At 38.8% G+C, this 63,339-nt stretch overlaps 1 protein-coding gene across 4 annotated transcripts; it reads right to left on the bottom strand.

Moving 5' to 3' along the window:
• Positions 1 to 13,852: 13,852 nt before the first annotated feature.
• On the bottom strand, positions 13,853 to 50,455 carry MAP3K7 (mitogen-activated protein kinase kinase kinase 7). 4 transcript variants are annotated; one of them, XM_009878806.1, is made up of 17 exons: positions 50,343 to 50,449; positions 48,707 to 48,772; positions 47,754 to 47,799; positions 46,970 to 47,108; positions 46,083 to 46,207; positions 42,438 to 42,566; positions 40,426 to 40,556; positions 39,960 to 40,041; positions 38,733 to 38,884; positions 37,938 to 38,097; positions 35,338 to 35,418; positions 29,035 to 29,102; positions 23,740 to 23,848; positions 21,819 to 21,905; positions 20,939 to 21,000; positions 20,275 to 20,390; positions 13,853 to 14,683 (listed from the first exon to the last, which is right to left on the bottom strand). In XM_009878806.1, exons 3-17 carry the CDS (start codon positions 47,785 to 47,787, stop codon positions 14,503 to 14,505), a joined length of 1,656 nt encoding a protein of 551 aa, XP_009877108.1. In that variant the 5' UTR covers positions 47,788 to 47,799; positions 48,707 to 48,772; positions 50,343 to 50,449; the 3' UTR covers positions 13,853 to 14,502. The 4 variants fall into 4 exon arrangements, with proteins under 4 accessions (XP_009877108.1, XP_009877109.1, XP_009877111.1 ...); XM_009878807.1 differs by lacking the exon at positions 21,819 to 21,905 and having other exon boundaries at positions 50,343 to 50,455; XM_009878809.1 differs by lacking the exons at positions 21,819 to 21,905; positions 37,938 to 38,097; positions 38,733 to 38,884; ... (6 more) ...; positions 48,707 to 48,772; positions 50,343 to 50,449 and having other exon boundaries at positions 29,035 to 29,099; positions 35,338 to 35,451.
• Positions 50,456 to 63,339: the final 12,884 nt, after the last annotated feature.

Here is a 63,339-nt window from a genome sequence, read left to right as displayed (position 1 = left end):
GGTGGCTGAGTCACCGTCCCTGGAGGCGTTTAAGAGACGGGTGGATGTTGTGTTCATGGGAATCGCTTAGTGGGTTGATCGGGCTGGGACAAAGGCTGGACTCGATGGTCTTCTAAGTCTCCCAGCTGATACGATTCTATGATTCTATGATTCCAAGGGCTTCCACTTCAGGGGTGCCACTGACTACAAAAGGAATAAAAATAAGGTGGCTGTGGCCTTGGCCTTGTTGGTGCATGGCAAAAGAGCTGTTTTGGGTTTTTTTTTAAAGGACTGTGATGCCAGATAAAAAATGGTTTGGCCAACTAGCGCTCATCTTCAAAAGGAACTCAATCTTTCAGGAAATTAAGTCCTGCTGACTTCAGTGGAAACCCAGGTTTCAAGGTGCCAAACACCCTTCTGAGCATGCAACTCAGATACCTAAGTCACCTGGCTCTTCTGAGCAAGTGTTATCTTACTCAAAATAATCTCATTTGCAAGAAAAGTTGATTTTTTTCCGAAAAGGAGCATTGACCTCAGGAGTGTATTCTGTGTTGTAGTCTGACAGTGCCCAAATTTGGTTTTAATACAAAGTTTTACATCATAATGACAGTGTTCGAGAGAGTACAGCAGTGTTTGTATTTATTTTTCAGTGTAAACCTGCTGCAACTTTTTTTTTTTAAATTCAAGATCATGTAATGTGAGCTGTGCAAAATAAAGAGGAAAACCACAGTTTCATCAGTTTGTACAGACACAGGAACAGGTGACTCTCTTGTGTAGCAAAAAGGTCAAAACGCATGGCTTTCACAAGCAGATGTATCTATTATAGATGATAACCTTTAGCTAAGTTGTAAACCATGCTTATTAAATAATTGATAGTATATCAGAGCTTCAGGAAAGCAGTGTTTAACATGCTGAGTTTAAATGAAATGGCCTGTGATAATGATTTTTTGTAAAACATAATATAAAGCACAAATATTTACACAGAGAGCAGCAGGAGGAAACATTTCCATTGTATTAAACAGATTATTACACCTAAAATAGTGTTGAACCTCACTAAAACCTCTGGAAGAGGAAAATTAACGATGTTTTCACCATGAAATATCACTTCAAAATTGTATTTGCAACAGAAAGCTTGCTGAGGGTTTCTTCTCTTTAAAAATGCAGCTTAAATGCTCTGTAGAGTGCTCATAACCACAGAATGATATAAGAAGCTGTAAAGGAAATGATGAGCTGATTCTTAACTGATGTAAACCATCAGAGCTCTGCTAGAGTAAGTGGAAATCTACTCAATGGACAATTTTAATTTTAAATAAGATACAGACTGCAGCTCCACCAAAACAGTTTCCGTGTACTTTCTTTAAATTGCAACGAGAAGAGGAAAATTCACTTTTCCACCCCTCCGGTTTCCATGACTGTGTGACTACGTGCTCATTTGGCAGAAGGAAATGCAAAAAACGCACGTCGTTTTCCTTTGTCATGCTCAGGTAAATCACTGGTAAGGTTAGAAAGGCTGCGCTGCTGCCAGAAATGAGCCAGAGGGAGCATGCAGTTGAACACAGAGATGCCTCATCTCCAGTTGGTTTGTCTACACGTGCCAGGCAGGAGGATGGGAATGGTGCAAATGCCACATTTTGGCCTTTGAAAGAGCCCTGCTTGCTGTTGATACGGGCGTTGGACTCCAGCAAGCACTTTCTGAATCTTTTCAGGGTTAAAGATAAGAAGCCTCTAGGGATACGAGGCTTACATCAGGGGTTACTCATGACAGACCACCCAGAGCAGGAGAACCCCGTTTCAAAGGCTACTCTAGTAATTAATCTGGGTGACTTAGATACTGGGTTTTTTTTGGGAGGGTGTTTTGTTGTGGTGTGGTTTTTTTTGCTTTGTTTTGTTTAATGTGGGAAATCCTCAAGCAAAAGTAACATCCAAGGTATTTACTAAAAATAAATAAAAGCTAATTTTAGGTACTTCTGAGATTACTTCTTAACTGCTACAATCCAAATTCTTTTTTGTGTCCAGCTGCCAGCAAGGGTTTTAAGTAGCCTCTTTGTAGTAGCTGCAAACCCAGGCCTCTACCCAAGCATGCATCTTCTTCGCTCTTGAATTATTAACAATGTCTAATTTCAGACACAAAACCATTTTGTGCCCATTAGAGAGGCTTTGTGCATTGAACAGGCTCCACGTGACGTTCCTTCCCAACAATTCGGGACCATAAGGAGGAAACCACTACAGTTCCCACTTCCAAGCTGTAAAGCAGCTTTCAGCACCACCAGCTGACTACTTGGTGCATTTTGATCAGTTCAGGAACATTCCCAGGCCTCTGCGTTGAAGTGAAACATGCGCACGGCTGAAGATTTGCTCATTGGCAATCAAATTGTGAAGCTACCCAGCCTGCTGAGTTCTCTCTGCAGACTAAAGCCACTTCTTCAAAAGCAATGATATTCCTCCAGAGACATGGAGAAACAAGGGGAAAAAAAAAAGTGCCATATTTTTGCATAATCACAGCTTTCAGTACTACAAAATTCACCGCTCTGTGGGAAATTGCAAAACAAAAAGTCTTAGTAAGTATGAAGACCTCAGTGCTCTGATGACACGTTAATGCAAGGGAAAAATTGCCTTGCACAAAAGAGATTATGAGGGCTATCTGGCAGCATTTTTCTGCTCCCAGGCCTTTCTTCAAGGTCTCATTGCAGTTACAGAGCAGAGTGTCACGATTTGAAACACTCTGTGAGCAGTATAGCTAAAAAAAAAATGCTCTCTCCTGATGCTCAGTCCTTCTTCGGCAGAAGTTTCTCTCACCTCCAGAAAATCTAGGTTATGGGATGATGTAATTTACCCCTGTTGGCTGTCTCAGTACTGTTTAATTAATTTTTTTCAAATTTATGGTAGCTTCTTGCAGATCCAGTGTAAATGCTGTGTCTTGGCTACCGCAAAGCTGACACTGAGAAATTCTGCAGAAAAGTGACATGTATTTATTACCACTTATGCAGTGCAAATATATTTCTTTTATCTATTGGCATGCACAACAAAAGGAGGAATAACATATTCTTATTTTTCACTTTGAATTTAGAAGCTAATTTGTGTCTATCATGCATTTATATATTTTTATTTGTATATGCTTTTATTTCTATGTATTGACAAATAAGGGCAATAATTGGGCAGCTTAAAACCCATCTGTGCACGTGTCCAGACTCACACCACACATTACAAGTGGAGGATGACTGCGTAAGACTCTTGTACTGGCTTAAACTTCCGCAGTGAAGAACACGGGAAAAAGAAACCTGAGCTGGTCTCCAAGAAGCCATTGATCCAAAAATTGACTGATCATTTCAAGCAAAATTCAGGGTATTGGCGGCACAGATCTGGGGCACACTCCACCGGACAGGCATTAGCCTTGGCTAGGCTCCCTGGCCAGGGATGAGCAAGAATCCCCAGGGGGGAAACAGCTAAACATGGATAGAAAACTAAAACTAAACATGTATAGCAATTTCTGTGACGCTCAAGAAGGCGATTGTCCCAGCAAGAGATGACAAACCAGATCTTCACTAACGCAGCAACGGTACACCCAGAGCAAACGCAGAACACAGTGCCAGGCTGTAGTGTGCTGGGCTTCGGCTGTACCCTCCTGAATGCAGCTGTAGTTTCTGGATCACTGCAATAAAATCTGGCATTAATTTTTTATTTTTTATTTAAAGTAAAGAGGGTTTGACCTGGTTTCTGAAGCCAAGTAGGCCACAGCTCTCTCAAAACAACGGGCCACAAGGGAGCCAAGAGTAATTGAGCTAAATCAAGAGACCAGCAAAATTTATTATTTTGTAGAGCCTTAAAGATTTTCTCCAGGTATAAGTGAAACACACATTTATTTAACTACTGTTTGCTCTCTCTCACTGGTGTCACAAGAAAGTAATGAACTTATGGCTTTGCAGTCACTGCTGGATTTGGAAGATGATCTTGCATTTCCTGTGTTCTGAGTAGTAGAAAAGAAAGAATTTTAGCTTGGTGAGAAATTGTGTCATCTTATGAGCACTGCATGTGGAGATACAGCTTCAGGGACATTCTTTCCTAACTGCAGAGCATTTTAATGTAATTAAGCCCAGTCCCTTACATGGAAGTGTGCAGCATAAATAGATTTCTGTTCACATCTTAGTTCAACAAAAAATGACAGTATAATTTTAAATGCTTTTACAGAATTTGTAACAAGTAACAATGTGCTTGGTTTAACATATTTTATTCTCACCCTGATTTATAAAATTCTTTAGAGCTCTACCAAAAAGCTGTCTCTTTGATTGTTTTACTTCATTAATAGTTATGACTCTGAGCAACATTAAGCAGAATCAGCTAGTTTGTAGCAAGTCCAAATCCTGTGGTCTTTTATGAAAGCCTTTAACATGTAGGAGACACGTTATCTCCCACTAAGATGTAATTTCATCACCCTCCTATGCGTATCCAAAAGATGTACCCATTCATTCGTTGCTATCCCATTTTCAAAACAACAGATCACCTGGTTTGTAATTGGCTTACTTCCATGTGTATCAGTCCAATCAACTTATCTGCAAACAGTAATTAAAAAAAAAAAAAAAGCTACCCAATCCTTGCTAACTGAGAGGATGTGCTCTCTAGCCAAGCTAGATCCAGAAAATCCCCCCTAAATTGTGCTGCTTACCTGATATTTAAACAGGGACAAAATCACTGGAGTCCACTACATAAATTACTGGGTGGGCAGGCAGTAAGCTTGAATCTTATTCGCGAATGAGGTACGGACCTTCGGGAAGGTCAGCTATGCTTCCTTGAGCCTCTGTTCTCCTGTAATTGTGCTTTTTGGAAAGTGTCTTGAAGCCTTCAGGTGAGAAATACTCTGCAAGTGTTATATAGCATTAATAAAAGTAGGCCTAATGACCACATCTTTTTCCCTTAAAGGCTTTTCATGGGGCCAGCATCAGCCATGCAGACTGTTCTGCAGCAATGTGCTGCTGTTTTTACCCAATGAATTGTTGCAAGTTGGCTCCAGTTACTGCTTTATCACTATAAGCCGGTAATGAGAACTGTGCATCCAAATGCTGGTGAAAATCCAATCACTGCTGTAAATTTTCTTATCACCTATGCTCTGTACGTTGCCAAATAAGCTTCTGCCTCATGGTCACCGCAATGACATATTTTACAAGATGCTGCTGCCTGTGAGACCAGATGACAGTGCTAATGATCCATGTCCTTGTTCTCTGCTTCCCTTGCTTACGCCTCTTGTTTCTCCACATTCAATTAAGGAAAGGAATTGAGGTTAATATTCCTGTCCTTGAAATTAAATCTATCCTTGCCCCACAGTGCAATTAATGAAAACAATTCGGATACAGAGCCTTTCATCTCTAGGTCACCGGTTTATTTATTAGAAGTTGACAACGACTCATGTCATTAATTTGTCTGCTGGGTGGCAAACGCAGAGCGAATCTGCAACGTTAGCCTAGATTATAGGCATTCACCTTGCAAAACCACTGCCACAACTTAACACCTCCACTGCTCTCTGAGGTCAAGAGTTGTGATGGCTGTGAGACTTCTCCTTGTATCACAGGTCCTTATATCCAGCCCGTCAGCAAACACACCAAGGGTGCACGTAGGCTGTGCTGCTCTTGATACTACTAATTCTAGGGATAATTAAGATACATCTGGGTGCTATAATTCAAACATTAGCCTTAGTCCAAATAACAGAGCAAGTTATGCTTTGCACTCTTACTGTGAAAACTGAGAATTAATTATTCTTTTGCCTGTTGAACGATTTTAAGGTCCAGAACATGTTCAGCAGCACAAACACAACAGGTGGGTTGGAATGGGTGTAGGTATTATCTCTGCTTTTCCTCACTGGCAGATACTAACAAGAGGAGTTCTTGGGGTATTTATAAGTTCTACAGGCATCTGAGAGTAATCTCTCCCAGATCCACCTGTGTAGCTTAAGAGGAGGCTGACTTGCAAGGCAGAGAGATGTATATTCTGCATCATCCACTTCAGGAGCCTAAAATAGGCTCGTAGCTTGAATTTCTGTGGAGGAACGTCTCCTTTGCCTGCAGAGCAAGTGGGAGAAAGTGCCTTTGTGAACAATTCTACCACCCTTCCAGTTACCTGCTCTGAGGCTGAGTGCTGAGAAAATGGTCAGGAGGAGGAGAATAGTCACAGACTGTGTAGAGACAGCATCATCCCCCTACAACCATGATCCTCCCATTACAGAGAAGGCTATGTATCTCCGAGCTCACAGCAGCAGGAACTTCTTCCAGTCGTTGCTGCCCTGATACACTGGGGTAGGCTTTCCAACCCTGACAAGCACACTCAGTTCTGGAAAATAAAGGGAAATCTGTAGTTTTCTATCCCACGTCTCTTCAGAGGAAACCAAAAAAGATCCCCAGGAGTCATGACTTGCTTACAATCACATTGAAAATTTCTGAACTCTGCTGTGCCTGAAAGAAAGGGGAGCTGCCATTAGTACATTATCATCAGTCACAGAAATACAACTAGGTCTGAGCAGATACCACAGGGAACATTAGTCCAAGTAAATACTGGATCCAGCCATTGGATCATAAAGTTTCAGGAGAGCTCAAAGTGCTTAGTGCTCATCATCTTAAGGGCTTTGTACTTATGCCAAGTTAGTAAGCGAACAGCATAGCCTGCGATTCATTGCAATCCTGTACAGCAATCCCTTCGTGCAACTCACTGCACTAACACTGATGTTGCATTCAATCGCTGACTGCCTTGCAGAGGTGGCCGCTTTCCCTCTCTTGACAGGCTCAGGCTGGACCGCAGTGCAGATGATGGAGTTGATAGCACTGAGATTTGAGAAATCTGTTGTGATGATCTTGCAAAAGTCTTTGCAACATAGAGTGCCGCTGTGCTGGCTTGAATACAGATAAATAAATGCTTCACCTGAATGCTTCTCTATTTAAGGCATATTTTAGAACTACCACACACTTGCCTGTTACACAGCAGGAACGACACTGGACCAAAATATAATCAGTCAGCACTTCTAAACTTTTTTTGAACACTTTTAAAAATATTCATCTCATTCATGCTGCAAACAAAAAGGGCTCTTGTGATCTGGGAGCACTGTCTGACAGAGGGCTACTACAGGGAATTTTATATTACGCTGTCAGTACAGACAGCGCTTTTGTTTTCATAAGTGATCTACACCTCATATTTCTTAGGTATTAATTTATAGATTGCCTTTTAATTGATTCTAAAATGTTTTCTTTGTGTGTGGGAATAAGTAATTATCAGAAATGCTGTCTTTCAGTGCAAGAAGCCAATTCAAATGAAGAAACATTAAGCAGCAAGTTACTTATTGCTGTAAACCATTCATAAAAAACGTGGTCATTGTGTCCTGCTGTGGTCCACCCAGTTTTAGACATCTGGGTTAACACACTAAATTGACTGCAAATTCATTTGTCTCACTGGCATTGTCCTTGATTTTTCTTGCAAATGTTTGAGATTTCAGCATTTAGTTTGATTTCAGCAAGGGACTCTACAACTTTACTTTCTGTGAACCCAAAGCTCTGCACCTTCAATACCCAGACTAGAAATAACCACTCAAGCAAACGAAGACCGAGTGCTGCTTAAAAACTTGTAATACCAACACCTGCCCCTTAGACTGATGTCCTCCCTACTAAAGATATTCTGAAAATGACTCACTTGACCCCTACAAAATCTGCTCCCAAAAAAATCAAGTAAAGGCTAAACTTATCTAGAGCCATCTTCATTTTATTACTTTATTTAGCAATTGTCTAATTTCTGTACATGAGCCTTATTGGCAGAGACTATAAACTTGTGGGAACTAAATAGAATACAGAAATGTGTGCAATTAGTTATATTGGCTAGCTTTTCTACTAGTTCTGACACTAGGCACCAGGGGAGGAATAAAATCCTCCAAATCTAAGCTCTCAGAGAGTTAAAACCAAGTTTTTAATATTCATCCCTTTTTGCACCTTTCATGATTTATCATATTAGCAGTGTATTAAGAAATCAAGTTCTTAGCCTGAGGTCCTGCTCCAGTAGTAGTTAGATAAAAAGTTATGCTTTATAGACCAGCAAATTGATCTGCCCCTCCATGTTGCTCAAGTCATTGACTTGGAGAAAAGAAGTTGCTGCTGCTGGTAGCTCTCCCATGAGTCCAGTGGCTCCTTCCACTTTTGGAAAGGAATATCCCCTTCAACTGTACCTGCTCAAAGCCAGTGAAGGCTGAGGTTTGCCCAGGAGGTGCAGGTTAGATGCTCCTAAGCCCCTAAAACTAAAGCAGCTGAGCTTGAAAACTCAGTTTGGTCCATAGCACTTTCTTTTTTTTGGGGGGGAAGGAATTCCATAATATGCAAAATAAACAATAAGCCAGCCACACCCAGGTCCTCAGTGATGTTGGTTAGGCTTCTTCCTCTTTCTCCTTTCAGGCTGGAGAAGCCAGAGCACTCAGGAAAGCAACCACAGAATGGTCTGGGTTGGAAAGGACCATAAAGGTCATCTAGTTCCAACCCCCCTGTCACAGGCAGTGACACCTCCCACCAGACCAGGTTGCTCAAAGCCCCATCCAGCCTGGCCTTGGACACTTCCAGGGAGGGGCCTTCCACAGCTACATTGGGCAATGCGTTCCAGTGCCTCACCACCCTCACAGTAAAGAATTTCTTCCTAATACCTAATCTAAATCAACTCTCTCAGTGTAAAGCCAGTACCCCTTATCTTATCACTACACTCCCTGACGAAGAGTCCCTCCCCGTCTTTCCTGGAAGGTCACTCTAAGGTCTCCCCAGGGTCTTCTCTTCACGCTGAACAGCCCCAATCCCAAGGATGAAAGCCTTCACTACACCACTCGTTTCACAACACAGTTCCTTTGGCAGAGTAGAGCTTGTGCCCAAGGCTATGGGCGTGTTCCCCTGACCCAGAAATGTGGGATACAGTGCACTCATCCACCCTCGCCCTCACTCCAAATCAAATTAAACAATTTCCTCCTCAGCTATCTCTTAGTACCTAGTGTTTTCGATGAGCATAAAAAAAAATAAAAGTCACTCTTAGCCTCATGCTTTGCCACAGCTTTGGTGTCTGCCAGCACTCAAGGACACCTGGAACACTGCTCCTGTTAACATTCAGTCACGGCACTGTGCTCTGATGTAAAGCACAGCTGCGCCGACCAACATGGCTCCTCGAGCCGCCTCTGCCTCTTAGGCCCTGTCCGAGCACTTCACTGACAGAAGCAGTTTGTGCCTGGCAGCCCCACGGACCCCAGGCAGCCCTCAGAGGATGAGCTAAATTAGCTTCACCTCCTACCTCACAAACAATTCCCAGCTATGCTCTAGCCACATTGCTAATGATGATGTAGTAATCTTTAATAAGAGGCTGATTCGCACGTACCAGGTTTAACTTTTTGGAGACAGCTGCTGGAGGAGTTCTCTGGTGATGGGCACAGGCAGGCTCTGCTGGGGCCTTGGAGAACAAAGACGTTCACAGGAGCACTTGTGCGGCAGCAGCTTGGCAAACAGGAACATCAGATGAAAGGATGTTTTGTTCCCTCTCTTACCCTAATCTTTGTAACTTTGCCTGTTTGTGGAAGGGATTCTGAGTAACCTTAAACATGTATTGTACGGACACCAGCCACACTGCATAAAGGACTCCTTTTCATAAGCAGCTTTCTGGCCACCCTTCTTTTCAGACCACGTGAGCTACCAGGACAGTCACAGTGGCTTTGCATGATGCTCAAAGACAGCCCAACAGGTGAGGTCCACCTTGCTGCTCCTCATGAAGAAGTAGAGAAACAAACCCAGTGAGAGCTCTTAGGCATACCCTCCTCATCATATGATCTTCAAGTGTCCTATAACTAAGGATTGTTTCTTTGTAATTTTCTGCTACAAGCTAGAATCGTGTCCCATGCCACATGCTGAGCCTGTAGGTTACAGGAATGCAAGCCACTTCTTGGTCCCCTGCCTGAATACCACAGAGGAGCAGCCTACGCGCAGCTGCCCCACAGCCTCTCCAGTTCGACACCAGTGGGAAGGAAGAGTGTGGTCAGGAAAAGACCACTGCATTTCCATCAGTCTGCACGTCAGCATGAGCAGATTCTTATTCATGCAGGGATCACGCACTGCTTAAGGGCAGGAAGAGGTCCAGGGGAAGCCAAAACTCACAGTGGCAGTCTGCTAGGGTGCCACAGCCGGGTGCTCCACGCCACCCCCCCCCATCTCCCCCAGTACTGGTGAAGAGCTGTGATCTCACACCAAAGGGGAGGGGACTCTGCTCCACCTGCTGTCAGGTCTGCCCCTCCCAGTGTCTTTTGCTGCACAAGGCTGGATACACTTTTAACTTCTTAAAACTGCTCCTCTCTTTCCATCCATAAAAGGCAACAGTTGCCACGTGTAAGAGTAGCTGGGCTGCCTTCAGCTGAGTTAGCAGGGGTATTGACAAAGCACATGTAGTTAGGCGAGCACAAGCCTATTTTATCCTTTGGAGTACCTCAAATGTCTAGCTACTTAGTGTAAAGCACATAGCTATGAATAAAAATCTTTTTTTCATTAATGCTTGTTCAGGCTAAAGCCCTAGTGTTCTAAGTATTTTATGACAACATTTTATTAATAATTAAAAATTTAAAGTGTTTGGTTTAAATTGAGTTTTGGTCTTTCATTAAGTACCCCTCCATGACCCGAGTCAGGATGTAGGTTCAAAGTCAAAACATTTGTAGCACATCTGTCCACATGTGGTGGGAGATCTGAATTGTTCCTGCAAGAAGTAGAAAAGGGTTACACATGGGCACAGAAAACAACGGATGCACTCGTACTCACATGCACACACACATGCTTGTATTTATCTGTCTCTGTAGAACTTGATCCTCACACTACTCATCTAGTGATATTATTAAAGCAAATAAAAGCTAACTACGGAAAGCTCAGATTTTGGAAATAAAAGAAAACATCAATTCTGATTTGATATATGCAGCTCTCTACACCTACATATTTAACAGTGTTTATACACATACACAGGCTGACTTTGATAAGAGCCTCCTCTTCAACTATATAACCACAGAGAAATCTGTATTTTGAGGGCTTGAGTGTGTTGCTGCATCCCCTTATCCTTTCAAACTTTCCTGCAGGTTTCAGCAAGGCACCTGAAACGGCCGAGCTGTTCTAAGCAGCTCAGAGGAGATCTGAAGCACGATTTATGTGTTCTTCACAGGCAAACTGATAGTTGAGGGGTCGTCTCTCTGTCTGCAGTACAGCAACCGACACTCTTCAGCAGTAAAATCCATTATGAACAAAATGGGTAAGTTACAGGGAATGGCATGTGTCCAAACTGAACAGCGAAAGATGAGCACTTATCTTTTTGCAGAGTATCTGTGTGAGAGACGTGGCATTCTTAAAATATCTTCAAACTCAGTTATGAGTAGGACTATTCACCCTACACCCTACTTCTGCACACAGGAAGGGAAGAGCGAATAGCAGAAGAATTTTCTTTCGGTGGCGGGAACAACTGCATGATCATTATCCCCCACCCCGTGTGGGATTCCATCGGAGATCAAGGATGCCCTGGCAAGCGCTGGGGCATTACTACATGTTTGTGGAAGTCTCTCAGTTTTTATTAATTAGAGTCCTGACAATGCAATAAAACCCTGCAGCAGAAAGCCACACTGCTCATTCCTGAATCATATGAAATCATTCACCACTTTATGTACAAGTTTTGAATTACAATCTTCAACTTCTCATCAGAAAAAAAACAACACAAACAAACACAAAATCCAACCAAAAAAGCCTGAAAAAAAGCATTTTTGGCAGAACTGCACAGTGTACAGAAGCATACTTTTCAATTACACAACATCTTACAGAACACATACTGTAACACAAAGCAGAGCCTGTTACCTTTTACGAGAAGGCAGTGCCCAGGCAAAACTAGATGTTTCACCTCCATTACCAGAGGAACAGCTTTAACTGGACAAAAGAGTACATGGAAAAAACTCCTGAACACTCCAGACAGTTCAGCAGAAAAGTAAAAGTACATCTGTAAACAACTTTAAACCAAGAGCCTTATGAAAATAAGAAAGGTCACTGAAAGTTAAACTGTTAAACTCTTCTTAGCCCAAACCACTATATTCTACCCTTAGAGCTGGTAACTTTTTTTTTTTTAATGAAACACAGGTTTTGCCACACAGAACACTTCACTGAGAAATCTGGGCAAAATTTTTTTCAGTTTTTGGTGGAATTAAGAAAGGGACGATTTGAAGGCAAAAGGCTAAACTCCAAGTTCCCTTTGAAAATTACAAGAGCAGTATAACCAAACTACTGAACGGAGCAGAGCTCAACAGCGAGTGGTAGCATATTACTTATTTCACAATCTGAGACCCTTTTTAATGTAAACCCTTAAAAGTCATAAGCAACTGTTAGAACAGCCTTTTTTATCATGTACCATTATGTTAGCACTGCACTCACTCTCATTATTCAAACTTTGCCATAAAGTGATTTTTTTTGTACATGGTACTGATTTACCTGAAACGCATCTGTTTTATGATGAGGCAAATCGCAAAAACTGTCCTGGGAAATGATTTTGTGTGTGTAATTATCAACCATGCACCTGAAGTTCAGCATTTAGGATTTATGCTGCTCTACTTCATGCTTCAGCATATGTCAAGTGAGCTGCCGATCACCGAGTGTGTCCATTTCGGTAGACGGACAGATGTATGTGAAGAGCAATGCTTTGGATAACTTGTGCTATTCCTAATACTAGTTATTTTCTCTGCCAATTACATTTTGCTATAAATATGCGTGCCCTCAAGTTGATCCCAATATCAGTTTCAGCTAACTAATCAAATTATCTGCTAAGGTTTTGGGAATGATAACCCTTCCTTTATTTAAATAAAACAAGGGAAGAGTTTCTAACTCCCAAATAATAGATTTACTTTCAAGACAGGATGACACTGCTCAGTAAACTGCTCGTCATCACTATTCACAGATGAGCGCAAGAGTATTAATGTTTTTTATCAGGTAGGCAGGACAGGCAAAGGAAATACTGTGAGATTTTTGTTCTGAATGTTTTTCCAAGTTCTGCTCACCAGCTCTTATGAATAAGCCTAAGTCAAATTTCAGACTACTCATTTTTTGAGCGCGGAGCATCTGAACTTCAGTTTTCTGTTTTCCTTTTGCAAAAGTGTGATATTAAAATCCTGTCCACAACCGAGTACACCAAGAGCTTATATAAGGAATAATTTCTCTATACGTGTCTCATTTTTGTACCAGTTAAAAGTTAACTCATAATCCAAGTAATGAATCTGCAATGTAAACAAGTAGTTATTTTCTCCCCTGTAATAATGGTAAATAATGACACTGATCATTACATATTCTGCTTGAGTTCATTAAATGCAATTCTTCAGTCACAACGGCAGCAGGCATTGTGATGGACTTCCTCTGAACTATGTTCAGATGAGTGGAATAATCGAGATTCCTGATGGAGATCTAAGCCATTTCCCTCATTTTCTTAATAGCTTCCGTCACTTGCATACTCAACTCTGTTTCATAATTTGCTATTTAAAATAAATTCATTTCCCCAAATCCTTCTCTCCCTATCTAACCCAAATCTATTTACATTTATGATAAATGCTTTTCAGCAAGTAAGTTGGAAGAAAAAAAAATAATCCAAGAAGTGGCAAAAAGGGAACGAGTATTGAAAGTTCTGTATTAATTTGCTTTCTGAATTTCTTTCCAAAGATGCTACAGGGACAAAAGCTTTAAAGGTTTAAAACACACTTTCATGTATTTTTTGATTATTTCTCTCTTGTATACAAGGGATCAACCTTGCCCAGGGAATCACCTTCATAACTTTTGCCCAGTAACTAAATGAAACTGCGTATTACTCCCCCCAAGAAAGTAAAGAAAATACAGCCTTTTACTTCAAATACTTTATGAATGCGAGATTACAAGAAATATATTAGTCAAAATGCAGGGCTATCAAGCACTGAACAAAGGATGCTGGCATCAGTTTGCCTACCATTTTGCACGTGGAAAAAATTACACTATGTCTACAGGTAAAATGCATCACTAATGCATCATGAATTACTCTGGTCAGCCAACATCACCTCTGCAGCTTGGTTTAAGTCCCCAAAATAATCACCGTATTAATAGGCTGAGATGAGACACTGGAAACAAAACCATTCTTAGAAAGGAAAGTTCTTGTTTTTGCTCTTATCGAGGTAACACCAAAAACTAAACCCAAGATCTTACAACTTAGCAGCCACTGTAACGCTTGTTAGGCTAGCCTTCACACAAGGAGCATGCACACAGCCCCTCTTCCTGCTTTAAATCGAGGGCTGTTGGTTAATTCAAGTCACTGTTTTCTCACCTTATTTGATTAACCTGTTGAACTGGATGTCCACCATAGGAAAAAGAAAATTAAATGATGTTAAGTGTAGCAGACAAATACAGATCACACCAAGAAGCTAACACTCATGACTTGTCATAGTAAGGAATAATAATAAAAATTAAAAAAATAGCAGTCTTTTCTGTGCATATTTTTCATCTGAAAGGTCCCAGGAAATCATGATGTGCCCGGCCGTTTCTGTTGCTGATTTCTGATGACCTCTAATTGTTTTTTGCATTGCTGATAGTAAGTTGAGAGACTTTTGTTTTCATCTAACAGCTTTTTATGTTCTTGTACCAGCCGGGATGTGTTTTGCTGGTCTTTCTCATCCTGGTCCAGTTCTGCTATTAGTTCTTGTCTAAAATAAAATAAAATAAAAAAAAAGTAATTGTCATTTATAATCTACTTCTATTTGTGTGTAGATGACTTCATATGTTTCAAATCATTATTAGATTATCAGTTTGAGCTCAGGCTAATATTTTGTGCCAAAATAAAGTTAACAAAAAAAAAAAATCTTCCTCTTTACTGTGGTCTGGGGGAAAAACTCTGTTCCAAAACAAATCCACATTTTAATTTTAAAATAGCTGCAAGCCATAGTCTCAATCTCTAAAACTGTCCTTTATATAATGTCTTTCAGACATAGTTCTACTGTAGAACATCTAAGGCTTCACAAAGAATTCCATAAATATATTCAAGACTAATTCTACTTATTAAGGGAGATTTTAGGGCCTTAGGGTAGCTGCTTACGGGATCAGGAGCACAAGTTTTGTTCTCCTCTATCCTTCCAGTGGCAGTTGTGAATGAGGGAATTAACAGAAAGAGCCATTAGATCAATCCACGGCTCAGGGACTGGTGATATCGACAGGGCCTTGGGTTTTTTGATCACGGGCTGCTATACAAGACACCTGGCCTGATAGCAACAAATGAGCTACACCTGTCGCAGAGGGGGAATAAGATCTCGGGGCAGGAGTTAGCAGGGCTCATTGATAGAGCTTTAAACTAGATATGAAGGGGAAAGGAGATTTAACTGGGCCCACTAGGAATAAGCCCAAGGAAAGCATGTCCCGGCTTGTAGGATGGTGTTCTAACAAGGACTCTTGCTCTGCCATCTCAGTGGAGACAAGAGATAGATGTATAATGGCAAATTAGGAGGCAACAGTGGTTGTTGATGGTTTAGAAACCATGGAAACACCTGAAAAGGGTCTGGTAGAAAATGGGGCCACACTCACAAAAAGGTGCTGGGATCAGCAGCTCATCTGAAGTGCATCTATACCAACGGACGCAATATGAGCAACAAACGGGGAGCTTGAAGCCATGATGGAACAAGAGAACTATGACATAGTGGCTATCACAGAAACGTGGTGGGATATGTCACAGGAGTAGAGTGCCACAATCGATGGTTACAAGCTCTTCAGGAGGGACAGATGCGGAAGGAGAGGTGATGGGGTGGCCCTGTACGTTAGGAACTGTTATGAATGCTCAGAACTTCAGAATAGTGACAATGGGGTCGAGAGTGTCTGAGTTAGGTTTAAGGGGCAAGGCCAATCAAGCTGACATTGCTCTGAGAGTCTGCTACAGACCTCCCAACCAGAGCACTGAGGTGAATGAAGCATTCTATAAGCACCGGGTAGAAATCTCGTGGTCACTTGCTGCTGTTCTCGCGGGGGACTTCAACTTCCCAAGTATCTGCTGGAAATACCAACACAGCAGAGAGGGAACAATCCAGGAGGTTCCTGGAATGTGTGGAGGATACCTTCCTCACACAGCTGGTAAGTGAACCAACCAGAGAAGGCACCCTGCTGGACCTCCTGTTTGGGAATAGAGAAGATTTTGTGGAGGATGCGGCACTTGGGGCTCCCTAGGGAACAGTGACCATGAAACGATTAAGTTCTCTATTCTTAGAGATATTAGGAGGGGGACAGCAAAACTGCCACTTTGGACTTCTGAAGGGTGGACTTTGACTAGTTGAGGAGGTTACTTGATAGAATTCCTTGGGTGTCAGTCTTGAAGGGTAAAGGACTCCAGGAAGGCTGGACGCTTTTTAAGAAGGAAGTCTTAAAGGCACAGGAGCAGGCCATACCCATTTGCCATAAGTTGAGCTGGTGGCAAAGATGACCAGCCTGGCTGAATAGGCAGATTTGGCCAAAAATCAGGGAAAAAAGGAGAGTTTATGGCCTCTGGAAGACGAGGCCAGTCACTCATAATGAGTACAAGAATACTGTTAGGTTATGCAGGGAGATGATTAGAAGGTCCAAAGCCCAGCTAGAAATTAATTTGGCTTCAGAGGTAAAGGACAGCAAGAAAAGTTTCTATAAATACATTAACAACAAGAGAAAGACCAGGGAGAGCCTCCACCCCTACCAGACCCACGAAGAAATATGGTAACCAAGACAAGGATAAAGCTGAGGTGTTTAATGCCATCTTTGCCTCAGTCTTCAGTAATAGAAACACTTTTACCGAGGAAAGCCAGCCCTCCAGGCCAAGAGACAGGGGTCAGGAGCAAAATATCCCCCCACAATCCAGGAGGAGATGGTCAGTGACCTGCTGCTCCACGCTGATGTGCGCAGATCGATGAGGCCAGATGGGGTATATCCTAGAGTGCCGAGAGAACTGGTAGGGGGGCTCACCAAACCACTGTCCCTCATTTATCAGCAGTCCTGGCTGACTGGGGAGGTCTCAGCTGACTGGAAGTCAGCCAGTAACACCCATCTATAAGAAGGGATGGAAGGACGATCTGGGAAATTACAGACTTGTCAGTTTGAGATCAGTTCCAGTGAATTTGATGGAGCAGATCATCCTGAGTTCCATGATGCAGCACATGCAGGACAACCAGGTGATCAGACCCAGTCAGTGTGGGTTTGTGAAGGGCAGGTCCTGTTTAACAAACCTGATCTCCTCCTATGAGAGGGTGACCTGCTTGTTGAATGAAGGAAAGGCTGTGGATGTTGTCTAACTTGACTATAGTAAGGCATTTGACATTTGTCCACAGCATTCTCCTAAATAAGTTGGCTATATCCATTGGCTTGGATGGGCATACACTTTGCTGGGTAACAAAATGGTTAGATGGCCAAATCCCAAGAGTCATGGTCAATGAAGTTAAATTCAGTTGGCGGCAAGTCATGAGTGGTGTCCCCGAACATACAGTACTAGGCTGTTCTGTTTAACACTTTCATCGATGATTTGGACGAGGGGGATGGAGTGTACCCTTAGTAAGTTTGCAGATGACACCAAGCTGCGTAAAATGTCAATCTACTTGAGGGTAGGAAGGCTCTACAGAGGGATCTAGAAAGGCTGGATCATGGGCCAAGGCCAATTACACAAATTTCAATAGGGGCAAATGCCGGGTCCTGCACTTTGGCCACAACAATCCCCAGCAGTGCTACAGGCTTGGGGAGGTGTGGCTGGATACAACCGGCTCAACGTGAACCAGCAGTGTGCCCAGGTGGCCAAGAAGGCCAAAGGCATCCTGGCTTGTATCAGGAATGGTGTTGTCAGCACCAGTAGGGAGGTGATCATTCCACTGTACTTGGCTTTGGTGAGGCCGTGCCTTGAGTACTGTGTACAGTTTTGGGCAGTTCTGGGCTCCACAGTACAGGAAGGACATCAAGGTGCTGGAGAGGGTACAGAGGCAGCTGCCAAGCTGGTAAAGGATTTGGAGCATGTGTCATACAAAGCTGAAGGAATGGCTGAGGGATCTGGGGCTGTTTAGCCTTGAGGAGACTAAGAGGAGACCTTATAGCTCTCTACAACTACCTTAAAGGAGGTTGTAGCGAGGTGGGAGTTGGTCTGTTCTCCCTAGTGGCGAGAGACAGGACAAGAGAAAAAGGTCTTAAGTTGCACCAGGGGAGATTCAGGTTAGATATTAGGAAGAATTTCTTTACTGAAAGGGCTGTCAGGCATTGGAACAGGCTGCCCAGGGAGGTGGTTAAGTCACCGTCCCTGGAGGTGTTCAAGAGATGGGTAGATCACAGAATAGTTACAGCTGGAAGAGACCTTGGGGATCAAGTCCAGTCTTTGTCCCAGCCCTATCAACCTACTGAACTATGTCCCCCATTGTAACATCTAATTGTCTCTTAAACACTTCCAGGGACAGTGTTGTGCTGAGGGACATGGTTTAGTGGTGTTGACAGGGCTAGGACAAAGGTTGGACTCCATGATCTTGAAGGTCTTTTCCAGCTGAAATGATACTTAGCTATGTCTACATTTAAAAACTCAAAAGACAACTTAAGAAACAAAACTGGAAAAATTTTGCACATAGAAAACTGTACTTCACTACAAAGCTACCATTTTCTATTTCTTAAAGCAGTGGAAAAGCAGAATCAGACAAAGTCATTTAATTTATGCCATAAGTGTTCAATATGTTTTTCAGTAACATTTCTAGAGGAACAAACACATTAATAAAAAACTTACTATAAATTATCCTGCAAAACCTATGTAGCAGTTACTTTTTACTATTTGTTTATGACGTGACAAGAAGGCAAGCTGTCAGCAACATTTCAGCAACAAAACAGTAGAGGAGAAATTTCCTGTTAATTAATTGTTGCCATATGGTTTGTAATTACAGTTAAAAAAAACTTAATCAAAAAGTTGAACTAATAACTATCTTAATCAGCATTAAATCAAACACAAAACTATTTTTTGTTTTAACATCTATGGGCAATTATGTTCAAAGAAAAAAGAGTTTCAGAGAAATGTATATGCAGACTTCATAGGAAAAAAGATAAAGTAGGAATCTAAAGGCACAGAATTAAAAGTTCTGAAACCAAACCACATTTTTATATAATTTATTGACCCTTAGGGACAAATGAAATAAAAGCAAAATTAAGATCATCATGTTAGCTTCAATATTTCCTCATGAAGTCTAAAAATTCCATTTGTGCTTGAAAAAAAACCAAAACTGTTTCAGGATGTTACGTTGAAACTGAATAGATGGCAGGAGGTCAATCTTACAGTAGTTTTTCTCTCTGTTCTGTATGCTATCTCTAAGCTAGAAGAGTTTTATACACACATTTTTCTCATTAGCTATTCCACAAACACCAAGGCAAGCTGCTCACAAACAATCGCTTGCCCACAGTGCCTGGGACAGTGGTGGGGAATAGGCTGGTTACTTGGTCTATCACAGGAAGATGTATGACATCTCAGAACTGCTCCTTAGCATCAGAAAACAGAAATTATGAGAAGCAGAACACAATAGAACGTATTGCCAGCTGAAGTTCTGAATCAGGAATAACTTTGGCCCTAGTCCGACAATACACGCAGTTGCTTCACTTATACGTGTACATAACGTAAGAGAAAAGAGATTGTTTTTTGTGTACACGGGTAAGAAGGCACTTAACAGCTTTTAAGTATTAGGTCTTAACGCCCTGGCAGAAAAACATAAAATGTATATTGATAATACTGATGTAAATGATTGAAAAAAGTCAGACATAAGATAAACACTAACTGCAAAATGAGTAACACGGACATATTACTCAAAACTGTGATTACCTACAAATTTCGGTTGAAAATCTTATACTGGACAGCACTGGAAATAAAATTTAAGGCTCCTTAACAGTCCAGGTCTTTCACTTGATATGACCGAAACACACATTTTTCTAGTCGAGAGGTGGCGTCCCTGTCGGCAGGGAGGCTGGAGTAAAATGATCTCTAAGGTCCCTTCCAGCTTAGGCCATTCTATGATTCTATGATTACTAGTATGTCATATACACATATGTGCCACACGTTAAAGTAGGACTTGTCCAGAAGAAGAGTCTTGATATTGAGTAAAACTTTCAACTACCTGCCCTAAATATCTCACCTGCACTGAGCAGCTCAGCCCTTCTGAGATTAAGGCTGAAAAATAATTACGTCCTACGAAATGTTAGTTCATCAACCCAGAAATAAGTCACAGATAACAAGTGCAAAAGAAACATGCAGAAGAACAGAAAAGGTTAAACACATTTCACTTACTTCCTCTGCAACAGCAACGCAATCTCTGTCTGAACTTTCATATATTCTTGTGCCATTTTGCAGTGCTGCTCAAACACAGCCATAGATTCTTTGGAGTTTGGGCATGGTGCTAGAGGCTGAAAATAAACCAGACATGTTAAAAACTAATGAGCTGGTATCTTGGTATATAGTGTACTAGAATGTCTCTGCAGTATATTTATAACATCTTTTGAAAAACAGCAAGCTTTTAAAAATAAGCATTAAACCGTGCCCTGGAAAATGTTACTGCACTAATGTCAAAGTTGACTCAAACCTCAAATCTGCAGTTATTAATCTGATACTCTCTCTGTCACAAAAATCAAAATAGTGTTTAATCCCCCCCACAATAAATAAAGTGCATACAAGGATTTAATTCAGTAACACTCAAGCAAATAATGTCTTATTCTGACAGTTGAACTTAGCTTACGTTTGCTTTTAGGCATCATATTTCCAGGGCTTGTTTTTAATAGCTTGATCAAATCTGAGTCAACCAATCTCAGATTACATAATATATTTTTTTAGCCTTGGTCAAAAGTTAGACAGAATATAAACACAGGTAAATATAAGGCCCTGTATTTTGAAGCCCAAATAGACACATTAGAATGAAATGCAAGATAAAGAATCTAATAAAACATATAATTATTACCTGTAACTGATGATCTAATGTAAGATATGCCATTGGGATGGAGTTATCAGACCCATTGGTCTCTGTAACAATACCAAGAGAATTTTAATGTCTTTTCAGAGTTGAATACTCTTCTTATAGACAAAACCAAGAATTCTACATTATTTCACAATATGCAATCTTAATGTGGAAAAGCAGATGGAAATAGCAGCGTTCCAATCCCAAGGCAGATGAATCATTTTGTTTTTCTGATAAAGCTAAGAACTTCAAAAGTATGGTCTATCACACCAAGAAGAAATAAAGATTATCATCCTACGCTTCTAGAAGCCATGTAACAGCACACAGATTTTAAAACCACAATTCTTGTACAGTTTGCAATCACGTTCTCTATTTATAAAAAAAAATGCCATTTCATTCTTGTTTATGAAAGATCAGCCAGCCAGCCCGTGCATCTAATGATTTTAAAATTAGAAGCTGTGCAAACCAGCTCTGCCAAAATAAAATAAGCACAACCTCTTGCTCAGTTTTGAAACCTGCTCCCAGTGAGGTCTGTAAGAATCTTCCTCACATGTGCTCTAGGGCATCTTCTCTGCTCTGTAGAGATACTTTGTGGGTGACAAGGAACCCAGTAACCAATCTGTCTCCTGGGCCTGGCTGCTCTCTTCTCACTGCTGTTACTCTGGATTTCTGTAGTGCTTTCACTCCAGATTTAACATGTTTCTGAATTCTTACAGATCCTATCTTTTGGTAGGCCACAATCTGAGGATCACAAGGCTACTGTTAAGCTTTAAGAGACATAGAAATAGAGACACATGGAGAAACTACTGATTTTACAGCTGCATTATTGCTACTAGAGGATTATATGGAGGAGGGTAGGTGGGAAAAAAAAGGGGCTGCTTACCCATACCCCAAAAGCACCTGCCACAGAGTAGTCGTGGTAGAGAAACTAAGGTGTTGCCCTCAAAGACTATGCTATCTCCAAGAGCAGCTTCAAAAGGAAACAGAAATAACAGGGTGGGAATGGAGAAAAAGTGGTTAAGTGTATGCTTGTAAGGAAACTGGAAGGTGGTAAAAAAAAAGAAAAAAAAAGAAAACAACCCTAAACGCAGTAACTTAATCACCACAGTATCTTAAATGAGAACAATATAAGAAGTCCTTCCCTACATTAGACTATTGCCATATATGGAATACTGCTACAGCAAAGGAATTACTGCTATGTTTCAAATACATCAATACATGCAAAATACTTCAGATTACATTCCTGAGCTTTTCAGAACCTTGTCACGAACTGTAACTTTTCCTGTGATTAACCAGATTCAGCTGCATCCTCATTTTAGCATTTTGCCTCATTAACTAAAAAACGTATCCTCTTTTACACAAAACTACAATTATTTCTCTCTTTAGAAATCCAAACAATTCTTTGCTCAGGGACTGCATAAACCTAAGAAGAAAAAAATATGCACATGCTATATTTTGTATTTACCTACATATAAGGTGAGGGATTTCTGTGGGCCAGAAAACAGACCTGACTTTTAGCTCTAAGTGCTGTTGCTGCATTTAGGACAAACTGCCTTTGCTCTGACATATGATCAGCAACTTGGGGTTCCCAAAGGACTGCTGATGGTTAAGAGGTTGCTTCGGTGTCAGGCAGTAATACCCAGAAGTGCTCACTGACTGAAGCGACTCAGGACTCACGCAGAGGGGACAGGGTGGGCTGTGGCAGCGGGCGAGGGCTTTGGGCAGTTATGAGTGACAAGGCACAGAGTGTGATCAGGCAAAGTGACAATGGACAGAAAGAAGAAAGCACAGAAGCAAAATACGCAAGTACATTGCCCTGTTCCACTAAAACAGGGGTGAAAAAGGTACACATCTTGCAGAATCACCTTCTGTTTGGTAAAATACGTATCTCCCACATGTGTATACAGATATATATATGCTTGTGCAGGAATCAGCCTGCAGGTGAGTTTCCATTCTGCAGTCAGTTACAGGAAAAGCATAAAAGAGCCTGATCAGCCAAAGATGAAATGGATCACAAGAAAAAAGATTTCAGCATCTGAGGCACTATAAAGTACCAGCTTGAGACTAAGTTTAAGATTCAACATGTACATTTTGGTAACAAAAATGTAGTTCTTACTTATATTCTAAAAAGGAGTATGTGGGGATCCACTGTTTTCATGCAGTCCAGTCTTTTCATAATAGAGGACATTACGAGTTTTAAAACTAAACTATTAGTTTATGTTCATTCTTAATCCTATTTCATAACCAAAGAACAGTGATGCTACAGTAGAGGTATTTACAACACTTCTGCAGGCACACTTGTGTTAATTTAAAAACAGTAGTGTTGTGTGCACATGTACAATCTGCACTAGCAAAATTACAAAGGAGTAAAAAATAAAAGTAACATATTCCAGCTGATACTCACCTACAGAGCCTTTCATTCCAGAAGTCAGAGCAATGGAAGCTTTAACTGTGCATTAATAATACAAATGCACGAGACCAAAATTCCCCAAAATGTCTATTACACTAATTCCACAGAATAAGGCTACAGTCAAAAACTGGTACTAAAAGATCTGCATTAAATACTACTATCACTGCATACATACTTTATCACAAGTAAAATCCTTACAAGCTTATGTAACTTATTATGATTTATATGAAAAAAAGTTCTTAAAATCAGTGTGCAAAACAGTAGCAATGTAATGATTCAAATCAAGCATAACTAAAACTGATTGTGACATGTCTAGGCACACGCTCCACACCATAAACAAATATTTGATATTTTTTTTTACAGGCAAAAACGTAATTGTTGAACAAAGGATTACCTGCATCATCAGGTGTCCATGGATTACGAGTTGGCTTTTCAGAGGTTGGTCCCGAGGTAGTGATCATTCTCACACTAGGACTAGATGACCTACTGCTGTTTCTACTCTCCTGAAACAATAAAACAAAATAAAATTGAAAGATAAGTTAACAAAAGATTTTTTAAGCGTTCATTTAAAAAAATTATTAAAATAAAAAGATAAATGTGAAGAAATCTGACCTTATAATCCTCCCAAATACCCTCTCCAGATAGTTCGATAAACTTTACATGCATACTCCATCTTTACTGTACCAAAATAAAAGGATATAATTTGGCTATTCGGCATAATAAAAAGCAATGCTGAACAATGTGTTTGAGATCTTTAGATGAAGCGTGACCCTATGTAAAGTAATTTTCACAGCACCATTCAGTGGTGCTCCATAACATAAGGAAGAAGTTTGTTTCTAATGTTTAATCAATGAATGGAACCATATTCCACTACAGGAATGCAGCTTCGCACTTGCACTAGATTGTGGTATATCAATCTCCACTTTTCTCATGCTTCTTAAGTTAACTCTGGGGTTATGTGATTCATCTTCAGAAAACATGAGAAAAGTGTTCGACCAAAAATAATCAATCAATTAAAGCAAAGCAATTAGAAAATGAATAAATTCTCTCTTTTGTGTTGGAGTCTCTGTTGACATTAGGTAAGGTTTAAGTTGCCAAGCTTACTGCTTACTGCCGGCGTCCTCAGACATGAATGATAAAACACACTCTGCTGATGTGAAAAGTCACAAGACAGAACAAGCACTTTCAGCAGCATGTAAGTCCTTTAGGCAAAATGATATTTGTCAAGTACCTACAGGTGCTATCAAAGGGCACCTGAGAAGCACTTTAGTTACAGTAAATTCTCAGTGCTGTACTAGATCACTTGCTGTACCAGATTGTTTTGATCCATCAACAGCAACAAAACGGTTCCTCGATAACATCGTTTAGACAGAATTATTAGAGAGACAAATGAAGGATTTGTATCTGAGGCATATGCGAAGTTCAAGGAAAGCTCCCAAGACTGAACTCCTGTTAGATCAGGACAAGAGGAAATGGGTTCAAGCTGCACCAGGGAAAGTTTAGATAGGATATTAAGAAAAAATTCTTTATTGAGAGGTGAAGCATTGGAACAGCCTGCCCAGGGAAGTGGTGAAGTCATCATCCCTGCAAGTGTTAAAAAACCCTGTGCAAACATGACACTCTGTGACATGGTTTAGTGGTCATGGTGATGTTGGCTTGATGGCTGGACTTGGTGTTCTTAGTGGTCTTTTCCAGCCCTAATGATTCTATGATTACAGTCTTTGAGCATGTGTTGAGCAAGAAGCTTTAGCTCACCAGCCACTCTGACAAGTAAAGCCAACGACTCTTCTTTAGCCATCAGTTTCTGCTACTCTTTCAGGGGTATCCTTTCAAAGGCTGTCTGGATGTGTTCCTGTGTGACCTACTGCAGGTGACCCTGCTCTGACAGGGGGGTTGGACTAGATGATCTTCTGAGGTCCCTTCCAACTCCTGACATTCTGGGATCCTGTGATCCTTGCTTCCTCCAGGTATCTCAACACGCTCCACAGACTTCTCCTTATCAGGTTACTCTCAAATCATCTTTGCCAAGTAGCCAAACCCACACGGCATTTTTAGCTTCTTAGCTTCCATTTCTCAAAGACCTGCAGTCCTGAAACCCAATCTAAAAAAATCATCATTACTAGCCCTGTCTCCTCATCTGTGGATTTCATCTCACTTTGAAAAGGGAGAGGGGAAAAAAAAAAAAGTGTATCTGTGACCAATTTCACAATCTCATGGATGGAATGATTCATCTGAATGATATGAGATCGCCCAAATTATCACACTTCACTTGAACGCATGTGGGCACATACATTCTGATCTTGCTTCTCAAACGTTCAATACAGTTCATGGTTTTCTTTAATATATTTTTTTCACTTCAAAATAAACTGTAGGAGTTATGAAGGCCCAGTGACAGTTATCAAATTAAAAATAAAAAAATTTTAGAGAAGTAGTTTAGATATTATGATAGCACTCTGAAGGATGATGCACCAAAACAACCAATCCAATAGAAGATACGCTGGCAAGGACATAGATACCTTACTAGGCATCTGATCACAGCCTGCAGTTCTTGAGTGCTTACGCCAAGTATGTTTCTCAGTATCTGTATAAAATAGCAAATTCTGTAATAACTCTATCCAGTGTAAATAAAATGTGCATTCACCGTGTTCTTTCAAGCACCTGAAAGTTCTTATGGCTGCAGTTCAGAGTTTGTACATCTGTTTCTGTGTTACAAAGGTGTTTGGGTAAGAGCAGCAGAGCTGGACAGACGGCACAACACAATGTTTTAAAATACATATAAAGGGAAATGGAAAAGCAGAAGAAACAATTAGTTGTAAAAATAAAATTATATGGAAAAATGAATCGCAGTATATGGGTGGAAACAAACACAATTGTAGCATCTGACTGGAGAGAGGGTTGCATCAGTGCTGCTCATGTCACCTGGAGCAAGGTCCAGTCTAAGGTCACCAAGCACTAGAGAAATCTGTGAAAAATTTGACTTCAATGCATATTCTTAACATTGACTCACTCCAACAGCTGATCCAATGATAGAACACCTTTGGCTTAGCATATTCTCCTGTTAATGTAAAAGGGTCAGTTGAGTAATAAAATCAACTGTAAAGCACTACCACATCAGTAAGAGCAATACTGGAAAATGCCTTAAGTGTCTCAGCAACATAAAAATAGTAATCATCAGTCATACAAAGCACAAAACAGAAATAAAAACGGTACACAGGAATAAAATGTAGATACAATCATAACACATACAAGAAGGTCAGATTAAAAGAGACTAGCAGTTAAGCAGGGAGAGAAAACCCTTGATCTATTCTTTCAGGTAAACACCTCAAGCTTTAGGATATTTATTATTATTTATTATTATCAAGTACAGTGTTTTCCTTCACAACAAAAACTCCATTCTGAATTGGAAAAACCTTCCTCATTTAAAAAAAATAGCTGTAATGGCATCATTTTCTATTGACACAGCAGCAATTTTCAGGGAAAAACCCCACATTTAATAAAAAGACTTCTATCAGCTTAAGTGCATCAGTTGAATAGTTCAATACAAAGAAAGGCGGCACCGTATCAATCCTTCAATTTTGAGCGGGGCAGGGGCTGACAAGGGCCGGGCGTGGGAGTGGAGAAGCGCGGTGTCACAGCAGCTCGGTGAGGAAGGCTGTGCTGCAGGGTGGGTGTAAAGGAGAATGGAATGTGGGGAAGAAGGATGTTTGCGAAGAAGAGAGGGAGGGGGAAGAAAAGATAACCTATATATGGTATGGTGCATATGGGGAGATACGGTAAACTGACCAGAGCTACCCTAGTCACAGATGCTTTTTCTGCTCTGGCTGGTAGATTGCTTATATGGATAGGAGTTCCAAGATTTTTTGTTAAACTTCAAGGCAGTGAGGTCCAGAGCTATAGAAACACATAAAGAGTAATCTTAAGTCTTCTGCTGTAACTACGTTGTGCTCACTTCTTCGTGTTCCTATTTTTTCTTTAGGTATACAAACATGTATGTCAAAAGTTAGTATTCATTTCAGCAGACTCCTCTACTCACACCAAAAAGAGGATGACAATTCATTGTTCATTTACGTGGACAGTGCAAAAATTTATTCCAAGGTGCAGTTTTCATGCTTGCTTAAATACAATGTTTTCTAGATTTTATGACATTTCAAAAAACTGCAGGATAGAAGCAGATAACTAATTCTTCCACTTAGATTTCCAATGTGCAGACTATCAGAAGCAATGAAGTAAAATGTGACTCTGGTTATTTCTATAGACCCTCATCAGAGATTTTTAAGGTTTTCTGTATCCTCCTGGTCACAAGGACAACTTACCTAGAACATCCACACAAACAGTAGAACAGGTTTCAAAGAAAGATTACTATAATAGTTACTAAGATATGAAGTCAATGCTGAAATTCTGTATATTAAAATATTAACCATTCATTAAAATGAACAGAATGAAAAGTTTTAATACAGTTATAATTAAATATATTCAAAGATCAACTACTGCAATTTGGTATAACAGATGTACTGTCACTTAATCTTTTCTCAAGTTTTGCATAATTTTAGTTCTACAATGAACTGAATAGTTTAATCTAATTCTTTACTCAGTTTTACAGATTCTTTTCTTTCTGACAAACCTGCCTTCTCTGAAGATACTAGAACGTATTTAAAACTCACTTGTTATTTTCTGATACATGTTCATAATAAATTCTGCTAATAATATCTGAGGGATTGATGAAGTTTCCATGGCTATCACACTCCGCAGAATTAAAGAAGGATCAAATGTTGAGCTCCCTGATAACTACACCCCCCAAAATTACAACCAATTTTAGATTATTGCAGTAGGTTGTTTAATATGGAAACCTGATTAATCTGATGAATATGCTAAGCTCCAGTTTCCCACATTCAAATAATACTAGGGGTCTCAAAATTACCAGTTCACTCCAATGAACAAATAGCCTCCGAGGTTTACTGAAACGGACAATGAAGCAACTAAAATCCACAAAATAAACACATCTGAATGAAGAGTTAGCTGTACATTTCTCATTTAACACATTCTTAGTTTAATTTCAATTTTATGTAGCATATCACTGTGTCTGTTACCATGGCATTTACAATACCAGATAAGAAGCTATGTTATTATAAAATACCTTATTAAGGGAGTCTTTTTTTTTTTTTTTTACAAACAAAACTTTATAACAACACTCTTCTGTAAACCTTTCAGAAGAAATGGAGAGACACTACTGGAAGTTACTATTCAGGGTTCAGAGATTGATAATAAACACATTTATAACACTGAAGCACAGGCTTTTTATTTTTATGCAGAAAGTGAGTCTAATGTATGTGTAACTGTTTCAAACAACCATAAGTAGTAATTACACTTGTTTTCTACACAGAGAGGTGGAAAGGCTTTCCAGCATAACATCTGCCCTCAGCCAAATTAAGTGGTACACAAAAGCTACGTGTACATAATAATGCTAAAATGCAGCATGAGCTGTACAGAAAACACTTCTCATCTGGAGCTCATTCATAGATTACCCGCATGGAATCTCATTTAAATGCAATACAAACAACACAACAGCCTGCCAAGCTTCCACATCGTTTCTATGAAAGCATCAAAGGTGAAGATTTCCAGACCAGTTTCCCTGTACAGATTTGGTGTTGACTTTACTGAAAGATAAAAGCAGAGACGAGAAGGACCTTACCTGACTGGACTCTGTTCCAGCAACACTAAGATCTTGAATGGATCTGCGCCTCTGCTGTCCGTTTCCTGCTAGGAAAAAAACAAAACAAAAACAAACCTGTGAAATCTATTCAGAACAAAATAAGAGGGGTGCGACTGTTGCAGAGGAGCTTGGAATTTGTACAAATCCACACAGAGAAAGTGAGAGAGGGGGAGAGAGACAGCTGCAGAATTTTAACTCAAAACATGCTGGCTTGTCAACAAAAAGTACACCCTAACTCAATAACCACTCCTACCACATGAATAGCTGCTGCACTCTACTCCACCATCTTCTGTCACATGTATTGGGTCAGGCTTAATACTCGGGGCAGGAGCTGATGACGACATCTATTTCAAGTGCGTTACGTTATGGGGATTTCTAAAAGCTAGACCACGAAGATAACAGGCTGCCAGCTTTAACCTGTTGCTCTTTGGCGTGCCCAAGGAACACAGCAAGCACTCCTGCCCCCCTGCCGCTCCCCTCACGAAAATGAAGAAGCGAAAGTGCTTCCTTCTGGTCTTTGCCTCCTGCAGATGAATGAAATTACGTCCTGTTCTCATGCTCTGAGAAGTGTGAAAAGGGGACTGTTCAGCTAAATCACATCTCACCATCAACCTACTGAGCACAATGCTGTAATCTTTTCCTCTTCTCCTTCCACCTGTTAGCAATTATCCACCAGTGACAGCTACATAAATCAGTTTAAATTTTAACACTGACACGCAATCAAAGGCATTTCCAGGAAACAAAGTCTCCTTAAAAATAAAAGGAGATTATGCAACAGAATCTCCCTGGCTACTTTGATTTTTATTACGGCGATTGTTTATATTGCCTCTTGAGAGCAGGTCAGCTGTCCAAAAGGAAACACCAAAATGTCCTGAGTAACAGCTGACAATGTTCAAAATTCTTGCTCTTGGTTCGGCATTACGTAACTTTTGTGCTGGAGGGGAGCATCTGCAGCTTGTTTTCATCAGAAAGTGGTTGGCAGCCGGCGCCCCCCCCCCCCCCCCCCCCCCCCCGACACAACCCAGCTCACTCCAACCCTCATCACAGGCATCGCATTTTTAACCTTTTAGATACCTCTCATTCAGCATCATTCCCACACGGCTCCACCGCCTATGCTGACAGCTGGTTTGGCTTGCAACAGTTACTACAAAAATGTAAGACTACTTAATATGAAGCAATACATTTACTAACATCATATTTTAAATTTTTTAATATAGGTACTCTTACATGTAGGAACACATTACCACAAAATAGCAATACAAAATTCTCTGTGTTACTTTATCAGTTTGTCATAACATTTTATAGTCTAAAAGTTTATAGGAAGTATTGTGAGAAATAAGCATATCAGAATATCAAGAAGAATTCTAAATGGAAATATATTCTTTGCTCTGACTATAAATGAATCTGAATTGCAACTTTTCTGTGGTCTTGATCTGCTTCTGAAATTTAGGGAAAATATATACTTACCTAAGCAACACCAACTGTATTATGTTTAGTACTTCAAAATAGAGATCATACGAAAGACAAATCTACATCAATATTTTAAAATTTATTAATTTCCAGTGAACTTTTTCATGATCTTATAAATTATCAAACAGGATTATACATTTAAAAGGAAACTGTGCTGTGGATACTTCATCTGGCTGCCACAGCTCATATCAATATTCAAGATATGGGCGATCCACCCACAACTGATACAAAATTATGCGCACATTTCATTCAACAACACTGTTACAAAATTAGCTCAGCTGAAATAGGCTTGCAAAAATATCTGAAATTCTCATTTCAGATTAGCAACATTTGTGAATTTAAAGAACCCGGCACATGTGTTGCTGAAATATTAGAACATGGCTGCCAAAATGTTAAAATAATCAGGGTGGGGTGCAATAAAGAAATGAAAATGCCTTTGAGGGGGAAGGGCCAAAACTACTATGTTGTAATAAATGAACACCTTTAAATGAAATTATCTTTAAGTTAGTAGCATGAGGGAAGAGCAAGCTCTACTAGGCAATGCCATTTTAATTAGTGTAACTACTGCAGACATCTGGCAAATAGCTTAGACAAAGCAGAAACAGACTATAAATCAACAAATACTTATTGCTCCAGATTCAAGACAAATTTCAATTGAAAAGTATACACCATAAAATCTTTACTTGAAATGATCACTGCTACTTCTCTGTGTTTTCCTCTCACAGTTCTGATCTTGTTCTTACCTCTACATCCTTTTCAAACTAATTGTTTTCTCATTATAAAAACTAAGACTTTTGTAAATGCACAGAATATACAGCAGCTTGATGCACCGTGTCAGGATTTCAGTAGTTTACAGGATTTTAGGATTCAAAATCAAACATCCCAAACATACTTCCTGGCCTCAAAAAAACCCCACGCCATTTCACATACTGTTGTTTGTCACTTCTAAAATAAAAGTCAAAAGGAACAGGAAACTTCCATCAGGCCCTGCCCCGCATACCCCAGCGAAAACAAATTCTACAACTTCCTAAGGCTTTTGATCACTGCCTCCCCTCCCCCAAATACTCAGACCAGCTACGAACTCTCCTCCCTGCCCTTCAGCAGGTATTTGCGTCTCCTTTTACACTTTGTTATTTGCTCTCTCCTGCTTACACACCCCCCAAGACCCAACCCTCTGTCACAGCACAGGATGATCAGTGAATGTAATGGTGCTAGAAGACATTTTAAAGAAGTTAAAAGTTGAGCTGAATTCCAGAAGACTGAAGCGATCTGGGGAGAAATGTGTGGGCTTTCTGGCTTATATTGGTTTTAAAAGCAGATGGAGAAATTACAGACCTAAAGCATCTATAATTTCTATCCACGTTGTAAAGGTACTCAACAAAATGTTGATGGTGTCTATCTCAAGTAATCATTTATGCAGTGTCAATGCTATAAAAATCTTAACAGTGGCAGTTTCAGAAGACAGAATTACAAAGGCAAATGCATGCACGCTATATGCATGAGGTGTGTAACGTTGCCACTGAAGAAAAGGCTGTACTTGAAGGTCTGTTTGCTAGATGCTGCTTGACAGGTTTGTATCAAAAAGGTCTTCTGGTTATATTTCTTGATATTACGAACTAGGCCTCAATTTATTTTCGTTTGCTTCTTTAAACATATAGCTACTTAAGCCTTTTGTACCTCTCAGGCTTTTTATTTTCCATACATACATATGGTGCTTCCTATCTATACTATATATTATACGTACTATACGGTGAAAAAGAAGCACTGATACTTCACTTGGCAATTTGGTTCCAGGATACCACCGTGTGCCAAGCTGGTGCACAAAAAAGGAATTATTTGATCCATTTTTCAGTTTCTAAGTTTTGTAAGCTATAAACACAAAATAGCATCTTAGATGGTAAGTTCTGTTCGCCCTCATTTAAATCTATTAGGAAGCAAGAACAAATACACGTTTCACTTTTGCCAGTGTTTTACCTTCAACTGAGAAAAATTCTTATTTTATGACCTCGGTAGCGTAATTGCTTCACGGAAGAAAAGCAGCTGAGGCAACACTTTACAAAAAACCCCAGTGATAGCAGATGGAGTGCTCATACTTCTAAAATAACCCTGCCCCAAAGCAGCTGACTCATGGTAACATGCCTCCGTGGTGCCTCCCCGCGCCAGGAAGCAGCTGCTTTCCTGGGTGGGTGCCCTGCAGAACCCCAGGCAGGAGCACAGACCGGGTGGGCATTCGTGCTGCCCCCAGGACGGAGAGCCCAGCGACGGATGTGCCCAGGGAAGAAATTCGGAGGAGCCGGGTATGTGGCAGCAGTGCTAAGGAACGTCACGGTGAGGGGGGAATCAAGACTGAGGCGCTGGGTTGGGAGGCTTGGAAGTGTAACCGGGAGGGGGAAAGGCTGCTTCAGAGGCCAGGACGGAAGCCTTGTGCCGAGAGAGAAAGGGAAGAGGTGAGAATAGGCCACGTTACATTGTCTTTAAAGGACCAACTGAGCAAGGTACTCTGAATAACTGCTTTACGTATAAAGATAAATACAACTAGCCTACTCGGAAGATGATCACATCTCTGCCATGTAATGATTAATCTCTTTCTTTTTCTGGCCTTGGGAATCTTAAGGAAAGCTGTTCTGACAACAAGAAAACTTGCAGACAACCCACATCTCTTTCCTGTAGTGCCAAGACTGTATTTCAGCTTAAATAGCCTTCTCTTCCTAGTCTTTAGCTGCAGATCCATCTACAGAAAATAATAATTATTTTCTCAGTTCTCTGTGAGCTAAAAAGGCCAGACTTCAGAGTCTTTTTTAGACTCTTCACATTATCCTAGTAGCTTTTCTTGATTTTATTTCAGTGCCCTACACTTCTTTTATACAGCTGCCCAAAACAGTACGTTCATTTCCTGATTAAACCTCAGAAATGGCCTGTAAATAACGTTAGTGATTCCTTATCTTTCCTGGAAATGAACCTTAAGATTTCAGTTTTTTTACAACTGTGTTACTCTAGTGGCTTACACTAACTGGGATTACTCTGCATGCATCTGCTGTGGTCCTACGTCATTTTACTAAGATAAAATGTTGCCACTGTATGACCCTCAGTGTGTGAGCCTGGATTTTACCCTACTTTTCTGTTTTCCCCCCGGCACCCCCAAATTCATCCTCTGTGATACTTTAATTCTCTTTATGAATAGTTGCTTCTGATAAAGCATTAACAGTGAATCTCACTGTTGCTTATTTAAGACTTAGAAACCTTAACAGTAAATTCTGAGAAAATTCATAAATTGTGCTCGCTCCAATCTTACGTCTTCTTTCACTTCCACAGGTTGCTATTTCTGTCTATTACAAATTCACCTTGGAATTCCCATCCTCTCAAGTTCAATTAAAACAGACCAGGTGAAGAATTTGCAATTAACTTCTCTGCTTAAATAATTAAAACCAACAGACTGGTACAACTTATTTTTGGCTTTTTATTTCACTTACTTTTTAATTACTCTCTAAAAGTCTCAAGGTTTCTTGGAAGCCTCAGTGTTGTTACATGCAGATGGTGTGCACACACAAGAGGCACTCAGCTTCTAGAGATTAGTTACCAGATTCTCATCACGTGTTGACACTGCAAAACATGACAGATCACTTTTTCTTTGCTCTCTCAGGATTTAATTTATGTCATGGCAGGCCAGGATCATTTCAAAGTTACAGTGGAAAGCCACAGTAGAAGATTTTCTTACTGATTTTTTAGCCTCAATGACAAATAGGTTTTCTCTTCATGAGTGGTGCTGTTGTTCTTTGAAATCTACTATTTGACATTCTGCATTTTTACATGTAAACTTCAATAAAGTTATTTGAAAAAAAAATGTTTGTATGAAATTATCTTTTGCATTCGACTGAAAAATACCAATGTCAAGATTTACAAGTAAACTTCCTCAGACAACACAGATCTAGAGTGTCCACTGTTTTTAATGGATCTCTATATCGGCGATAGATACTATTACCTGCACCTCCTGCCTCTGAAAAATCATTCTGAAGTGACTTGTGTACTGTTCATGGTGTTTAGGGATTGATTATATTTATTGTTAGACTTTGAGAAGTATGAAATGAAAGAAAGAATCCGCTCTGATTGCCAAAAAAGGAATGTTAAATGGTATGGTGCTAACTAAATACAGACTTGGGATAGATGAGAATTACACATTAAAGTCCCAACTGAAATGACTAGCTGTGGTGTCTTCTGTGATTTTCTTCCTGTCAGAATCCTCTATTTTAGTTCGCATTAACTTAGACACAACAGAAATACCTCATGCAGACACGTTTTAGTTCTAGGAAAGTGTAGCCAAGTATAAGACTTAAGCGTTAATTATTTTAAAATCACATGTATCACGTGGATTTAAAGTTCTGTATGAAATGTATGTAAGCTTTTTGTCTACTAATTCTTGATTAGATTAAAAATGGGTGCTCAAACACAACAAGGATCAGGGCAAGATAATTACCAAGACAGGAATTTTTCAACTTCAGTCCTTTTTCTCCAAATAAGGTTTTGTAACAAATGACTACATGTACTTTTGCTCTATGACTCTGAACATCAAGATGATAAAAGGAAAAAAATCCCTTATGAATAAAAGTATATCAGAACCAGAAGATCAAATCCTTTACTGATAAGAGTAAGTTTACTAAAATATCATGCTCCTCTTTCCAGAGACATTCTGAAAAAAAAATTACTGGGCTAATTTCTGGTTCTGTCCTAGAGCAACTGGAGCAAGAAGTATTTTTAGCAGTCTGATCATTATTCCGGCATCTTAACCAACTGACCCGTTCACCTGGTCTGCGATACCTGGTATGATGATCTCAGGGACATCCAGAATGTTGCCAAATGAAGCAGTTTTACGATGGCCTCGTTTGGGCTTGGAATAGGCTGAAAAAATACACATATACAATACACATGCAAAACACTAAAATGGCAATAGCAAAATTATTAAATTTCTAATACTGCATTTTTCATAAACTTGGTTAAACTGTAGTTCATGCAAAAGTCTGTCATGCAGAATAAACTGCATTGCCTTCCACTCATGCTTACACATAGTAAAGCAACTGTTAAAAAGCAAAAAATGCAGAACTAGCTGTCATTACAACACCGTGTAATTAGTTATAGTTAGCAACACAAAAGTCAAACACAAAAAGCAGCATGGCGACAAGGAAGGGAAAACCAAAAACAATTATCCAGAGAACAAATTAAATTATTTCAGATCCCCTGTATATCCAGAATAAATTTATATAACATATTCTCTTTAGTGTTGGGTACAAACTATTTTATAAACAAGATTAGTACTTGGGTACTGCTGTTCCTTTAAATCATCACCTTTTAAAGGAAATCTCATCTGCCTCTGGAAAAAATGCTTACTCTTACTATATTTGAAAATCATTCCTGCCTTCCATTCTTTTGTCCTTTTAGAGAAGATTTTTCGTTCTGGAAACTGGAGATCATTACCAACCTTTCAATTTTTGCATGATGCTCAAGAAATATTATATCCTTCGGAATAAAATTTAATCATACATTTTTTATTTTACTACTTGTGTATTTTAACATAAATATTTCCCATTTAGAGATAAATCTGAAAGTATCCTCCAAAAGTAGAACACTGCAGCATATTCTACTTAAGTTTACTAAAGTAATGACGTGCATTTTGTGATTTACCCTTACACTTAATCTAGCAATAGAACAAGAAGATTAAATAACCTAATTTGCTCTTAACAGCCCAATTCTCACCCAGCCACACAATTTTTTTTACATTTCACAGCATATTATTTTTGTTATACAGTTAACAAGATTAAAAAAAAACAAATCAAAACCAATACAGTGCTGTTTCAGCTCTTTTTGAAAAAGTTATGGTCAGATGGGTTTGATCTCTTTTCTAGTAGTCCACTACTGCCTGAAGTGATTTATTAAAAAAAATCCAAAACAATAACAAACCTAGTATGTTTAATATATACTTTTTTCAAGAAAAATAAATGCTACAGTCGTTACAAAAAATTATATATATATAAAAAAACCTTAAAATAGTCTGAAACAATAATTACTATTCAGAGCAATGTACTTAAGGAAGACAAACCGGGAAAATTAAAAACTCACACCAAGGAGGGCCAGGTTATTTTCACTAATGTCAAAACCTTACATTGACTTTAGAAAGTCAGTGACTAAAGCGAGTCCTGACATACTTTAAAAGAAAACCAGCAGGTTGTTACTATCATCAGGTAAGTACACAGCTGCCTTCTGTGTTAGGAAACCTTTAGGGATATTTAGGGCGAGGGGCGCTACACAGTCATCCAGTCAAAGACTGACAATACGAAAGACAAATCTTGGAATAAGGCTTTAAAATAAGAACATAAAAGTAAAAAGTGTTTAGGGCATGATAAATATTATTTCATGAGTAACTTCAGTATTTAGTAAAACAATATTCTGGAGTAATCATAATACAATGAAGAACAAAAATTAAACAGTCATGGTGCACAAGAAAGCCAGAATATGATGCTTATTTCCTTATTAATTAGAGCTATTTGATGACCTTAATTTGCAGATTGGTAGTAATAACCCTGGACTAACCAAAGTAATTTAAATATATGGTTATATCCATAACAAGCTTGCATAAATTACAAACAATGTCTTTGATGAAGAAAACAGACAAGAAAGTGTTTGCCAAGTATACATATTTTTATTAATTCACTCGCCTGGGAAGAATAAAGATTGCTTTCACTATAAAATTTATACTTACACATAAATTCCAATTCACTTAAGGATTCAGTGTTTAAACACAAGAGTTTATAGCTACCTGAAGTAAACCTGGTAAAAAACTTGTAGCTTTTTTTTTTTAATTTTTAATTTTTAAACCAATGATACCCATGTGTTGTTAATCTGATGAAAAAAATCTAACTATGTTTCTCTTTCCAAAATCTGTCAAAGTAGATTTTAAATCTTATTTGGGAACATGCTGAACTTTAAACTCACCTCTTAATTTCAAAATATTATAGGAATAACCTTGAAGCGAAAGTTATTTTAGAAGTAATTACGCTAGCACATGGAATAACATTATTTCAGATGCAAAGGAGAAACCTGTGCATTTGGAACAGGACTGGTATTTAGAAGTTTCATAGTAGTTTTAAAAAAAGTAAACGTTTAATTCAACAAAAGTAAACTCTTCCATAACATTAAGATTACCCAATTAAAATACTCCAACTTGTTGAGGGTACAACTGTGAATGGAGCCACTTTTCCCCACAATTAATAAAGGACAATAAAGGCTTCCTGAAAAATTAAAGTATTTTCATATGGTTAATGGTATTAATCTTCCAATACGACTATGCATGTTTTACAACTTCCTCCTTCTTTTCCCTCCTTCCAAGTCCTGTGTCTACCCCCCAAAACATTCTTTAATTTTACCTGTGATGGAAGCTATTCTTGCTTCTATTTCAGACATGTCAGCACTCATCCTTTTGGCTTCTCCTGAAACAAGGGCTGACTGTGGTCGTGCGCGAACATCCGACAGGCTCTCCACACTGCTCCCACGAGACGGGGGTAAACTCAAACGGCCAGGATCACCCTATTTCAACAGTCACAGTTTTACAAAAAAGAAAAAAAAATAAATCTGCAGTAGCCCCTGCATGATATGCACATTACACAGGTTAAAATATATTTCTATAATATGCATTTTAAAAGTGACAAGATCTAGAATTTATGATTTGATAAATGGTAATAAATTTAGCTATTATCAACATGCAAGAACCAGGTACTTGCAACTTTCAAAAGAATCTAACTTTACACATAAACTTGAGCAGAATTAGGCCAAATCTGTCACAAGAGAATCTTTGCATTTTTTCATCCTACTTGAAATATAACATAGTATTTTCAAAATTTAATAAATGTTTAATCCTAATATTTTGGTTCTAAATTAAGGCAGCAATTTTCAAAAGCAAGTTTCTTTCAATCTAATGAATTCCTTGAAATAAAATGAAGTATTTTTTAATTTCATTGGAGATCTTACTAGAGTGTTCCAGTTTACCTTTTTGGAATCATTCAATATTTTTCCATCCCCTTTCATCTTCTACTCCTGTAACTAACTGGCTCCAATTTCGTATTATTTTTTGAAAGAAGCCACTGCTGTTTCATAGCAGTTACAACACTCGCCATCTTTGTCCGTTTCATTATTATAGTTCAAAATTGCACATGTTGGCTTACCGGCTGCTTGGCTGTATTTTTCATTTGCTGTGCCAATTTTGACTCTAAACGTTTAATAGTGTCATTGGTAGAAGCTCCTTGGAAGTCACTTGGTTCCATGTTAGCATCGCTCTTGTTGCTTGTGTTTGTAGAAGTGATGTCCATGAATGAACCTAGAAATAAGCAACACGGAAAGACATTTGAGAATTATGTTAAAAATACTAGTGCATCTCCTTGCTTGAGCATTCTCAGAAGCCTAACTTTGTTTTAATGCAACACTGTTCAGTTTTAACAAAAGGCAGGCTGAAAGACTGCAGCAGATCTAGTAATGTAAAAATGTAGAAGGAGTGAACAAGACAGAAAACATGATGACATTTCAAAGTCAGTCTTTAGCTTGTTCAAAAACTGCTGGGCTAGATGTTATAGTAACAACACAACCAGCAACCTCACTCATTAACCACAGAGGAGTATAAATCCTGAATAATAACAGACAACATATATTCACAGTTAGAGGTAATAAATCTTGTCTTAAAATCATATGCTGAATAGCCTGTACAGTGCTACAGATGAAAAGATTTTGTAATACATAGGTCACTATGTTGCAAAGTAGCCGAGGAAACTTTAGATAAAATAACTGCAGTTTGCAGATGGAAAACAAACCAACCAAGTAATGGAAGGTGAGGACACCCAAGATTAAAACCGACTGAAGTGTGAAAATTGTGCTCCAAAAAAAATGAGAAGACGGAATGATCTTTATTTTCTAGGGTTTCTCTGGGGGCAAGACTACCTGAAAGCTTAGCCCACAGTTTACTCCATTCACCTTTCTAGTGATTTCCCTCAATTTAAATTACTGCATTTACTGCATCTTAATAAGAAAGAGCTGCAAAATTAAACTGTGGCCTAAAGCATGTGCAGCTCTCAAGAAGAGTCAAAAATTTAAAAATGCCAATAAGTAAGAAAGCATCCTTTGCTAGAAATCTCTACGGAGAAAAAAGAGAACTTAACCACGGACATTCAGAGGCAGCTTTTATTATATGCCTCATCTCCATTAAAAGTGCATTTGAGCAAAACCATCTGGCTGAGAACACTAAACATGATGTGGTCTTAACAAAAAAAATATATTCCCGCCAACGCTTAAAATTTTGGAAAGACTTTCCCAATTTGAGTTCAAAATCACTATGAGAATGTGCTTTATAACTGTATCTGCACAATTTCATGTTGCTGATCTTTTTATTCACACAAGTGTACCTGTACTAGTGGCGGAGTTGCTTTGGCCTTCATCTGAATACTGACAAGGATACTGCAGAGGTTCATCAGCTCCAGGAAAGTACTGGGAAAAAACAGCAATGATTTGATAAACAAGTAATTAACAATTATTTTGAAATTATTCAAGTGGTACCCTATAAAATAACAGATACAAATTATTTATTATAATAATTATTTAGAAGATAAATAAACGCAATTACTTTTAGTGATATATTAAAATACATCAATGATTATTAATTTTCTCAAATATGAGTTAGTATACCTCTCCCATCAGGAGACAAATGACCTCACTTCTCTACCGTAATAATTTGATATTTTTTTCAATAAAAGAGAAAAGAGAGAAAACATGCAAACCCTCCTTTAGAGTGTGCTAAAAGGCATACCTTTTATAGTTCAACTTCCCAACTTAATAGGTTAAGAAATTATTAACTAAAATAAATTTTTATACCCGCATCAAGTGTGTCATTATTTTAACAATTTCCTCCATGGACGGTCGTTGTGAGGGATCCTTGGACCAACAACGAGTCATTAAGCTCTCAATTGGTTTAGGTAAGTTTTTGATCAGTGGTGGCCGAGTACCTATTAGTGAAATCAGAAAAACCCTTTATTTGTTAAACAGACTGTAAGACAATTGACAGTGACTCTCTTCTCTAGTATTTTGCTAAATAAATACAGGAAAACGTACAGTTAATTGTAGTCTGAAAGAACTGGTCTGTACTTAATTTTTGTTTCTTACAAACAAAAGCCTGACAAAAAAAGTTCCTTTGCACTACATACAAGTTACAATTAATACAAACAAGAATAAAACGACTACAAACAAGAAAAATTACTACAAACCAAAAATTACTACAAACAAGAAAGAACAAGTTACCACAAACAAGAAAAAGCCTGAAGTATTTCCTTCAGGAACAGTTTGAATAAATTTACTGACTGACCAAATGCAACAGATTAGAATGTCTAATGAATATGTTACCACTTTCTAAAGAATAAAGATTTAGACCAAACTAGGAAGCAAGTCGTAACATTCTTTGGATCCTAATGATGTACTCAAAAAAATTTTTTTGAGGGCAGAGTTTGCTTTTAAGAACTTCTTGAAAAATTACTGAGCCCTGAAAGTACCAATTTTGGTTGATTTTTCATGGCCTATACACATATTTCATTACATATTTTACTTTGACTGTTGTATAATTATTCAGCTGTTTTTCTTAGTTCAATTTTCTACACTTTTTACTATTTCAACAGTAAGTACAATTGATGAACATCCAGTTTTGTTTAAAACATGAGATGTAGTGACATTTTGCAGAGAAAGGGCAAGTATTAAAAAATTTATTAACCATAATAAGTAGTACATGAACTAAGAGTGCCAGAATAGTTTCAAGTGAGATAAAGCGCACTAACACTTCCTTCCTAAGAAGGAAAAGAATGAAGAGGGGGGGAGAGAAGTGAGAAGAGAAAGGAAAGAGAGTTTTTAAAGCAAAAGTAGGAAAGTAGCGACAGGCAGGGAATTCGTCTTCCCCTAAAGGGTAGTCTCACACCTCACTCAGGCTTTTTGATTTATGACTATTACACGTCCACTTACTTTTACAGTTTATGCTCTAATGCAAGACACTCATCACTCCTAATTTCAATGACTCATGTACTTGAAAAATCTAAATGGAGAATCTATCTTTGTGCATTACTATGACTATAATGCTCACCTACCCTATCGCTCTCTGCCCCTTTCTCTTTTTCATCAAATATGTCTGTGAGCACAGGCTTAAGCTTTTATCATTTAGTACTGAAGCAATGACAGACAGGCAGAGTACCAGCCTTCATCACTTGTTTCATTACTTCACTATCATTACTTTATTCTTCTTAAAACTCTGCTTTGTGATGGGACCCAAAAAAAACACTGTTAAAGATACACCACTAGCATGAAGATAGTACAGTCTATTATTCTGACCAATGCTGTGCCAGTGGTTTATACAAAATAAATTCAACCATTGTCTTCTGTTTCTATTCCAAGCTCCCGAGGATCTGACAGGTCATGTTATTTCAATACCACATTTACTGTAGACACCCAATTAAAAAAAAAAAAAATAAAAGGAAAAAGAAAAAGACAAGTCGGCTAATAAAATTGTCATTCATCCAGACAGAGACGCTGTGGGTTTTTTTGCAGCACAAAATTCAGATCACTTTTAAAAAGGAGTGTTGTAACACAAAGAACATGTCTCTTTTCGCTTGTTTGTTCCTATACCAGTTACATGTAGCAAGAAATGCAAGCACTCTAGCAGCCAAATGACACAAACCCCACAGTGACACAAAAGTGGCTGCATGTCTGTATTTTTTACAACAAAAATGCATATTTAATGAAGTATAAACCAGAAAATTGAGGAATTTAAAACTGCACCGTTAAGATTATTTAGCAAATTTATAGGTCAAATACACAACTTCAAATGCAATAAAGTATTTTCAACTCACCATTGTGAACTGCCCACATTATGCGGAAAGCTGGACCACCAATCTCATCAAAAGGTTTCCTACGGGTGATTACCTCCCAGAGAATAATACCCCAACTGAAAACGTCACATTTTTCACTGTAATTGCTACCTGGAAGAAAGTCATCAATATAGTTTGTCTCTTTTCTACATAACGCAGTAAAAATAAGAATAGCTTGAGCTGATAAATGGCTCTATATGCTTCCTTGCACATCGGTTTTGCTGAGAAAAAACAGCTTTCTAAAGCCGGCTGATTCACGCTAACTTAAGTCCGAAATCATTTGACAGTAGGATCATTAGGAATGCCTCTCTCTGGAAATCAATCTTTTTCACTTGGAGTAATCCTGAAAATATAAAATAGGTCAGTCTTCTTATATAATATAAAATGTGATTTATTAAGTTTCTAAGATCTCTTGCATTCTGGTTTTAACTGACTATTCTTGCTTCCTCTAAATATTCTTCTCAAACTCACTTCTTTCATGTTAATCATGACATGCTAGCCAATAACATCTCTGTCGTATCCATTGCTTTCCTAACTACAGATCTTTAGCAAAATTAGTAAGTTACCACATGAACACATCAGCAGATTCCTCGGTTCCTCATAGCCTTAATTCCTCCCTGTTTTTTACTCTTTTTGTCATGTCATTACTTAAAATTCTTTGATCTTAAGTTCGCTATTTCTAAGACTCCTACTACAAGTGGAGAAGACATGTAGGTGATACAGAGTAACGAATAAAAATGTTCACACTCCGCAAAGGAAGAATGCATACTCTGTAACCGTAACTCATGCAAATACTAAAAAAAAATGTGAATGGTCAATGACACGATAATAAATGAGTGAATATAAATGGTATGAGATTTGTTTATCCATCTTCAAAATTAGCATCAAGTGGCCAAGAGATTTTTTTGGTCAATGCATAATCAGAAAGCATCACTGAGACAAATCATTCCATCAACAGTGCAATTAAAGAAGTCTGGTTTCATATGGATACCATCATATAGCATCCAGTTGCAAAAAGCTCCACTTTTACCCACAAGTCACCTTCCTCTGCCCCCAAACCTCTGACAAACTGTGCAGAGAAAGCAGCATCGTCTCAGGTCAGTCTCACAGACCAGCCAGTTTGCAAGGCAGACAGGAGAGACAGGCTGCAGCACGAACAAATCCTCTCTAAGTGAAGGTGCTAACTTGGACTTCCCTCAGCTACCAATTTTACAAAAACCTTGAAGAATTGGCATCTCCAAAACCCTTTACATCTGTATCAAAGTAGCTGAACGTGGCTAACAAAGTTAAAAGTTACTGAAAAGGGATAACAAAGTCAGGTTTATCAGTCAGCTCTTTTTCAAAGGTGCTGGAAAAAAAAGTAACTGTAAACAATGTGGATTGCTAAGGGAAGCAAAACAGTTTCATCTGTGCAGCCACAGCACTTCTGTGACACACAGCCTAGAACAGGGAAGTAGTATTATCCTCCTGTTTGAGCAACGAAATTCTACTTAGTTGCTGAGATGTCTTGGATTAATTCTGAAAACTCAAGAGGCCAAAAAAAGTGAGCGAGTATTCTGTACTGTTTCATTCTGTAATGGACGAAGTTAGGATAGACATACTCATTCCTCAACTTGCCTAATTATCACAAAGCATTTTGAAAACACCTTCTTCTAAAGGAAGTTCTGAAATTAGAGCACTTGCTCTCTTCCAGTTTATCCTCATCTAAATGGTATTATTTTCAGTTTGATTTCTACAAGGCTTTAGGTGCCCTAATGTTTAAAATGGGGGGAAAAAATACAAGGGCAAATACTTCAGTGAGCATTCTGCCATCTACAACAGATAGTTCTAGTGCTCTTATAGTTCTCATCTAAAAATATTAGTACTAAACCAGTACTAAAATATGAGCATTTATTCCATTGTTGAGTTTTGATGCAGTAGCATAAGCAAATTCTTAATAATTTTGACATTTGACAAGATTATTTTAGTAGTTTAGTGGCTGTTTCAAGAGTAATTTGATATGGTGCATCATAGAAGCTACTAGATTCTTTTCTTTCCTTGCTACTTGTTCTCGTATAAGGATTTATGTCATTATCATAGAAATATAGAACAGTTTCGCTTGGAAGAGATGTTCAGGATTGAGTCCAACCTTTGGAATCAGTAAATGCTTGCATGTAAAAATACATAAACCCAACTGTAAACTGAAAGCTTTTGCTGCTGTTCAACAATAAATATGCAATACAAGACATGAATTCAGCAAGGCAGAACAAAGATACACCAGAAAAATTTAGATACGCACTGTAAATCCTTCCTGAGATACACTTCTTTCAAAGTCCATTTTAGACCAAGATTTTTCACTTAAAAAAAAATATCTAGCTTTAACACTGATTATTCAGTCAACTATTTCAAAAAGAAAAAAAAAAATCTTATTTATACAATTTCATTTAACAATAAACAAATTTTAAGAAAAGCAGCATTCTTCGCTAAAGAAACAGAGCAAGTGCCTCAACATAAAGCAACATAATGGAAAACTTTTAGGCACCAAAGTGAAACAGATCACCCTTGGGTGGGTCCTCTAAGCAGCATGTGGAAGAAAATATTACCTTCAGAACAAAAGCTCCAAAGGTGGTGCTTGGGAGGAAACATCTCCTAAAACTGCATATGGACCTATATAATTTGCTGCTTTTCTCTGCAATAAAGACAATAAAAGAGGCCACTTGGATCCAGAATCTGGGAAACCGCTGCTGCACACAGACACTTGCCAATTGCATCGAAGCCAAGACACCTGCTTCCTGAAGCAGAAGATGACTTCTCCAGACCGCTCTGCTACGCGCCAGCCATACTTTAAGGTACTGACTGGCTAAAAGCTGTTTAAATTGTGACTTAATATTGACTGGATTATTTCTCTGATAATCATGCAGCAATTACACCTATCTAATTATCAAGCGCCATCAGTCTTCCCCAGCTACACTCCAAGAAATACCTTGTTTTCCTACTTAACTAAATTAACAGTTAATAACAAGTTCCTCAGTATGTAGGGAAGAGGAAGTACATCAAATATCTAGATTACACAAAAAAAGCAGATGAAGATGGAGTTACGAGAAAGTGGGGGATTGAAAACGAAGGCAATTATGTTCAATTTAGAGACGCTAACAGGGAGATTCTAAAGATAAAAGCTGATCAGAATAGAGAGTGAAAGTAATTACAGTGTATTCAGTGTATTTACATGTCAGAAGAGTTTGAAATTACTTAAGAATCTCAGAAACAGCAGAATTCTGGGGCAACAGCCCTCTGGCTGTGTTTTACTTACAAAATAAGAAACAGCAGCTATCTAAAGGTACTCCTTATGTAAAGCTCAGCAAAGACATAAATAAAGGTTCCACGTCTTCATGTAATTCACTAATGCTATCATGATAGTGTCAGATCAGTACTGTTCTTCAAAACTGCATAATTATTTGGCAATATACAACCATATAGATTTTCAAATAAATGTTAGACTTCTGCCAACACCCAGCTGTTACTTCAAACTTATATATACTAATTGAAGTAAAGTAAGATTACATGATGCTCCTATTTCCTACACCTAATTCATTGGCAGATGTGTCTTTAGAAGGGTCACATAATATTCACACTGTAAATTATTTTTACCTTCAAAAACTTCAGGTGCCATCCAAGCAGCACTTCCTTTATTGTTGGTCATGTGTGTCTGAATATCACAGGCTGTACCAAAATCGCAGATTTTTAGAACTGTCCCCCCAGCTACCAAGAGCAAACTGTCAAAGAAAAAGAAAACAAAAATAAAAAAATTATATGATGAAATAGCCTGGTAATAAACTACTGATTTTTTCTTATCCCAACAACTATGATTCCAGTATAGTTGAATATCTAAGGCTTTGGTTCTCAGCGCTTTAGTTTTGCAATTTGGGAGATAAATAATGTCACCTGTGCCTAATCTGAACACATGAATTATTTTAAAATAATCAAATATATATTGTAATTTATTAATATTTATTTAAAATCTAGCATGAAGAAATATATTTAGCCATAGTAAACCACTGAGCACACACTGACAGATTTAGTCTTTCAGATACCAGACGCTGAAAACCAAGAAGTGCTGTAACGATTTTACCAAAAGAACGATCAAGACTCCCATTAATGTCAGTCAACGCAGCTATTTATTTAAATGAAAGCACTCAGAAGTTCCATGTTAACAGCTCTCTAAATCAAAACTGAGGATACAAGTAAGAATTCAACAACTCAAGTGTATCTTTGAGATACAGTTTTATGTGGTTAATAAAAGCAGGCTAGACAAAAAGGGGATGATCCTGCTGCTCTCACCAATTTGTGGAGCCAGATCTGACACTATAAAATGAGTCGGATCAACAAAGTGACTGTACAGAAAACTTCATTTTTGTTTCAGTGGAATGCAATGGGAGATTCTGGCAGGGGTAGTGGAACAGGCAGAAAGAGAAATTATTATAAATTATCTTATATTCCAACTGTAAGAAAATATGAAACATGAACCATAAACCTACTTTGGTGGTTTCAGGTCTCTGTGAATTAGAGCCTTTGGTTTCATACTGTGGAGATATGCCACTCCTTGGGAACACTGTAAACACCAACTCATGGCATGTGCAGCGGTATAATGAGGCAGAGGTTCAGCACCATGCAGCACTGCAAAACAAAGGCACAAACTAAAAAGAACGTTATTGCATATTACAACAGATACAATGGAGTTAACAAAATACCAGTCAAAAAGCTCTATGGAATCTAAGTCATTATCAATGCCTCACTACTGCAACTGAAAATATCCTTCTGCAGACCGTTAAAATATTGGAAATGTAATACTTTTTTCCCACTTTTAGTGCTTTTTTAAACATTAAAATTCAACATGAAAGGTGTTGCTTGCTCTCAGTTATCCCTGGTAAAGCCTATGTTAACCAAATGCTCAGGGAATTTACAAGTCAGGAAAGCATCTTTTCAGGTGTTCCACTGGGAAGCCTTAAATGACTGGTATCAAATAGAATAAACTGGTATCAAGAAACAAAGCAGTGGACTGAAAAGCAGTTTTTAAAAGCACGCTCTCTTTAAATCTCAAAGAACCACAGAATGGTTGGTGGTGGAAGTGACCTCTGGAGACCCACCAAGCAGAGTCAAGCAGGCCACCTACGTCCAGCTGCCCAGGACTGTGTCCAGGTGGCTTCTACATATCTCCAAGCATGGAAATGTATGTATGAACCAGCTTTCTATTTCAGATCATGTTTGCCCTAACACTAGCACTTGAGCTCCAGGAAGACACTGTGTTGAAATGATACTCACCATTGTATAGAGAACCTCCTTCAGCATACTCCATAACAAGACACACCTTTGGGGGTGGGAGGGGACAAAAAATAGGGATGTTTTAAACATGGGGCGGAAATCAGCTTTTGTAAACTGAAAGGAAAGTTCTTTGAGAGCAACAGCAAAGCCTCCATACCTAAGCTAACGGAAAATTTATCTATGAGGTAAAGAGTCAGCATGAACAGTACGTATTTATGTGTAAGAAACAGAAATCAGCTTTATACTTGGTTCCCAGTCTAAGTCAGGAAAGAAGAGAATGATCTCCCTCCTCCCCCAGCCTTGAAAAGCAAATGCTGTCTCCAAACTGCAACCAATGTGCCTTTACCTTTTTCTAGGGTCTTACAAAAAATTTTAAACACCGTATCAAAAGAACTTCATTAGTACAAAGAAGAAAGGGATACAGCATTATTTTACCCAATTAAATAGTCCATACTAGAATTAGCTAAGGATACACGTGCCTTGTCACAGTATTTGCTTTTCTGCTTTAAGAATCTGTGGGACTGCAGCCATGGCAGAAAGAAAATAAATCCTGAAAACTGCACATGTGAGAACAGGAACTGATTTACAAGCTATGAATCACATGTTGGTAGTGCATTTTCTTTTCACGTTGCTGATTTGCAATTAATAGGACTGTTGCTATGAATGACACTCCATATCTAATAACACCAGATGCCATTCTGACAAACTGAAGAATTGTGAGTATTTAGAAAGAACTTGGGTTTTCTTGAAAGAATTTATTTCTCATAGCAGAGGAAAGACAAACTGACCTACATATCTGTAGGTCATATCTGTAGATACATATCTGTATCTTTCCGTATTACAGCTAAACCACACAAAATACATATAAAACACGTAAATATGTATTTTGTGCACAGATGCTTGTATATGTTAAGCTAGTTACCTTTTGTCATACTGACAAAGCTATAACTTACTGGGTTTAGACAGGCTCCATACAACTTGACAATATTGGGATGGTTTACTCGTGACAGTTGTCGAAGCTGCAATACAAATCACACTTAATTTCAAACAGCGGGAAAAAAAAAGGCTAATGCTTTATTCATACACCTATATTTCATCCATAATTCATACATCACAACAGCAATTACAGTTTTGTATGTCTGCATAACCTTGGATCACGATTTTAAGAATTATAAGACTGATACCCATTTTAGCATTTTAATGTATGTAATTAGGATTGTGTCTAACTGGAAATGTATTTTAAAAGAAATTTTAAAGATATTAAGGACAGTAGTATTTTCACGGTATAGTAAAATCATTCAAGTCATAAGCACTGTGCAACTATGACCTCTGCAGGTTTGCTGCTCTTGGAGCTTCCAATTCTGGAATCCCAATTATCTGACTAGCTAAACAATCTGAATCATACTGGCTTTATTCACAATTGTTAAAAAACCCCTCAAACTCACAACCCTATAAAATAAGCCAGCCGGTTTAATACTAATGTGACATAGTTCCAAGAATCTACTACTGTTTGTAATAATTGATGATCAGACTATGTGGCACTGATTTTTTTCTTTACCAGTAGGTAGCAGAAAGGAAGAAAAAAGGATTTTTCTTTCCCTTCACAAAGACTTCTGAGGCAGCTTAAGCTGCTGATTATTTAGGGAGTTAATGTTATTTTTTCCTATACACTTCAGAAGTTCTAAAAAAGTAGACTTAGAGCTGATGCTTGCAGTGTGCAGGGTTTCCTGAACCCCAGTAATTACTGAAGCATTTCTGGGATTATCTTCAAAAATGCTAAGAGGCTGATCAGATCTATTCAGTATTAAATTAGATTAATAACATTAAAAACTTTCCATGGTAATGAATAACATCAATATTTACACAGAGAGAGGCCTATTACAAATATGCTTCCTCTAACCCTTCAGCAAGTTACATGTTTAGTTCCAAAATTAAGATTTATTTTTAACATTTTTTTGTGTATCTTGGATATCCTAGATTATTTCTATCTAATTACTAAGTAGCATATCTCATTTAAATTACATGGCTAACTTGTGATTCAAGAAAACGTTTTGTAACTCAGGGAGTTTATTGGTGTATCTGAACTACTCAAGATCTTTTCTGAAATAGACCACACTGAATGGAAAGAGAGATTGCCTTCAAATGAGGCACACGTATTAATAAATTTGTATGTAAGAAGAAATAACACAATTATTAGAATTGCTGAAAAAACTAAGAAACAGCTTCAAGTATGGATGTGATTGTACGAATAACCTACACTATGGCCCCTGGAAGTGTTAATCAGCTCCAAGATTTTGGTGGGTATTTCGGTTGCACCCTGACTCCACACTGGGGCAGCATCTAGGAACTGGTGTTCCCAGCTGTAAGCCCCCCTTCTTGGCTCCACTGCCTTCCACTTTTTATGGGAAACAGACTAAAGGAGCTGCAGTTTGGTCTGGCAGCTGTCCTCGGCAAGACAAGGGCCCCTGCTTACCACAGGCTGCATTTACCTTGTAACAGGAGACATAGATTTTAGCACACTAAATTCACCCATGAATTTAAGAAAACAAGCACTACCAAATCTCGTGTTTTCCAGCAAACTCACTGTACCTCTACAATGAAGGCTTTTCTTTCAGATTCACTTTCTATTTGTTTAATGGCTACATCTTTAGCTCGCCATTTTGCCTTGCAGACCACACCAAAGGCTCCTCTTCCAACCACCTAGAACAAAATATGAAACACTTGAGTTAAAACTTGAAATGGTTTCATCTGCTATGCAGCACTTCACAATCAGAAAAGAAATTTTACACACTGAACTGAGTTTTGCAGCAGCAATTTGATATTGTGCCATCAAAGCGTAACTGGTCCTTAGCTAGGCTTCCTCTAGAGATCATTTACAGAAGAAATGGAAAACACACATACAAAACATTTTATTATTAACATGCAGTAACAGTAGTTAAAAAAAATATGATCTTAATTATTTCAAATAAGATCTGCTTAGAAGAAACTTAGGGAACTGATGGCAAATTTCTTTTTACAGATTTGACCAGTGAAATCATATCTGCGTGCTGTATTTGTTTACTCCTGCTAGTAACAGGAATTCAAACTTCTGAATTCATATGCAAATAATTGCACAGGACTATGATGAAGTCAGGAGGTGTTCAACGAGCTCAAACTTATCCTTTCATTTTCTGAGAGCAGTAAATTCTTTAAATCCTTCAAATAAGCACAGTGTCTCTACAAACTGTGCTTTCTCTGTTTTCCTTGAAGTCTGCTTTCTAGTTCATTTGGAATTAACATTGCCTAAACATACCAGACAAGCCTCATAACTCTTCACTATAACTGCACAGAAACAGTAGTAGCAACTCCTGCATATGGTATTATTCAAGAGCCCACTGATGTTTCCCAAAAAGAAGCTCTATCACTACTGTTACTTGGAGTCGTTCTTTAAAATCAAGCACAAAAATTAAGGCAGCATAGAGAGAAGTCTCCTTTTTTTTTCTACGAGGTGAGTTTCAGTTGCTGTCAAGTTATAAACTACCATAAATTGAAATTTCACTTCTGTTAATTGTGTTTTTCAGAGGAAAAATGGCAAGGTACAGAAACAATAATAATGCATACATATGCAATGTAAAGTTGAAACTAGAGGGTCACCAAAACAGTGACTCCAGCTGCTACAGCAAAGCACACACAACCCAGTTGTTACGTGCGTGCCCCAAAGAAAGGCCAAGGGAAGAGGAGGAAACGGAAGGCACACAGTGGCACAGAAGCTAAGAGACAGGAGCTCCTCCACTCCAAAAAAGGCAAAGCAGCAGAGATGAGAAGGGGCTGGGGCAGGGAGAAACAAGGGGCTAGGTGGGCTGGTCTCAGGTTCTGTACTTAGCCCTGGAAGCCTTTCTTCTCCAGTGGTTTTAACAGCATTCTGCGCTCAGGTTCCCAGTCCTTGATTTCAAGTAGTATCATATAGACAGTGGGATCAAGTGCACCCCCAGCAAGTTTGCAGATGACATCAGACTGACTGGTGCCAGACAGGATGCCATCCAGAGGGACCTGGACAAGCTGGAGAAGTAGGGCCATGTGAACCTCATGGGGTTCACCAAGGCCACGTGCAAGGTCCTGCACCTGGGTCGGGCCCATCCTCCTTATGAATAAAGGCTGTGGGATGATGTGATAGAGAGCAGCTCTGTGGAAAAGCCCTTGGGGGTACTGGTGGACAAGAAGCTGGACATGAGCCACAAGTGCCCTCTTGCAGCCCAGAAGGCCAGTCGCATCCTGGGCTGCATCAGAAGCGCGGTCAGCAGGTCGAGAGAGCTGATTCTGCCCCTCCGCTCTGGTGAGAGCTCACCTGGAGTGCTGTGTCCAGCTCTGGAACCCTCAACACAAGAAGGATGTGCACTTGTTGGAACGGGTCTAGAAAAGGGCCACAAAGATAATCAGAGGGCTGGAGCAGCTCTCCTATGAGGACAGGCTGAGGGAGTTGGGGCTGTTCAGCCCGGAGGGGAGAAGGCTCTAGAGAGACCTTATAGCGGCCTTCCAGTGCCTGAAGGGGGCCTGCAGGGAAGGTGAGGAGGGACTGTTCACAACAGCGTGCAGTGATAGGACTAGGGGCAACAGTTTTAAACTAGAACAGGGAAGATTTAAATTAGAGATTATGAAGAAGCTCTTTACAATGAGGGTGGTGAAACAGATTGCCCAGACACCTGGTGGAGGCTCCATCCCTGGAGCCATCCAAGGTCAGGCTTGATGGGGCTCTGATCTAGTTAAAGATGACCCTGCTCACTGCAGGGGAGTTGGACTAGACGACCTTGGAGGGTCCCTTCCAACCCAACAATTTCTGTGATTCTATATGGAGCCTGAGGAACAAAACAGACACTTAATAAAATAAACTGGTTTTGGGGAGGTGAACATGAGAAGGGAAAGGAAAGGAGTAAGCATAGTGTGGAGTGGAAGCATTTACAAATGTGATTAACACAGCAGTTTTAGTATGGCAGAATTTAATCTTACCATCTTCCTTAAATGGGTAATGCACACACAAGAATGTTATTTTGGATGAAAAAACCACACTTCCCAAAACTACAAAGCTTTTCACTAGAAGTCATAGTTATTTATGACTTTACCCAATAAAAACCAGAGAAGACTCTTGGCAGAAGGGGGGAGGGAAGGAATATTCAAAATTAAAATATAGAGACGTAATATAATTAAAGGACTCACAAAATGTTCAAACATAACATTGCATCCACATTATAAACAGCACACAGATTCTTACAGGTTCACTAGTGAATTCACTCCTTAACAGGACAGTTTCTTAAGAGAAAAGTGTGACTGGCAGGAGATCAGTGCATAACCACATATCCTGAATGCTGAAACAATACAAACTGCCTGCTGTCTGAATGCTCACCCTTTGAGGAAAGATATAACAATTTTTTTTTTAAGATGCCCTCCAATATTGCAGTGATATTGAACATAAATAAAGAAAGCACCTCGGTAGCTAGGAATGTACAATCACCACTGTACTTGTCGAGGCTCAATTTCAAAGCAAATTGACTATCATGTATGTAAACCATGCTTAGATTAGGTTCTCACTACATGCTTTCCTAATAAATAAATAGTCAAGTTGATTTCCCCTGAGAATGGGGTGGAAAACGCTGCAGGTGCATAGCTCAAGACCTGCTAAACTTTCATTAAGAATATGAGAAAATTTGCAATCAAGGGCTCAATTAGAAGAGAGGAAAAATATAAATTAAAAAAATCATCAAGATTTTGCATTAAGAAAGACGAGAAAAGAGGAAGTATGCTCAGTAACTGTGAAAGGTTACGCATGGATATGAGAGACATCTGCTCAGCAACGGTAATCAGTGTCGTTTTCCTTGATACACACAAATACACACAAAGAAATATTTTTCTCTTTTATATCACAGCATGGACTTAGCCTTCCAGGAGTTCCCGGCTCCTCACCTCCACCCTCCACAACAGTGGTTCACAGACTGAGTCTAGCACCAGCTATCTGTAGCAGATCCACACAAGCCCTGTTCTGTCTCATGTAGAAAGGGACCTGCTGATGGTCATCTCCTTCCCCAGTTACAGTATAGTGCTCTGACTCTTCTCTTGGTTTAACACATGCCAACTATTTCTTTGCAGTCCACAACTGAGGTTGGGAACTCCAAGGGATAGGAATGATAGTCAAGCAGTCTATGAAAATAGTACATATAAACAAACTGGGAACAGTGAGTCACTGAAAGACCTAAAAGTCCCAGATAGCTGCTTCGGTATCTCCTCTCTTGGATAAGTTTTGATCTGAACAACTATTGCCCAATTTCTTGGGGTTGGCTGGACACCCACTATCTTCTGCTGGCACAAGAGAGGTGGAAGCCCTTTACCCACCTCACACAGCATATGACTAGATCGACAGTTTAAAACCAAAATAAATTACCTCATCGGTCTGTGCGTGTGCCCTAAGTCTGCTCTGTTTCACAGAAGTGCCGATTTAGCGAGCACACGGAAAACATCCACCGTGCAAAGCCCACGTAACTTGGAGAGCAGCCTGCTCAGACCTGGGAAGCACCAAGGCCAGGCTGGTAAAGGGAGAAGGAAGCCACAGAGCAGCAGCTCGGGCAGGGTGAAGCGCACTGGCAGCGGTAATTCAGTTCCAGGCCTGCTGCTCCCCTACGATATGAAAGAACCCAAACTGGTAACTGGAAAGAACTGTCCCCTCTACTAAGGGGAAAAAGAGATGTGCGTGAAACGATTTCTCCTAGCTGGATACAAATGGTCTTATGGCACAAGGCTGAGTGTGACTCCTTTTAGAAGGCTCCTTTAATGTACCTTTTCTCATACTCTTACTACAGCTCTGTTACATTTAATCCAGTGACGCGGGACAAAATTGCTGTTTGAAAACAGTACCTACCAGTCAGTTAAAAGATTGGTACCACATACTTCTGATAAAATTTAATGAAGCAATTTGACTATTTTTTTTACTTGGTCTGAATAATTTACAATAGTTTGCGATTGATCAGGCTTACTTTTTTTAGCTATCCACATCCTTCCTTGTTGAAGACTCGTATAGGTCACTATGTGCAAGTATATTAAGCGTACTACTGAGACAATGTTAATATTATGACGATGTAATATATACTACATACATTTTGATATATTAAATACATTTATTTTTCACATGTATATAAAATCACATGCATGAGAGAAAAAAGAAAAAAGGAAGCTCAAGTATCTCTTGCATTTGATTCCACATGGCCAAATTCAACTTATAAGCCAACACAATTTTATACTGTTATCCTGAAGATAAATCCATTACTATTTGCAAGTTTAATACCAAGAACTGTTACATGTATTTCCAGTTCATATACTAGAGAATCCATTATTTTTTAAGCTTGTTATATTTTAAATAACATTTCTAGTCAGTGAAGAAACTAAGACAAACGAGAATACAGCCCCATGTGATGTTATACATTATGCCATGGATGTCATAATACTTGGGCTCTAGTTGAAAAGTGGAATAAATTACAAGAATCAGATACACTTTCTGAAGTCCTGCTGATGACTGAAAAAATAAGAATAAAATAAATAAAAATAAAATAAAAGAAGAAAATCAGTGTCAGGCACCAAGAAGAGTTTAGCAGGCAGCCTAAGTCTTAATTACGCAACAGAAAGCTGTGAGAGACTATCAAATACATAAATTTTACTGTTAGGGAAAAGAGTTTGATAAATGACTATGCAGACAAGGTTTCATAACAATTTATCAGTGACTTGGTGCCTGCTTGGGCAGAGGGCTGAACTTGAGAAGAGGATATGAACGCACGGAATATTTACCTAGGATACAGGGAAAACAGAGAGGAGCCAATCCTCTATTAAAGCAGGTCAGTCTCTTGGACAGCATATGAAAAGCGCACGTCAGAAGCAATGATGAATCTGACACAAACTTGATGTTTACCATACATGAAAGCCCATTAAGTCTTTCCTACTTAAGCTGGAAAAGTATCTTACTCATAATAAAAACATCCTTTATAATTGACAGAATGCAGCACGTGGTGGATTCCACTTACATTTATTTTTCTTCTTTTAAGTTTCCACTGAACTTATTCTTTAAAGGAATAAGTCTTGGAATTTGTCAGAAAGGTTTAAACACTGCATAGCTTCTCTCAACATCGTGTGCTGGAACTAAGTAACTTAATAGCACAGGAGGGAGGCACTGCCTGAACTTCAGTTTCTTCACGCTCATTCCTTCTTGTCCCCTCCTGTTGGTGCCACACCATATGTTTGGTCAGTAGTGCATATTCTGAATTATATGAAGCACAGTTAATGGAATTATTGACACAACAAATCAATAAACAGCAGTTGATCTGTAGCACTGCGTATGTTTGGAAAATGATCTAAAAATAAACACATTCTTTTGGTAAAAGATTTTGGCCCTCTAAATATCTTCTAGGAGAAAAAAGGAAAATACAGGGCAGATGACACATTTTGAAATAGAACACCAGCGCTTCTACTTTTCCACAAAACAGAATTAAGTTTGTCAAGAACCACCCAGTTAGTAAATGAAACCAGTGTATTTTAAGCTGGCAGAAATTCTGAAAAGACTTTAAGGATTGAAAAGCGTATACAAATATACTCTTCTCCCTACAAAATTTGTACCACTAAAAACTTATGTTTTATCACTGTGACAGAGTCACATGGTGGGACAGTGCTGTTTGCATGTTTTCCAGATAATGTATTTAGAGTCTTATTTAAAGAATATGAACCATACAAGAGCCCTGGAACAAATATTATCTCTGCCTCTGTGTACAAATAGTATCAAATGCTGTGCATAAACAAAGATACATGATACTGACTTGTAAGTATGTAAAATATACTGACTGCTAAGTACGTAGACTAGAAGTCATACAGGAAATAGAGACTGCAGATACCCTAAGACTGTGAGGATGTATTTTGTCCTAGAGGATGTAACAAATAATTTCCTCCTTCCTCCAGGAAAGCAAGGAAAATGCATGTCTCTTTATTCAGATGCACCTTATTGCCCTACCAAATGACAAAACTTTGGAAGAAATATTTTCAACTTTGCACAGGCTTTCTATCAACTCAAAAAATGTAATGATGCAAAGTTTTCATTTCTGTTGACAAAGTTTCCATGTTAGTTAGGTCTGCATGCTGGGTACCCAGTGCTTTTCCTTCTAAAAAAAAACTTTGCTGGATATATAAGGCAGCAATAAAACGCAACAGGTCTTCAGTTAGCAGAGGTAGTATTCTTTGGAGAGCTGTCTTCATAAATTGCAGTATTTATGTGACATTTTTGTTTATGATTTTAGAAAGCAAAGCAAGCAGTTAAGTCCAAAAAAAGGCAACACAAAACTTGTGCTTCCAAACAGACAGCACTTTCAAAACAATCTTTAATATCTACATCCATTTGCTTACTGGTATACTTGCAAATGAAAAGTTTATGCAAAATGAACTTCTGGATCTATCAAGCTTCAGATAAAATGCAAGAAGGAGGGGAAGAAAAAAAAGAAAAATGCTCTACAATGTTTTGTAAAAACAGAAATGTATTTCTAAATTTAGTTGCTTCTATTCTATTAACCAGAGTTCCAGGAGTACCAATAAATCACATTAATATTATCAGCTTATCATACGTCTGCCCACAAAACACACGGAAAGCACATAGATTAAAACAAAAGAAGCCAGGAACAATAGTTTCTAGCCCCTAAAAATATATGCCTGCATTTTATACCATTCATTCAACCAGCCTCAAATTCCAACTTCGGTTCCTCTGCGTGTGCAATGCTTTATTAAGCAGGTTGAAGCAAATCAGCTCCATGCCACAAATGACTGCGGCCAATACCCTGGCAGCACTTTTAGGAAGGAGTTCAGATCTGCCAATTCTTACAGCTACACTCTTTGACAGGTTAAGTTTATTTGTACTACTGTTCAATCTATTTCCAAATGCTGCTTTCCATTTCTGGGCTTCACACAGCAATGAAATGAAGCCCAAAATCACCCTCCCCCAAAAAAACACCGCAAGAACCCTGTAAGCAATCCCATTAACTTTAAGTAAGCTAAGCAATTTAGTTTAGATTTAGTTTTCAAGTTTCAACTTTAAAGTTATGCAAAATTCTATAAGAAAAAAAATTCTTAATGAAAAAAATCAGTTATTAAAAATCCTAGAATCATAGAATGGCCTAGGCTGGAAGGGACCTTAGAGATCATCTAGTCCAACCTCCCTGTCATGGGCAGGGACGCCACCTCTCGACTAGACCAGGCAACACATGGGGACCAAGTGGGAATCAAACCCGCGACCTCGGTGTTGTCATTGTTGTCAGCACCGTGCTCCAACCACTGAGCTAACCGGCCCCCTTAAAAATCTACCCGTATTATTAATAAATATACATAACTTCTTGTCACAAACTAATACAGTTGGTCCATATTCAGGGCATCATCTGTTAGAGCTGCACAACACTGTACAGTTATTATTTAGCGACTCAGCTTCTGTTTTAAGAATCACTCTCTTTTCAAGTGTTCTTCAGAACACTTTTATGGAAAATAAAAGTGCCATTGTGTATCTTCCTAAAATTATGGGTGTTTCCAGAAATTCTTCCCTTGCTCTGAACACACAAGCAACCTCCTTTGCATTTGATAGCTCAGTCATTCTAAGAAATGCATGCATCTCAAGCAAAGATAACTGTTTATCAGGTTATACTTTCATGCCAGCTTTTTGCACTGATAGACTTTGACATATCTGTCTTGAGAACTGAACTCATTTTAATTACCAGTAAATTAAAAATACTAACAAGACACTTGTCTGATGTTCTAGCATGAAGCAATTTGTTCTGTTACAGCAGCCGAGACAGGAGATTCTGGTTTTAGACACAAAATGCTGAGTAAAGAGGAACTCAGGGTGTAGAACTCCAGGTTGGATCAGACTAAAATTACTGGTCCTTGAAAAAACAAATAATCAATCTGCAGTCAGTTAAGTACTTCTAGGTGGGATAAATAAGGGACATATGAAGCTTGTTCTGTTGCTTTAGTTTTTTTTCTTAAGGAAAGGCCCTCCTGAACCCTCTACCTCCTGCAAATTTCTGATAGCAGTTACACTGTTACTCAATTGTGACTTTTAATGCTGCATTAGATGTGAAAGTTTATAGTTATCCCATAATTATGCATCTTGCTTTCATCACTGGAATACAAGCGCCTGTGAGGTTTCTTTCCCAGGCACTCTTTACGAGAGTAAAATATAAGTTTATTTTGCAGGACACAAATTAATTGAATAAATCTGCATGTGTAGAATTAAGTGTAAAGTCTGACATTAACAGTTTAACCAGCTCATTAGACTTCTTCTAACAATTACCGCACGCTAAATTTCATCCACATGAAATCAGTGTTGTGCAACTTCTGCCACGATTTCACACTCTAGCTGACACGCCAGCTATTTTCTTATGTAGATGAATTAAGAGAATGTTCCACTGGTATAACTAACCAAAATTTAAGTGTTTTGAATTAAATTGGAGAAGTTTCTAGAGTAAAATCACAGAAAATTCTGGTGTATGTTTTTACCATTTATTAATCTTTCGCCTTTGCTTCTGGATGCTCAACTTTGCACTTTGAAGACTTACTTTCTGAAGAAGGCTGAGAAATTGTAGATGGTAGTGACTTCAAACAGAATCCTAACTACTGCCCCTGGCTCTGGAGTACTAAACCTTTTGTAGGCACATCAGATACCCCAGAATACTGTTCAGATCTCTAACGATACTTGTGGATCTCTCATCCAAGCTTCCCCCAATTTTGCAGACTGGTATTCTAAAACTGGACACAATCTCCCAGGATGTAAAAACGACAGATGTACCAACAACTTTGTGTTCCGCAGCAGCTTACACAAACCCGCTCTCCCTTGTGGTGTAACGGACATATCACTCACTAGATCTCATTAACTTCTAAAAAGTTCACTACTATAAATGGGAGCAAAAGCCACTTGCCTTGCTGTATTCTTCATTCTCTTGTCTCTGAACTCCTCTACTCCATAACTGCAAGGAACACAAGCAGTTCTCTGACAGTTAATGGAATTACTTCTACTGCTTCAAAAATGTCCAAGGTAGGTGAACAGACCATAACTGCATCTCCCCAGTTTCTGGCACCTTATGTAGGTTTTCCAAAATAAATATTCAGAAAGCTTACCTGTTCATCTTAAAGAGAACACGACCCTAAATCCCCTTTGAATTAACTACTGATGTCCAAAGAGACTGGTGAAAACAAACATCAGTGTGTGCTATAGTATACAAGAAGAGCATTAAACAACAGTTTTCATATAATTTACGCTTGCAGCCTGTTTAAAAGTAACTTGCAACTATGCAAATAGGGCAATGGTTTTCATCCTGACTACATCAGACACCAACTGGGCAGCGCCACAGCACACATGACCAGACATGCACCTTTCGGCAGTGCAATCCAAGGTGCACACACACACTTTGTGTGAGGAAGGGGTCTGTGTTTTGGTCATGCATGGGACTATATTTGAGTTAGATGACGGAGGAAGGGCTGCAGGATTTTCAGGAAAGAGTAGCATGGAGCAGGTTGCTAGAACGATTCAGAACCAAAGTCTCTTTGTTGCTTAGATGTGAGATCTCCTCTGCGAAGAAGAAGCAGTATTTAGGCTAGATTTAAATCCAAGATTTTAAAACAGAGCTATCCAGCTTTCTATTGTTAACTTGATTTCAATTATATCAAGTTTTCAGATAAAATCTGTAGTTTTATTTTATCAGTTTCTAATGATTTGTCTCATATCCAAAAACTTAAGAGAAGACATTCTCACAGGCAAAAATTTCCACGGTAACAGAGTTTTTGCTGAATCCATGTTGTATGTTTTTTCTCAAAACTACTAGTTTTGAAGATGCTCCCACTGTGTCACATCAATTTTGATTTAGCTCCAACTCATTCATAATAATTACCTCTATATTTTACTTCAATCTTAGCACTTCAAGTAATGAAAAAGTAGCCTGAAGTTGGAGACACTTCACTGATGGGAAGTAACACTACAGTACGGTCAGTCATATGCAAGGCAGCTACAACAAAATATGCTATATTTTTTATATTATCCAGTAGAGTTCAGCCAAACCTAAAAGAAAGAACACTTACAGATCTCCCATTTATTAGCAACGACTCAGGACCTGCAAGTATTCCAGAACTTCAATATCTATTAATAAACCAGTGGCAGAGTAGGACTGCTATCTGCTGACAAGACAGCCTTGATAATACAACAGCAAAGCTATGATTATACAAGCATTCATATGAGTTCCCCAGTGTAGATCTGTTGACACTCCATTTTGAAACATGTGAAGTTTGCCAAGCATATTAAAATCTGACCATTTTGAATCCTTACAGCCATTTAAAAAATCCTTGAAAATTTCTGAGCCTGAAGCAAGAGCACAGAAAACCCTCAACAACGATGTATGTTTTGTTATGATCTCAAAGTTGATTATTTATGCAAAAACTGCGTAATGAATAAGAGCTCAACATCCACATTTGAGAAAAGCAAAGTCTAAGTACGGTCTCTAATTCATCTGCTTCACTGCAAAGTAGTTCTTATTTCTTTCTCTGTGCAATGATGTTTAGACTGTGTTCAGCACTATGGTACCCTCATTGCCTGTAAGAATTTCTGGTAGGACAGGTATGCTAAGCGTAACTCAAAATGCTACAGCAGCTGTCATCAGATTTTTCTCACAGAGGGAACACTTTATCAGAGCTCCCCTGCCTATACCTCATGAGTTTTGTCATCTCCTGCAGAGATACTACTTCGAGGATAACGTAGTAATCACATAAAATAAAACACAAATTACTGCTTAGGCATCATCACTACATAGATTTTAATGCATATAGCCCTATCTCAGCAGGTGCTAGGCAGGTATGTAGAGCACAGACAAGCTCCGAACAACAGTAACGCTTAGAACGATAAATTCTAGTTACAGCAATTACACACTGTGCAGCTCCACATTTCCTACATGTAAAATAGCAATATAATCCTTGCTAACAGCCTTCCCAAGGGTGTCATGAGGATTAAAGATTTGTATAGCGCTTTATTCATTCCAAGTGCTATGTCTAATATATTAGATGTGCTACTCACTTCTAGGAGCCATCATAGGGTACCTTTTTATAATGGATAAATTACTATAAACTTTATTTTCTTCTTTGGGTTAGAAAAGCCATTTCTCCCAAAGCATGTGATTTGATCTCTGTCCATTAGAATGTGTTGCAAAAACATCAGCATATTATCAAATGCAAAAATGCTTTCAGTTCCAAACACCATAAAATTCTCTCACTTTCGAACCGTTAAATACATAAGTAGAAGAGGAACTACCAGACTTAACAGAGTCAAAAAATCTTCAATTGCCATACTCATAGAAAGGGGAAAATCTTTTGAAAGATACTATCTTCAGAGAATTTCCAGTGTATGCTATGTTGAAAGCCAAAGTTACCACAACACTATGTGAACACAGCAGAAAGTGCCCTGGTGTTTTATGGAAATATTGCAAATTTTATGTTCTGTGAACTCACAGGCCATGCGAGCCCAGCATAATAATTATGAACAAACAAGCATCTAGCAAACCACTTTAAATATGTGAGACACTGGATGTCATATCTATAGAAGTTACTACGTGAAACTGAACTCACTTCCATGTAAACTTTTAAAGAAAAAGAAAGCAATTATTACTGAAAGAGAAAGACATTAATCTTTGGATAAAAGCACAGACTGTTTCAGCAGCCTTGGGTTTCTGCTAGGTCCAAGTTGGTCTCATCAAATTTAGCATGGATCTGCATGAAGCAACTTCATACCTGTTGAGATGTTAGTGAGGGAAGAAGGAAAAAAAAATCCAACAGCAGCAATATTTTTGTGTGATTCTGAGAGTTAAATACCACCGTGGTATAACCACACTCCTGAGTCCTTTAGTAAAGCACGTAAGCTATCCTAGATCACACCCATCCTAGTATTACAGGAAATCCAGACAGGCAAAAGTTATATATGAAATTCTGTACTTTATCTAGCCCATTCCAGCTTCAAAGAATTTAAGACAATAGTTTTAGCATGAAACTTTCTACAGAAGAAGAATAAGAAATACTTGCTTCCAACTACGTTATATGGTAACTGAATGTCACTTCCTGGGTAACATGTACAGGTCACAAATTAAATGTTACAGATCCATGAGGGCAACATCACTAGCCTGTGTTAAGAAAATTAATGAAAAAAGAGACGTGTACATCCTTACAGCTAACACAGCTATCAAATAGCAAATAATGAACACTGGCATGATTATATATACAATGGTTCAGCTCGGTGGCAAAAGGAGAAAGCAGGGGCATACAGAAATAGATACCCAAAAGAAACATCAGAATTAACAGTTCCCTCTTGTGACACCGTCTGACAACCGTCCCGTACTAAAGCGGGTGGCAAAACGGGCGGCGAAACTTATAAAGTTCAGAATAGATCTATCCCAAAAGCCCCCAAACGCAGCAGAGCACGCAGCACCAGGGCTGGCAGAAGTTAAGCCGGCACCTCCGCTCCCCGCCTTTGTTCTCCGGTGCCAACCGCTGCAACATCCGGAGCGGAAGGGAACCC

Source organism: Apaloderma vittatum, unplaced genomic scaffold (assembly GCF_000703405.1).
Source record: "Apaloderma vittatum isolate BGI_N311 unplaced genomic scaffold, ASM70340v1 scaffold3691, whole genome shotgun sequence".
In the NCBI taxonomy this organism is placed as follows: Eukaryota; Metazoa; Chordata; class Aves; order Trogoniformes; family Trogonidae; genus Apaloderma; species Apaloderma vittatum.
This window is presented reverse-complemented; position numbering and strand designations above follow the sequence as displayed.

Excerpts from the sequence above, each read along its gene's own strand:
- MAP3K7 (XM_009878806.1), bottom strand. The coding sequence starts at position 47,787 with ATGGAGTATGCTGAAGGAGGTTCTCTATACAATG. Across the intron at positions 47,109-47,753 it reads AGGAGGTTCTCTATACAATG|TGCTGCATGGTGCTGAACCT; the intron begins GTGAGTATCATT and ends TTTGTTTTGCAG. Across the intron at positions 14,684-20,274 it reads GCGTTGCTGTTGCAGAGGAA|ACAAGAACTAATAGCAGAAC; the intron begins GTAAGTGAAATG and ends ATTTTATTTTAG.